The sequence below is a fragment of the Elephas maximus genome, chromosome 4 (genome assembly GCF_024166365.1).
Source record: "Elephas maximus indicus isolate mEleMax1 chromosome 4, mEleMax1 primary haplotype, whole genome shotgun sequence".
Taxonomy (NCBI): domain Eukaryota; kingdom Metazoa; phylum Chordata; class Mammalia; order Proboscidea; family Elephantidae; genus Elephas; species Elephas maximus.
Window position 1 is genome coordinate 180,997,810 of NC_064822.1, and position 62,210 is coordinate 181,060,019.

Genomic DNA, 62,210 nt, shown 5'->3' on the forward strand with positions numbered 1-62,210 from the left:
AAGGCTGTGGTCTTTGACCTTCATCAGTAAGCGCTTCACGTCCTCTTCACTTTCAGCAAGCAAGGTTGTATCACCTACACAACGAAGGTTGTTAATGAGTCTTCCTTCAGTCCTGTTGCCCCATTCTTCTTCATATAGTCCAGCTTCTCGGATTATCTGCTCAACATACAAATTGAATATGTGTGGTGAAAAGATACAACCCTGACACATGCCTTTCCTGATTTTAAACCACCCAGTATCCCCTTGATCTGTGAGAACGACTGCCTCTTGATTTATGTATAGGCTCCTCATGAGCACAATTAAGTGTTCCGAAATTCCCATTCTTTGAAATGTTATCCATAATTTGTTATGATCCACACAATTGAATGCCTTTGTATAGTCAATAAAACACAGGTAAACATCCGTCTGCTATTCTCTGCTTTCAGCCAGGATCCATCTGACATCAGCAATGATATCCCTGGTTCTCCGTCCTCTTCTGAATCTGGCCTGAACTTCTGGCAGTTCCCTGTTGATATACTGCTGCAGCTGCTCTTGAATGATCTTCAGCAAAATTTTACTTGCGTGTGATATTAATGCTATTGTTCAATAGTTTCCAAGTTCAGTGGGACCACCTTTCTTGAGAATAGGCATAAATACAGACCTCTTCCAGTTGGTTGGCCGGGTAGCTGTCTTCCAAATTTCTTGGCATAGAGGAGTGAGCACTTCCAGCACTGCATCGTTTTGTTGAAAAAATCTCATTTGGTATTCTGTCAATTCCTGGAGCCTTGTTTTTTGCCAATGCCTTCGGGGCAACTTGGACCTCTTCCTTAAGTACCATTGGCTCTTGACCACATACTACCCCGGAAATGGTTGATTGTCCACCAGCTCTTTTTATACAGTGACTCTGTGCAGTCCTTCCATCTTCTTTTGATGCTTCCTGAATCGTACAATGTTTTCCCCATAGAATCCTTCTATATTGCAACTTGAGGCTTGAATTTTTTCTTCAGTTCTTTCAGCTTGACAGATGCTAAGCACGTTCTTCCTTTTTGGTTTTCCATCTCCAGGTCTTTGCACGTGTCATTATAATACTTTACTTTTGTCTTCTTAAGCTGCCCTTTTAAATCTTCTATTCAATTCTTTTACTTCATCATTTCTTCCTTTCACTTTAGCTACTCTGCATTCAAGAGCAAGTTTCAGAGTCTCCTCTCACATCCATCTTGGTCTTTTCTTTCTTGTCTTTTTAATGATCTCTTGGTGTTTTCATGCATGATGTCCTTGATGTCATTCCACAGCTCATCTGATCTTTGGTCATTAGTGTTCAACGAGTCAAATTTATTCTTGAGATGGTCTCTAAATTCAGGTGGGATACACTCATGGTTATACTTTGGCTCTTGTGAACTTATTCTAATTTTCTTCAGTTTCAGTGTGAACTTGCCTATGAGTACTTGATGCTCTGTTCCGCAGTCAGCCCCTGGCCTTGTTCTGACTGATGATATTGAGCTTTTCCATCATCTCCACCGATGTAGTCAGTTTGATTCCTGTGTATCCCGTCTGGCGAGGTCCATGTGTATGGTCGCTGTTTATATTGGTGAAAAAAGATATTTGCAATGAAGAAGTCGTTGGTCTTATGAAATTCTATCATGCAATCTCTGGCATCGTTTCTATTACCAAGGCCATATTTTTCAACTATTAACCTTCTTCTTTGTTTCCAACTTTCACATTCCAATCTCCAAGAATTATCAATGCATCCTGATTGCATGTTTGATCAATTTCAGACTGCAGAAGTTGGTAATGATCTTCAATTTCTTCATCTGTGGCCTTAGTGGTTGGTGTGTAAATTTGAATAATAACTGGTCTTCCTTGTAGGTGTATGGATATTATCTTATCACTGATAGCGTTTTACTTCAGGATAGACCTTGGAATGCTCTTTTTGATGATGAATGCAACGCCATTCCTCTTCAAGCTGTCTTTCCCAGTATAGTAGACTATATGACTGTCTGATTCAAAATGGCAAATACCAGTCCATTTCAGCTCACTATTGCCTAAGATATCAATGTTTATGCATCCCATTTCATTTTTGATGACTTCCAATTTTCCTAGATTCATACCTCGTACATATTCGAAATGAATAGAGACAAATGAATAGACACATATAAAGAAATAATGTTGTCAGGTGCCGTTGGGTTGGTTTCGACTTTCAGCAACCCTTCGTACAACAGAAAGAAACACTGCCTGGTCCGGCACCATCCTCACAATCGTTATGCTTGAGCCCATTGTTGCAGTCACTATGGCAACCCATTTCATTGAGGTCTTCCTCCTTGTCACTGGCCCTCTACTTCTCAAGCATGATATCCTTCTCCAGGGACTGATCCCGCCTGATAACATGTCCAAAGTCCATGAGACAAAGTCTCACCATCCTCACCTCTAAGGAGCATTCTGGCTGTACTTCTCCCAAGACAGATTTGTTCATTCTTCTGGTAGTCCATGGTATAATCATTATTCTTTGCCAGTACCACAATTCAAAGGCATCAAGTCTTCTTTGGTCTTCCTTATTCATTGTTTCAGTTTTCACATGCATATGAGGCAACTGAAAATGTCATGGCTTGGGACAGGAGCACCTTAGTCCTTAAGGTGACGTCTTTGCTTTTGAACACTTTAAAGGGGTCTTTTGCAGCAGATTTGCCCGGTGCCATACGTCATATGACTTCTTGACTGCTGCTTCCATGGGTGTTGATTGTGTAACCAAGTAAAATGAAATCCTTGACAACCTCAATCTTTTCTCCTTTTATCATGATGTTGCTTATTGGTCCAGTTGTGAGGATTTTTGTCTTCTTTATGTTGAGGTGCAATCCATACTGAAGGCTGTAGTTTTTCATCTTCATTAGTAAGTTTTTCAAGTCCTTTTCACTTTCAGCAAGTAAGTTTGTGCCACCTGCATTTTGCAGGTTATTAATGAGTCTTCCTCCTGATGCCGTGTTCTTCTTCATATAGTCCAGCTAAAGCCAGAAATTACGGACTCAGCATGTTACAAGCAGCCACACGTCAGCAGTGTTATCCAGACAGATGGCATCAGCATATCCCTCTTGCATGTTCTGCCCAAGCTTTCTCTTCCTCCCTCTTTCCTTCATTCAGCAAACACTTACTGAGTATCCAAGATGTCCCAAAAGCCAGGCAACAGCAATGAGCCTGAGACAACAGCCCAGGCCCGGCTCTTACGGTGCACACAGGCCAGCCATAGGGTGAGGAAAGGGAGCTGGCAGCCCCAAAAGGCCATAGTGCTTGAGTTGTGACATATTAAGTGCAGCCTCCATCAGTGGAGGCTCCTTGAACAAGAGGAAAGAAAGAGGCAAAGGGAGCATCCCCCCACATAACGTCCCCCACCCCAGGCCTGGGGGTTCTTGCTTTTGCCAAGGGACCAAGACCAGGATACCTCAGGAAGAAAGGCAGGTGGTAGAGCTATGCTGAGCAGGGAGAACTCAAACATGTGTACAACCCTCTGCACATAATCCCCTCTTCTGTCAGTTTGTTGTACTGTGGAGGCTTACGTGTTGCTGTCATGCTGGAAGCTATGCTGCTGGTATTTCAAATACCAGTGGGGTCACTCATGGTGGACAGGTTTCAGTGGAGCTTCCAGACTAAGAGAGATTGGGAAGAAGGACCTGGCAATCTACTTCTTAAAAAATTGGCCAGTGAAAACTTTATGAAGAGCAGAAGAATTTTGTCGGATATAGTGCCAGAAGATGGGCCTCTCAGGTTGGAAGGCACTCAAAATACACAGGGTAAGAGCTGCCTCCTCAAAGTTGAATCAAACATATTGACGTTGATGGAGTTAAGTTTTGGAATCTTCATTTGCTGATGTGGCAACAACTCAAAATGAGAAAGAACAGCTGCAAACATGCATTAATAATCAGAATGTGGAATGTAAGAAGTGTGAATCTAGGAAAGTTGGAAGTCGTCAAAAATGGAAATGGACCAAATAAAGATCAATAGCCTAGGCATTAGTGAGCTGAAATGGACTGGTATTGGCCATTTTGTGCCAGACAATGATATCGTCTACTATACCAGGAATAACAAATTGAAGAAGATTAGTGTCACATTCATCATCAAAAAGAACATTTAGAGATCTATCCTGCAGTACAACCCTGTCAGTGATAGGATAATATCCATACACCTACAAGGAAGACCAGTTAACAGGACTATTATTCAAATTTACATACCAACCCCTAGAACCAAAGATGAAGAATTTGAAGATTTTTACCAACTTCTGCAGTCTGAAATTGATCAAACCTGCAATCAAGATGGAGTTTGGAATGCAAAAGTTGGAAACAAAGAAGAAGGATCAGTAGCTGGAAAATACGGCTTTGGTGATAGAAACAACACTGAGATCGCATGATAGAATTTTGTAAGACCAATGACTTACGCATTGCAAATAACCTTTTTTCACCAACATAAACTGTGAATATACACATGGACCTTGTTGGATGGAATACACAGGAATCAAATTGACCACATCTGTGGAAAGAGACAATGGAGAAGTTCAATAACATCAGTCACAACAAGGCCAGGGGCCAATTGTGCAACAGCCCATCAATTGCTCGTATGTAAGTCCAAGTTGAAGCTGAAGAAAATTAAAATAAGTCTACAAGAGCCAAAGTATGACCTTGAGTATATCCAACCTAAATTTAGAAACCACTTCATGAATAGATTTGACACATTGAACACAAATGACTGAAGATCAGACAAGTTGCAGAATGACATCAAGGACATCATACACGAAGAAAGCAAAAGGTCATTAAAAAGACAGGAAAGAAAGAAAAGACCAAAATGGATGTTGAAAGAGACTCTGAAACTTACTCTTGAATGCAGAGTAGCTAAAGCAAATGGAAAAAATGATGCAGTAAAAGTGCTGAACAGAAGATTTCAAAGGGCAGCTTGAGAAGACAAAGCAAAGTATTATAATGAAATGTGCAAAGACCTGGAGTTAGAAAACCAAAAGGAAAGGACACGCTTGGCACTTCTCAAGCCGAAAGAACTGAAGAAAAAATTCAAGCCTCGAGTTGCAATACTGAAGGATTCTGTGGCCAAATATTGAATGACGCAGGAAGCATCAAAAGAAGATGGAAGGAATACAGAGAGTCACTGAATTGGTCGACATTCAACCATTTCAGGAGGTAGTATATGATCAAGAACCAACGGTATTGAAGGAAGAAGTCCAAGCTGCACTGAAGCATTAGCAAAATTAGCAAAAGCTCCAGGAAGTGACGAAACACCAATTGAGATGTTTCAACAAATGGATGTAAGGCTGGAAGTGCTCAACTTGCCTATGCCAAGAAATTTGGAGTACAGCTACCTGGCCAACCAACTGGAAGAGATCCATATTTGTGCCTATTCCAAACAAAGATGATCCGACAGAACTCAGAAATTATCGAACAATATCAATAATATTATACACAAGCAAAATTTTACTGAAGATCATTCAAAAACAGTCGCAGTAATACATCGTCAGGGAACTGCCGGAAATTCAAGCCAGTTTCTGAAGAGGATGTGCAACCAGAGATGTCATTACTGATGTCAGATGAATCCTGGCTGAAAGCAGAGACTACCAGGAGGATGTTCACCTGGGGATACTGTGTGGTATAAAACTAATGTCTTGGTTATCCAGTGCTGCTATAACATAAATACCACAAGTAGACATCTTTATCAAAGAGAAATGTATTCTTTCACTGTCTAGGAGGCTAGAAATTTGAATTCAGGGTGCCAGTCAGCTCCAGAGGAAGGCTTTCCCTCTGTGTTGGTTCTGGGGGAAGGCCTTTGTGGTCATTCTTTCCCTGTTCTAGGAGCATCTCAGGACAGGCACCCTGGATCCAAAGGAAGTGCTCTCGTCCCAGCTCTGCTTTCTTGGTGGTAGGAGGCTCCCCTGTCTCCCTGCTTGCTCTTTTATATCTCAAGAGATTGACTCAAGATACAACCTAATCTTGTAGATTGAGTCCTGCCTCATTAACATAAAAAATAACTACCTCTAATTCTGCCTCATTGACATCATAGAGGTAGGGTTTACAACACACAGGAAAATCATATCAGATGACAAAATGGTAGACAATCACACGATACTGGGAATCATGGCCTAGCTAAGTTGACACACATTTTTGGGGGGACATAATGCAATCCACAACAATCAGGAAAGGTGTGCATCAGAGTTGTATCCTTTCACCGTACTTGTTCAATCTGTATGCTTAGCAAATAATCCGAGAAGTTGGACATAAGAGAAAGAAGGTGCCATCAGGATTGGAGGAAGACTTAATTAACAGCCTGCGTTATGCAGATGACACAACCTTGCTTGCTGAAAGTGAAAAGGACTTGAAGCACTTACTGATGAAGATCAGAGACTACCGCCTTCGGTATGGATTACGCCTCAACATAAAAGAAAACAAAAACTCTCACAATTGGACCAATAAGCAACATCATGATAAACAGAGAAAATACTGATGTTGTCAAGGGTTTCGTTTTACCTGGACCCACAATCAACACCCATGGAAGCAGCAGTCAAGAAATCAAACGATGCATTGCATTGGGCAAACCTGCTGCCAAAGACCTCTTTGAAGTGTTGAAAAGCAAAGATGTCACTTTAAGGACTGAGGTGTGCCTGATCCAAGCCATGATGTTTGCAATTCACCTCACAGGCATGTGAAAACCGGACAATTAATAAGACTTAAGAAGAATTGATGCCTTTGACTTATGGTGTTGGCAAACAATATCGAATACACTACGGACTGCCAGAAGAACAAACAAATGTGTCTTGGAAAAAGTACAGTCAGAAGGCTCCCTAGAAGCGAGGATGGTAAGATTATGTCTCACATACTTTGGACATGTTATCAGGAGGGACCAGTCCCTGGAGAAGTACATCATGCTTGGTAAAGTAGAGGGTCAGCGAAAACGAGGAAGACCCTCAATGAGATGGACTGACAGTGGCTGCAACGATGTGCTCAAACATAGCAATGATTGTGAGAATGGTGCTGGACTGTCAATGTTTTATTCTGCTGTACGTAGGGTCACTATGAGCCAGAACCAACTCAACGGCACCTAACAACAACAACATAAAATCCTACTTCTTATGAAAGCATGTTAGGGGGTGGGGGGCAACGGGAGTCTCATCACAGTATGAGAGGGAGTGCTGGGATGTGTACCTCATACACTGTTCCCTTTCATCCTGGGTGTGAGCTAGACTCCATTTCCCAGACTCCCTTGTAGCTAAGTGGGTCCATCTGACTGAGTTCTGGCCAGTGGGATGTGGGAGTAAATGGTTTATTTCCCTTCCAGGCCTAAATATTGTCACCTTCTATCCTCTACTCTCTCTCTCTCTTCCCCCTCCTCTGCAAGAACCATTGAAGGAATGTGAGGCCCTAGGGACGATGCAAAGAGTCCCTGTGTGGCACAAATGATTAAGTGTTTGACTACTAGACAAAGGCTGGCAGTTCAAATCCACCCATAAGTGCCTTAGAAGACAGCCCTGGCAATCTGCTTCCAACAGGTCACAGCCTCGAAAACTCTATAAAGCAGTTCTACTCTGTGCACTTGGGGTTGCCATGAGTCAGAATCAACTCGATGACAACTAACAACAGCAGCAAAGGGGTGGTGTAGTCCCCTGAAGGACAGACCTTCACCCCCTCCCGCCCATATAATCCACATGGACTATAACATGAGCAAGAAATACATTTTCATTGTGCGGTGCCTCTGAGATTTGGGGGGGGTTTGTTTCGACAGTTACTGGGCTGACTGATAAGGAAGGTTTACCAGATGGCTGAGCTGGATCCTAAAAGCAGGTGAGGAAGGCAGGAAGGGTGTGCCAGGCAGAGGGAACTGCACAAGCCGAGGCCCAGAGGCTTAGAAGTGAGCAGGTGTATGCAGAGAAGGGCTTCATCCAGCCCCCCACCTAGGCCGAACTGCCACCATCTCCCACCCGGCCCAGTCTACAGCAGCCTCCAACTGGCCTCCCAGCCTTAGGGACCTTCATTTGCTGATGTGCCCTAACTCAAAACGAGAAGTAACAGCCAAAGAAATACAGCTAGAATGCTCGTCAGAAGCGAGGATAGTGAGACTCTGGCTCGCTTATTTTGGATACGTCATCAGGAAAGACCCGTCACTAGATCTGGTAGAGGGACAGCAAAAATGAGGGAAATCCTCCCTGGGATGGACTGACACAATAGCCGCCAACGAGGAGCTTAAACATGCCAGTCATCGTGACGAGGGCACAGGACCAGGTAAAGCTTCGTCCTGTTATATACAAGGTTGCCACAAGTCAGAGCCAACTCAATGGCCACAGTGAAGACAACCGATCATCCTGTCATGACTCCTGACCCCTTTCAGTCTATTGTCCACTCAGGAGGCAGAACAATCTTTTCAAAGCCCAAATCAGGTCATTTCATCACCACCACCACCTGCTTTTAAAGTCTTCTAGTAGCTTCTCAGTGCATTTACAACAAAATCCAAACTCTTAACCTTGGCCTGAAAGTCCTCTACAAGCAGGCCCTGTCTTCATGTTTGAACTCTCCCCCTGCAGTATCTCCCTCTGGCCTACGTGTTCATTAAATATGCCAAGCTCTTCCTATCTTGGGATGGGCTTTGTACATGTTAATCCCTATGCCAAAACTGCGCTCCCCTGCTCTCTAAAGAAGCTAGTTCCTTCCTTCCCATTTTATAGGCAAGGACACTATCTTCGTTATCTACTGCCTCTATAACAGAAATGCCACAAGTGGATGGCTTTAACAAAGAGAAATTTATTCTCTGACAGTCTAGGAGGCTAAAAGTCCAAATTCAGGGTGCCAGCTTCAGGAGAAGTCTTTCTCTCTCTGTTGGCCCTGGGGGAAGGTCCTTGTCATCAATCTTCCTTTGGTCTAGGAGCTTCTCAGCACAGGGACCCCGGGTCCAAAGAAGGTGCTCCTCTCCTGGTTCTTCATTCTTGGTGGTAAGAGGTCCCTGTCCTCTCTGCTCAATTTTCTCTTTTATATATCAAAAGATATTGCCTCAAGGCACAACCTAATCCTGTAGATTGAGTCCTGCCTTATTAACATAACTGCCTCTAATCCTGCCTCATTAACATCACAGAGGGTAGGATTTACAACACAGAGGATAATCACATCAGATCACAAAATGGTGGACGACCACACAATACTGGGAATTGTGGCCTAGCCAAGCTGATACACACTTTTGAGGGACACAATTCAATCCATAACACACACTGAGGCTCGAGGGCTATATAACCAGAATGTGGCAGAGGTAGGATTAGAACCTGGGTCTGTCTGACAGAAGAGATAAGGCTCTTCTCTGTGACAACCTGAAAAAGAATCTAGAAGTTTCTCTGACAGCATGGGCCTGACAGAACCCACTCAGGGCTTCCCAGACCATTGTTTGAGGTGTGCTGGAGGTTAGGCCCAACCTCCCCCTCCCCTCCCAGCACCCAAACCACCAAGCACATCAAGCCCTTCCCTGTCCTTCATAACTGCTTCTCCCGTAACCTCGAAACTCCCCCACTCCAGCCCTCCCCACTGCATCCTCATGGCATCGCATTGTGAACCTACTCCCCTGCACCATCAGCTTTCAGGGACTCAGCCCAGCATATCGACCACAGCTGGACCAAGCTCCTGCACAGGGATCCCGCTTTCCTAGGAGCTGTGGGGCAAGTGTATATTGGGGTCTCCTGGCTCCAATATGCCTTTCTGACATGACTTTTGCCCTTGCCCAACACAAGGCTGCCTATTTTGGGGTTCAAGTCAGGCTGCTGGACCCCCTGTGTCCTCCGCTGCCTTGACATCTGCCAAACGCCCTCTTCCCCCTCCTCCTGTTTGCTGACATTTTGGCTTCCAGCTTCCAGCCTTCCTCTCCACTCCAGCTTCTGGGAGATTTTAGGGTCCATGTTCCAGACTCCAGATTCCCAGAGCATCTTTCCCCAGTGACCCTCTGTCCCACTCACATCAGCTGCCCATACCCAGCCCCACACATGGGCCTTGTCACCACTCTGACTTGCACAAATCCAGACCCCTCAAACTGCCACCTCACCCCACTTGCTGCCACCCTCATTCCACTCTCCAGCAATGTACCAGTTAGGGTTAAGTTCAGTTTCCTGTGTCAAAGAGAACAGAAGATAATAGTGACTTAAATAAGAGGGATGCTTATTTCCCTCTTATGTAAAAGAAGTCCAGAGGCAGGCAACCCTACACTGGTAGGTGGCTTTAGGATGTTGTCCGGGTCCTGAGATAAATCTGTGTTGCTACTGGAGCATACTCAATAGCTTCTACCACCTCACAGACCAAGAGTGCTCCTTGAGCTCCATCTGCATCCACCAAGTGGCTATAGATTACTCAAATGAAGTGACTATGGTCCACCAAGGGGATTGGTCTGTGTTCCTACAGCTGAAAGGTGGACGAAAGAGCAAAGAAGACCATGCCTCTGCTTGCTAAGGACCCTTACCCAAAGTTGCCCGTGACAGTGCTAACTTACATCCCTTTGGCTATAATTGAGTCACATGACCAACCTAGCTGCAAAGGAGACTGGGAAATGTGCCTGGCTATAAGTGGAGGGCACAGAGGCAGGAGAGAATAGGTTAGAGGGGTGTGGTGAAATAAGTTCCTTTATGTGGTCTTTCGCCTTGGTTCTTTGGAAAAACAAGTTGGGAGATATTTCCCCTAAGCCCTGGGGAGTTACCTTTGCCTTAGTTTTCTACCCCAGAGGATTTGTTACTTTTGTCCAGGTTGATTGACATTTCCTGGGTTAAAACTGTAAACAACTTGATGGTTTGATTCTTTTTGTCTGGCCCTGGGCTGCAGCCTGCCATGTGATGGGTCTATTTTACACATCTTGCAGGGATTGGTCAATATACTATAAAAACCCAGTGCCATCAAGTCGATTCCGACTCATAGTGACCCTATACGACAGAGTAGAACTGCCCCATAGAGTTTCCAAAGAGGGCCTGGCGGATTCGAACTGCCAACCATTTGGTCAGCAGCCGTAGCACTTAACCACTACACCACCAGGGTTTCCCAATACACTATAAACTATGAAAATGAAGTGACTATAGACCATGCAAATAAAGTGACTATCGTCCACCAAGGGGATTGATCAGTTTGTGGCCCTGCTGGGAGGAACATGCCTTGAAATTGACAAGGAATTTGCTTATATATGCAGTCAACCCCACAAAAGTTTCAGAAAGAAGGAAGGAAGAGAAAATAGGCGAGAAGAGAGAAGCAGAGAGGAGGTGAAAAACCTCCTAAACGAGCTATAACATGGGTCAAAGGCTATAACACTGAAGACAGCGAGAAGCCTGAAAAGGGCCCTGTGGCAGAGTCCGTGGGATGGCACATGCTAGGAACACAGCTTAGAGCGCTGAACAAAGCTCCTACGCTGGCTCTGAGCTGGGTCAGGTGGCAATGCAGAGGCCGAAGGCAAAGGTCCTGCGTGGCTCAGAGGGGGATGCACAGTCAAGAGTAGCCTGTCCTCGGGGCTGAGAGGAGGCCTGCACGCTGTGACGTGGGGGGATTCACAGCTGAGAGAAGGGCCTGCCCACTTGCGGAACTGAGAGAGCCATCCTGCACTGAAGAAGGGAGGGATGTGATCTCCATTTCCGGGGAGCCTTCCAGACTTTGCCTACATCCTTCCTGATCCTGATCCCAGATTGTACCTTGTTACTTCCTTAATAAGCCACTTAACTGTAAGTATAGTTTGTGAGTTCTATGTGGCCACTGCAATGAATTCTTGGACCCAGCAGAGAAGTAGAAGAGTGCTGTGGGGAGGACGGCTGGTGGCAGAACTGGTAAAAAGACCGGGGAGTGGAAGTATGTCTGACCTCCACCTCACAGGGATCAGCTCTGTGCTGATGGTGATTTTCTGCCCCCTTGCTCCACCTAGATACACTGTTCATTATCTGACATTCTCCCACCCTCAAGTCCCTGCACCCCACCCCTCCCAGGTGCTATGACTTGCCTTCTCAAAAGTCATCAGATGGCTGAGTCCTCAGCTGGAGGAAATCCCACCCACCGGGGTATTGGGCCCTATTGCTGAAACCAGGTACAAGTCCTGGGAGGGCGATGCCAGGCACGATTGAATGCCCACCCCTCAGTCCAATCCCCCCAGACTGTTGGGTGCCCTCCACGGGAAAAGGAGTGCATATGGGGGCAGAGGCCCTCAGAGGGACCTGAGCAGGACAAGAAGGAAAAAGAGCCATCTGGTGGCTGGCTGCCGAGAGGCCTCTCCTCTGAGCCAGCCCCTCCAACAACATCCTCCTTCACTGAAGGCACTATGCCCCCATTCCCTAAGCTAGAGTGTGGCCATCTCCTTGGCACCTTCCTCTCCTCACCTCCCACTTCCCAACTGTCACCCTCATTATCTTTCCTTTCCCAGGGCAGTCACCTCCTTGCTGGCCCCCAGGCTCTGGAACCAAACATCCATGCTCCTCTGTGTTCCTCCATGAGCTGCCCACTCATCCACCGCTCCACATCACCGACAATGCGTGTCTCACGCAGACCATGCCATCTCCTGTATGAAGGCATCCCTGTGCTCAGTCTCCTGCCAGGGTTGCTCTAGGGTGACCAAGTGTCCTGGTTTGTCTGGGCTTGAGTGTCCTGGGAGATGGGACTTTCAGTGCTAAAACCAGGATGGGTTTACCCTATTCCCACCTCCACTCACTCTTTTGTGTAAATATCTCTGAGTGACATTGTTGGATCTTATTTAAGTATATGTTCAATTTTACAAAAAAAAAAAAAAAATCACCAATTTGTTTTTCAAAGTGACTATACTTTTTTTTTTTTGCCTCGCTAAAAGCAGTTTTATTTCATTCCCTAAAATAATATTTTATTGTGAAAGTTTACGCAACAAATTGGGGTGGAATCAACTTGACAGCAATGGTTTGGTTTATGGGTTTAACAATTTTTATACAAATTGTTCCAGATCAGTGGTTACTATTTTTATAATGTATCAGCATTCTCATTACTTCTGTTCTGTTTGCTGTGTTTCCATTGATCTAGCTTTCCTTCCCCTTCTTGCCTTCTCATCTTTGCTTTTGGATAAATGTTGACAGTTTGGTCTCATACAGTTAATTGCTGAAGAAAGCACATTAGTCATGGGTGATGCTGTTTATTTCATAAGCCAGTCTATTATTTGGCTAAAAGGTGACCTGCAGAAATAGCTTCAATTCCAAGGGTAATAGTCTCGGAGGTTCCTCTAGTCTCTATCAGTCCAGTATGTCTGGCCTTTTTTTTAGAAATTTAAGTTTCGTACTACATCTAGTTCTTCTGGACTCAGGTTAGAAGAAGTTGAGGGTCATGTGGGTTACTAGTTCCATGGACTAGTTTCCTCTTTGAGCCTTTGATCTCCTTCATTCTCTTTTTCTCCATACGAGTAGAGACCAATAGTTGTATCTTAGATGGCCGTTGGCATGGTTTTAAGACCGCAGACACTACTCACCAAACTGGAATGTAGAACATTACCTTTATGAACTACATTATGCCAATTGACTACATTGTCCCCCAAGACTCAGCTCCCAATTTAAAGACGGTCCTTCCCTGACCTCCCACCCTAGCCAGGTCAGATTCTCCTCACACACTGATCACTGTGCCTGCCATCCCATGCCATACTGTTTATGTGTCTACACCAGAAGTTCCCGGAGAACAGGACCTGTGTGTGATTCATCTAGACCTCCCAAACCAAAACCACTGCCATCAAGTCCATTTCTATTCATGGCGACTGTGTGTGTTACACAGTAGAACTGAGCAGCAGATCACCAGGCCTTTCTCCTGCAGTACCACTGAGCAGAGTCAGACTGCCAACCTTTTGGTTAGTAGCTGAGAGCAAACAATATACACCACCTAGGGACCATCTAGACCACTCCAGAGCCTAGAAAACTACCTGACACACTGAAGGCGTCCATACGCTGGAAAGGAAGGAAAAGAAGGAGAATCAGATTGCAAATCCTCTAATGCTCTAGAGTTTCCAGAGAAGGGGAATTAAAAATGACACTGGGTTACTGAAAGTCTTTGCCTTTGATTTTCGCTAAAAATCAAGTAATCCCATGAAAATCAGTCTTTTTGTAAATTATTCAATAAATAGTCTTTAAAAAAAAAAATGACACTGGGAACAATATATTTGGATTTTCAAAAAGATTTGGCACCAAAAGCAGCTTTAGAGGATGGTCCACCTTGCTGGTGTGCTCTTAAGTGGTACCACCTCCATAGAAGGGAATTTGTCAACATCTGTGAGCATGTCTGGCACGTGACTCAGCAATTCCACATCTAACACTCATCTACCAGAGAGAAGAGTACCCATGGAGGAAATGTAACCCGCCCAGTCACAAGGCTGGAGGCAGCCTAAACGTGCACCCACAGAGGACTGGTGAGAAGTAGCATAGGTAGTTGTCTGAGGCTGGGTTCTCTAGAAAAGGAAAACAAGTAAAGCGTGTAAATATAGAGAGAAAGAGAGATTTATATCAAGAAAATGGCTCACGCAATTGTAGGGGCTGGAACTTCCCAAGTCAGTGGATCAAGATAGAGGTTTCTCCTGATTCATGTAGCCACAGGGGCTGGCAAACTCAAGATCTGCAGGTAGAGAGCAGGGTTCTTGCTCACAGGCTGTAAAACCAACAAATCCCAAGATCGGCAGGCAATACCTCAGGTAAGCTGCTAGCTCAAGTTCCAAGAACCGGGGGTCAGACAAACAGGAGCCACCTGCAGGATCCAGAGCCAGCAAAAGCCCACAAGCCTTGCCAGAAAGTCCACTTATATTTGATGTAGGCCACACCCCCAAGGAAACTTCCTTTCAACTGATGGGCTACTCACAGCAGATTCCATCAGGGAGGCGATCACATGATATCGAATCTCATCATGGAACTGATTCCAACGTATGACGGCCACACTACATCATAACTGCCAAACCACTGAGAATCATGGCCCAGCCAAGTTCACATATAACCTTAACCATTGCAGTAATCCTGACAAAAAGGAAGGCGGAAGCTCTCTGTGTCCTGACACAGAACAATCCCCAAGATGGATGGCTGAGTTCAGGATAATGCATGTAGTTGTTACGGGTTGAATTGTGTCCCCCAGAAATTTATGTTGAAGTCCTAACCCCCAAGACCTGTGAACATGACTTTGTTTGGAAATAGGGTCTTTGAAGATATCAGTTAACGTGAGGTTATATCAGAGTAGGGTGGGTCCTAATCCCATGTGATTGGTGTCCTGTAAAAGAGGAGAGGAGACATAGAGACACATGGGAAAAGGCAGCCATGTGAAGATGCAGCTATGAGCCAGCTAATACCTGGAACTACCAGAAGTTGCAAGAGACAAGGAAGGACCTTCCTCTAGAGTTGACAGAGACAACATGTCCCTGTCAAGGCCCTGAATTCAGACGTTTAGCCCCCAGAACTGTCAGACTATAAATTTATGTTTTTATAAGCAAAAGCTGGAAAAAAATAAGGAAAACCAAAGAAGAATTGATTCCTTTGAATTGTAGTGTTGGCAAAAATATTGAATAGACCATGGACTGCCAGAAGAATAAACAAATCTGCCTTGGAAGAAATACAGCCAGAACGCCCCTTAGAAGCAAGGAGGATGAGATTTCGTCTCACGTACTTTGGACATGTTATCAGGAGGAGGGACCAGTCCCTGGAGAAGGACATCATGGTTGGTAAAGTGAAGGGTCATCGAAAAGAGAAAGACCCTCAACAAGATGGATTGACACTGTGGCTGCAACGATGGGCTCAAACATAGCAACAATTGTGAGGATGACTCAGGACTGGGCAGTGCTTTGTTCTGTTGTACACAGGGTTGCTATGAGTTGGAACTGACTCGATGGCACCTAACAACAACATAAGCTACACAATTTGTGGTACTTTGTTACGAAAGCCCTAGGAAACCAATAAGGTATCATGCCACAGTGTAGAAGCAAAAGGAGGAAATGTGTGTATCTGAACATTGTGTGGAAGTAAGTGTGTGTACAGGCATGACAGTGTGTGTGTGTGTGTATATGTGAAGGTATGACTGTGCAGACATAAGTGTGTGTGTGTGTGACAGTGTGGACATAAGCAAGTATGTGAATTTGTGTGTGAATGTGTGAGTATGTGTGAGTGTGTGTGTGTGAGCAAGTCTGCGAACTAGTGTGTATGGGCACTAAGGAGCTCTGGTAGGGATCCCTAGAGGCTGGTAACAGCGTTTTCCTCCCAGAAGCGGAGCTAGGAGACCTGGGAAGCAGAGGAGAGAGGAACTTTCCTGAATAACCTTTGTACCAGTCAAGCTTTGCTTCCTGGGAACATAACATCTATTTAAGAAAATAAAATTAAAACCAAAATCAAGTGTGGGATCTTTCATGGGGTCTGATGTTCACCCCAGGGCATCCCAAATGCCAGCCCCCCACCACCCCTGATCTTTTCTAGCTTCACCCAACAAACTTCAAATGTCTTGGGGCCACCAGACCTGTGAAGCCACCTGGTCACCCTCCTCATTGTGCAGATGGAGCCCAGGGAGGGAAAGCTTCCTGTCCTCAGACACACTGCTGGTCAGTTACGAGGCCAGGTCCTAACCCTGGTCCCCTGACTGCCAGGCCAGAGTCCTGTTACGGGGGGCAGTAAGGAAACCCCCAAGACACTCTGGCAGCACCTGCAAGAGTTTACCCCCTTTCCCGTGAGAACCAGGTAGGGTGAAAAGATTCTTTTCACTTTTTCTTGTTCTTAAGCAGATTTCACGAAGATCTGTGATCTCTTCTCAGAAGACGATCGAGGTGTTGTTACAAGGTAAAAAAATGTGCGATGTTTGCAAGCTGTGAGAAGTTCCTCTCTATCTTGCTTCCTTGTTTTTCTTAGCGTTTTTATTAAAAATTGGAAAAAATACAAGTGTCCCGCAAAGCAGGTTGTAGCTGACGGTCACACATTCCCCAAAGTGTCTGCTTTGGGGAAAGCAGTAAGTGGGGTCAGAAACCAGCTCCCTCCCTGGGGTGATGCCCCATTCAGGCCTGGCTCCAGGAGAGGGGGACCCTGGGTGCCCGAGAACAGGTGAGCAGCTGGGTCTGGGGCCTTAAACTACCAGAGCAAAGAAGATGCCCCCTTCAGGCAGAAGAAGGGCAGTACAGGTCTGTGTACCATCTGGCCCTGAATTGTATAAAGAGGAAAACCATTTGCTGACAGGTGGGCTCAATTCATGGCATCAGGGTAGAACTGTGTCCAATAAGGTTTTTATTTTGGTAGATCACCAGGCCTGTCTTATAAGGCATCTCTGGGTGGACTCAAACCTTCAACCTTGCACACATGAAGTGTATAAAGAGAGCGAGACAGTAAAATCCTTCAACCAGTCCCTGCCTCTTGGCATCCTGACCTTTCTATCTCATTGCCACATCAAGAATTCAAATAAGGAGAGGCAACCACATTAGGGAAGATTCCTGAAACTTCCTACATGAGGAGGTCAAGGAGATCTTGGATCTCCTGAGCCCGAGGAAGGTAAGCTCTGGACAGAGCAAAGATCCTAAAGGGGGCAGACCAATGACAAGGACTTCTGGCTAAGGGGCCCTCTGGGCAGCACTCAGGGAACCACGGAGGTGTGGAGGCTACCTGCCATTATTCCTCACCAAGACTTTCACTCAGGTGCTCGGCCCACTTCCAGACAGGATTCTCTTGACATGGTTTCTATTTATAGAGGCTTTGAGACATACTCCAAGGGTCACCCCAATGGCATCAAAAAGGCATTTCAGACCAAACAGCTGTGGGACAATCAGAAGCTAACCGAAATATACCCTCTCGGGCTCCCACCGTCAGGACTTTCCACAGCCACAGCCACAGGAAACCAGCACACCCTTAACTGATGGACGACAGACCCTGTGTCTGAGGTTCCAGTCACTGGTTGGCTGAGGGAGGGACAGTAGCTGCCCATGAGGAGCAGAAAGAATAGAACTGTGTCTCCCCACAGGGAGACCTGCTCCCCTCAGGGAGACTAAGACCTGAGGTGGAGAATTTGACTGAGCCCTTGCTAGAAGGAATTTCAGAGCCTCGGCAGTTTCTCTGCAGCGAAGGGAGCACCACTCAGGCGAACAAGATTCAGCAGGGCCCTTCTTACTCAAAGGAGTCCCTGGGTGGTGCCAATGGTTAAGAGCTCAGCTGTTAGCCAAAAAAGTTGGGGGTTCAAATTCACCCAGAAGAATCTTGGATAAAAATCCTGGTGATCTACTCCCAAACAATCAGCCATTGAAAACCCTGTGGAGCACAGTTCTGCCCTGACACACAGGGTTGCCAGGAGTTGGAGTCAACTCAACAGTGACTGCTTTGTTTTCTTACTCTAGGCAGGCCCAAGTGGGCACATGAGAGGGCTGGGGCTAAAGGGACAAGGACTGCTAAGCACAATGGAGAATGAGGCCCTGGGGTGCCACGTGAGGGAGGAGGCCCATTCTCTTTCTCAGATGGGTTTGGGTTGGGCAGGGGTCCCCAACAAAGACGTCCACAGGGGCCAGGCAGGAAGCAAAGGGAGAGACTGGTGGCGGCGAGTGAATTGGTAGGTGGGAATGTTGGCTCGATACTGCCAGAAAATTCTGAATTTTCAAGAGACACTGAAATTTTAAATAATGTGAACTCTTCTCATAAAATATATGCCATTAAATCTGTTACGGATTGATTTGTGTTTCCCCAAAAGATATGTTCAAGTCCTTACCCCCAGTACCAGTGAATATGACCTTGTTTGGAAAGAGGATCTTAGCCAATGATACTAGTTACCGTGAGGTCATACTGCATTAGAGTGGGATCTAATATAACGTGACCAATGTCCTTGTCAGATGAGGAGGAGAGACACAGAGGCAGACAGACTCAGAGAAAATGACCATGTGAAGATGGAGGCAGAGCTGGAGTGATGCATCTACGAGCCAAGAATGCAAAGGATTGCAGGAAATCACCTGCAGCTAGGAGTTGTTGTTGTTGTTAGGTGCCATCAGTGGGTTCAGACTCGGAGCGACCCTATGTATAACAGAAGGAAACACTGTCCAGTCCCGCGCCATCCTTGCAATCGTTGTTCTGCTTGAACCCATCGTTACAACAATCCATTTTGTTGAGGCTCTTTCTATGTTTCGCTGACGTTCTACTTTACCAAGCATGATGTCTTTCTCCAGGGACTGGTCCCTCCTGATAACATGCCCAAAGTACTTGAGGGAGGTATGACACAGTTTCTCCCTCAGAGTCCTCTGGAAGAAACCAAAGTTGTTGACATCTTGATTTTGACTTCTAGCCTCCAGAATAAATTTCGGTTGTTTTAAGCTGCTCAGCTTGCGGTACTTTGTTAGGACTGCCGTAGAAAGCAAATATACTAACTTAAACACAATCAAAGCAAAATCACCATGCTGCCGTATAAAGCACACCGTGGGCCACTGGCATTGGGTGGAGGAAGGGGCACTTTCAGAAGGAGGGGTGGAGCTGAGGACCAGAAGTGAGGGACCCCTCAGGGACATTTCTTCTCAGGTGCTACCCCAGATATTTACCTGACGTCACACAGCGTCTGTGGCAAACTTGTCCTGTGTTTGAGGTAAGTCCACCTTTAGGAGTCCTGAGTCCCAAAGAACAAAGGAAAACTATATTTTCCCAGCCTCCCTTGCAGCTGGGACATAGGCATGTGATTGGGCTCCTCCAATCAGAGGTGCAGTTCTAAACCTCAATTTGGGAAAGTAAGCATGTGACCAGTCTCACCCAATCAGAGGTCTCAGCTCTAAATCTCAGTGTGGAACGGTGACCATGTGAGCAGACTCCACCAATCAGAAGTGTCAGCTCCCAGCCTCTGTGTGGGAGTAGTATGAATGAGGAGGGAGCAGACTTCTCCCAGGCAGATGAGAAGGGTAGGGGAACATGGTGTGTGGTCTCAGCCGCCCCTCCAGGCCTGATGTGCAGGGTCGTGCCAGAGGTTCAGCATATCCTTGAACAAATTCCTTTGCTAATGAGAGGAGCCAGGTGGGGTTCTGTAGTTTGCGACGGGAATTCCTGGCTGACCCAAGTGCTTTTGCCAAGCTCAGGGAACATCCATGTAGCACACAGGTTTTAGGTTTGAAATCATCTTTAGTTACCCCACCCCCACTTCAGCATTGGCTGATCCCTGGGGTGACGGGGAGGTGGTAACCAAGCCAGTGCAGCAAGGGGAAGGGGGCCTTCTACAGGCTTTCCTCTCTGCTGGGGCCCCGGAGCCAAGTTCAGCATCAGCAGTGTACAGCGGCCATGTGGCCAAGTATGAGCACTGGGCACTCAGGGGACACTTTGGAGGATCTAAGATTAAGCACCTCCTCCTGCCCCCAGGGGAGGTAACCCTAAAAGGGAGCGCGGGCTCCCAGCTGGACGCCCTGCTGGCCTGCAGCATGGTTGAATGGCTGACTTTCCAGGCCCGGTGGGGCCCACAAACACCGGGTGGCTAGCTGGCCTGACATCTGCCTCACTGATTGACTCCCACTCTGGGTGCCTGGTTAATAAAGAAACAGAACTAGCAGAGGCCCTGTGTTTGGTGGGTGGCTAGTTTCGCTTTCAGAGTGAGTTAGAGACGCCCTATTCTGAATCCTCCCACCACACAGAGTCACAAACCCACCCTGGCTTGTCTGAACCAGGTCAGGCCATGCCCTGTTTACCAAATCCTCATTCCCTGGGGTCTCTGCCCCCCCCCAACACCCTCAGGCCCCACTCTTTCCCCCATTGGAGCGTGTTCCCATCACCTGCTACGGGTGCTATGAAAAGGACAGGGGATATGTGAGGGCCAGCAGGGAGCCTCACTGGCTCCCTCAAACCCTCCCCCACCCCGTTTCTACACACCTCCTCATACTCTGCCCAGCAGCCAAATCACCAACATACCCGCCCCAACACCAGGTCATAAACGGGAACACTGCTTTCTTCAGTTCCACTTCATGTCAGCCCCACCACTCCCGGCGGGCCACAGGCTCCTCCCAAGGGGCATGGAAGACCTGGGTTTGAGTCCTGGTAGTGCCTTCATCTCACTAGGTGCATGTCCCTCCCTGCAGGTATCCCAGGCCACAGGAACAGACTTCGCCGACTTGACAGAACAAAACTGGTTAGAAGGATCTGGAGGGAGTCACAGGTCAGGCCTCTGAAGGGGCAAACCCCAGACCAGCTGCAAGTGCCCGGAAGCAGAAGCTGCCCAAAGTTCCCTTGCGGGCACCAGCTCCAGCTGTTTGCTCACCTCACTTGCCAGAGTCCCCAGTAAAGTGTCCCATTGGCCGAGATGGGTCAAATGCCTACTCTTTGGATGGAGAGGGTGGGGGACTTTGATCCACAGCTTGTCTTAGTTATCTAGTACTGCTAAAACACGCATACCACAAGTGGGTGCCTTTAACACAGAGAAATTTATGCTCTCCCAGTTTAGGAGGCTAGAAGTCCGAATTCAGGGCGCTGGCTCTAGGGGAAGGCTTTCTCTCTCTTTTGGCTCTGAGGAAAGGTCCTTGTTCCTTGGTTCCTTGGCAGTCCTCATGGGGCATAGCATCTGTCTTCCCTCATCTCTGCTTGCTTGGTTGCTTGCTTAATCTGCTGTTTTTATATCTCAAAAGAGACTGATTGAAGACACACCCTACATTAATACTGCCTCATCAACATAACAAAGAAAACCTCTTCCCAAATGAGATTATAACTACAGGTAAAAAACCAAAAACCAAACCCAGTGCCATCGAGACTACAGGTATAGGGCTTAGTATTTACAATACATATTTTTGGCAGACACAATTCAGTTCATAACACAGCTCAACCAAGATGTCACCCACTCAGGTAGGTAGATTCCCAATGAGAAATAGGGTGCTGCTACTGGAAGCAGGGAGTCCTTGGGTGGCGAAGACAGTTCAGAAGGTTACTAGTAGAAAGGCTGGTAGTTCAAATCCACCCAGAGGTGCCTCAGGAAAAAGGCCTGGTGATTTACTTTCGAAAGATCACGGCCATGAACACCCTATGGAGCGCAGTTCTACTCTGATTCCATGAGTTGGAATCGACTCGATGGCAAATGACTGGCTCCCGGAATGGATGTTGGGCAAGCAAGACCCACAGGTGCCGGCCTCCCCTCTTTGGACTTGGCCTCCCCAGTCCTTCAAGTAGAATCCCCAAAAGCTGTCCCAGGAAAGGCACTCTGACTGGAGGAGGCCAAATTGGGCATCTTGCCTTGGACTTGGAGGAGGGGCTTTTCTCAGCCCTCTCAGGGACTCCTGGCATGAGGAGGCTCTGTACCCCTACCCCTGAAGTCCCCACTGAAGAGACAGCCAGGCAGGGTCAGGGATGCTACCTGACTGGAAAGGAGGGAAATTCACTCACCCCCAACGCGGGGCTTGAACTTTGGTCTCATGGGATGGCCCGAGCTCAGAAGCCAACCTGAGAGCAGTAAAGATGGAGGGCCCAGGCTGCTGGCCTCTCACAGGGCAAGGCTGGAGGAAGGCAGGGCTAGCTCATTCCTCGGTGCCTGGCGCTGCTCTCGGGAAATGAGCTCAGGCTGCACTGGTCAGGACTCCTGCTCCCACTCCTTACTGGATGAAGGGCTTTGCTATTCCCAGGCCACTCTTCACAGGCCGCCACGCGGGACCCTGTGACGGGAAGTCAAAGCCCATTGCTGGGCTTCACAGGAAGGCGTGCCAGGACAGGCAGCTAAGGCCAGCACTCCGCTGTCCAGCCTCCCGACGGGGTTCTCCCTGCTACCCTGCCACCACCCTCCACCCCTCCACTTCCCCCACCACCCACCCCCTCTGAACAAGTACCAAGGACCCCCAGCCTCACTCCTCCCCAAACTAGGGGCCAGGGGCCCAGGCCGCCTGACCAGCACACCCAGGGGGCTGGACGTGATGGGGCGGGGGAAGAGACCTCAGGCCGCGCTCTGATCAGGGGGATGTGGCTGCTGGTTTCAGGCCTGCGGTTCCAGCCCAGAGGTGCTACTGGCACCCTGGCTGAAGTCACCTGTGCCTTTCCCGCTCCCCAGGCACTGGCAGCAGGAAGCAGGGGGCGGCAGGAGCGGGGAGGGCTGTGGGGGCGTGTGGTTTCAGCTGTGAAGCTCACACCAGAGTGAGCCCGGACACTTGGAGCCGCCCGGTGAGCTGCCTGTCGCCGCCTTGCCCTCTTCCTGTTATCTTCTCAGCTGTCTCCTCAAATCACCACCTGCCCCCAACACCTGTCCTTCCTCGGGGCCCAGAGCGCAGACCAGCGAGGAGGCTTAGGGCAGCCCAGCTCAAAGACACACAGCTACAGCACCACCAAGGCTCTAGCAAACAGAGCTCCAAGAAGGAGGCAGAGGGCAGGTGCCCCAGAAGTTCTAGACGCTGTCCCCTTACCCGGGAGGGAACAGGTAACAGAAGCTAACGCTTCTCCAGCCCTTACCACAAGCCAGGCCCTGCCCCAAGCACTTAACATGTATTAACTGCTCCATACTCCCTGAGTGATTAAGTGCTCGACTACTAACTGAAAGGTTGGTGGGTCCAACCCACCTAGAGGCACCTCAGAAGAAAGGCCTGGAGATCTACTTCCAAAAAATCAGCCACTGAAAACCCTCTGACACACATGGGGTCACTATGAGATGGAATCTACTCAGTGGCAACTCGTGTTTACTGCGAATGTGGCTGAAGAGCTTCTCAGAAATGCAGAATCTCAGGCCCCACCCTAGGCCTGCTGAGTCAGAATCTGCATTTTAGCTCTATCTCAGGAGATTTGTGTGCACATGAAAGTTTGCAAGTTTGAGAAGTCTCGTATTAACTCATTCGGCTCCCACAACAACCCTATCCGGTAGATACTCTTATTATTCCCATTTTACAGATGAGAAAACCGAGGTGCAGAGAGGTTAATCCACTTGCTCAAGGCAACACAGGTGGTAAGCGTCGGGGTCAGGATTTGAACCCAGGCCATCTGGCTCCACAGCACATGAGTCTAACTGCTGAGCTGCTGCCTTTGGAATGAGAGAGCACTATGAAACTCGAGGCACCACTGGCCAAGTCCAAGGTGAATAAAGCCCGTGTCTCCAGGGCATCGGAGGCAGGAATGCCTTCCAGTCGCTATGGAGCGTTTGTCGAACAGCCGTTATGATCCCAGCTCTGCTGGGAGTTATCATGGCTACAAAAGATGTGCAAGACTCGGCCCAGCCCTCAAAGAGTCCAGGGTCTAGTTGGAGAGATGAAAATGGATGTACGAACTAATGCAGCGACAGTCACTGGAGTTTGTGTTCAGTGGCCAGACAATCCCTGGGCAGCCACCTCTGCAGGGGCTCTGAGTTAGGCCTTGGAGGCTGAACAGTGGCTTACACCAGGGAAGGGTCAGAGAGGCCAGCTTAAGCAAAGGGTCAGAGGTGGGCATGGACACAGATGTGAAGAGGGCTGGCTGGAGCAGATGCCTGGAGCTTTAAACATTCCTCATCTGATTCCCAACTCCCCTCCACGCCCAGACTTCCGTGAATTCCCCGTGACAAGGAAATCATTCCCTCCTAGAGGAGGGAACCCGTTCCTGTGTGCACGTGAGAGTGGGGTGTCTGTGCACACAGGTGTGTTCTTCCCAGCATACCTGTCCTTGAAGCAGACCTGAGCCATGGAGACTCAGATTGGCCCAGCCAGTACTGGGGAGTGAGCAGTGAGTCACGCTCCCGAGGTCCCCGCTACACGGGACTGGACGCCCACGCCCTGCAGCCTTGGTGCCCTGGCTCCTGGGAAATACCACTGCAGGCATGGCCTGACATAGGGCCCCCCTGGCACCTGAGTGCCCCCTTCTGGAAGGTACTCCAAGGCTGGTGCATCTACACCCAGCAGTGTGCCCTTCCTGACGGGGTCTCCTTTGGAGGCACTGAGCGCACTGCATATAACACACTAGCCTTCGTTTCCTGAGCCAACGCGAGGCTAACAAGCCCTCCATGCATTGTGCCATTTAGGCATCACTGCAGCCACAGGAGCGCCGTCTACTGTTACCTCCATCGTAGAGACGAGGACACCCAGGGCTTGGGAAGGACAAGGAGCTCGCTTATAACTGGAATGCGAGCACAGGCCAGCTTTACTCTAGAGTCGACCTTGGAGAACCATACACAGGGTTCCTTCCTCCTTACCTTCCTGCCCACCTACCTCATGCCTACCTGAGGACTTTGCAGGCAGAAGGTGCTCACTAGTTGCTTTAAGAATAGTGGAGAAAACGTAATGGGCCCAGAAGTTGCCAGCAGAGGGCAGTGCTTGCTTCTCCCCACCCTCAGCATAGGGGCTCTGCAGGGGCGCTGAGGTGGAGGTGAGGAGGGTGGCCCACACAGTGTCAGCTTCCTCCCTGTGAGTCCCAGGGGCCTGCAGGACAAGTGGGGGAAGTGAGCCAGGCCCCTGGATTCCAGGAAGACAGTATGAGGGGAGCCCAAGAAAGGAGAAGATGACGACCAGCAGACCTGCAAGGAATCTTAGAGGTTCTTAGGTCCAGCCCCTCCCTGTACAGATGAGTCTGAGCTCAGAGAGGGGCAGCTATCAGCCTTAGGTCACACCCCAGCGTGGCAGCTTGAACTCTGGCCTCCAACCTCCCAGGCAGGAGCTCTTTCCCCTCATCCACCTAGCCTCTGATTCAGAACGGGGAGCTTAACCAAGGTGATTCCTCGCCCACCCTTTAGTGGGTGCAGAACAGAAACAAGTTCACCTTCTTCACCTGACCCTGAGTGTTAGGGTGCTGAGACAGCCCCAGACCCTAGCCCCCTGCTTCTCCTGTATCTCTATCAACCCTGGGTGGTGGTATCCACCCCACCCCCACTCCTACCCTCACCCCCACCCCCACCTCCAGCCCAAGGACTCCTGATCCTCCTCCTCCAGTCCTGGTTGGTCCTCAGTCCTCGCTCTCCGTCCCGCTCACCTATACATCACTCACCAAGACCCAGCAACTCTGCCTCCCAAGTGCTACTGCCACCCCCAGCCCCTCTCCCACTTTCTTCCCCACCCACCCCCATGGCCTCTACCTAGTCCCCTACAGTTCATTCCCCAGACTGAGCTTTTAAAATGAAAATCACATCATGTCTTGTCCCTACTGAGCCCACCCCCATCACTTCCTGCTGTGCTTAAGTTGCTAGTGAACCCCCTGCCTTCGGCCTGCAGCCAGGCCCCTGTGGCCTCTCTGGCTTTCTCAAGTCCTCGCCACCCCTGGCCCTGGCTGCCTGTCATTTCCTGGAAGGCTCAAAGCTCTTCCCTGCCTTGGGCCCTCACCCATGCTCCCCCTGCCCAGCCACACGTCTCAACCTAAAGGTCACTTTCTCAGGGAGGTCATCCCACACTGGCCCCATCTAAACCAGACCCTGTCCTACTGTGGCCCGCCCCTGCATTTCTCCTGGCAGTACTTGTTCTCATTTGTAATTGGCTGGGCATTGGCAGGAGGATTTACTTGGTATGTCTCCCTGGCTGGACTGTGGTTCCTCAAGGTCCATGGAGGCCCAAGGATTCTGTAGCACCTAAAGTCACGTGTTGTTTGGGGTAGGTGCTCAAGCTGTATTTATGAGAAGGATAGATGGAGGGATGGATGAATGGATGAATGGAGAGATGGAGGGATGGAAAGATGGAAGGATGGATGAGTGGATAGATGGGTGGATGGATAGGTAGATCAATGGAGGGAGGGAGGGCTAGATGGAGGGTTGGATGAGTGGATAGATGGATGGGGTGGATAAGTGAATGGATGGATAGATGAATGGATGGACGGATAGATGGGTGGATAGGTGGGTGGATAGACGAGTGGGTGGGTGGAGACAGGGTATGTGCTTTACCAGCAGTGTGAGCCCCAACTGTGCACCTTGTGGTGGTCACATCACAGAAGATGCCAGTCCCAAGACTATCAAGAGTGCAGCCATGAGTCACAGGCTCCCCATCAGAGATGATCCAGGCCAGGGGGCTTAGGGCTGGGAGCAGAGGCAGGTTCTCCACAGTCCCTACTCTCCCCAGGGATGTGTGTCTGCTGCACATGAAGCTAGCACCACCTAGAGTCTAGGACAATGACCAGCCTGGCCTCTAGAAGTTGAAGGTCTGGAGCCCAGGCCTTGGTCTCTCTTGTGGAGACATGTTGGGGGCCCATTTGCCCCTGTCAGGCCACTTCTCAGGCCTGGGCTTTCTCAGAGCCCCATGGACCCTGGCCATCTTTCTCCCCACCAAGTTCATGATCTCCTCCTGCCAGCCTAACTGTGGGCCAGGCCACACTCTCCCTAAGTCCCTTTCCTCACTGCCTCCAAGGACAAGCACACAAGATTCCTGCTGCTTTTAGTACTTTACCAAGGATTTTCAAAGAGATGAAACAATCACAAAGAGCAGTGTGCAACAAATCCAAAGAAATCCTACAAAATCTTGGGAGCTCCTTTCTCCACTTGGAAGTTGACCACATAGTGGGATGGTTACCACCAGCCTGAGGAACTTCCGATATTATCAACAAGGATGAATGTTATCACAATTCCACCTCCTCCACACACGCGCTCCACCATTAACTCCCCCGAATTCTAAGACTCATACTCATCTATTCAACAACTATTTATTGAGCACCTATGTACCCAGCTCCGTTCTAAGTGCTTGAAACACAGCAATGAGCAAAACAGAAGAAAGTGCCTGTACTTGTAAAGCTTATAGTCTAATGGGGGTAGGGGCAGGGAGACAGACAATAAACGTAACAACTATGTAAAAGTCATAGGATGTGGGATGGAGACAATACTGTGGAAAAAAGAGAAAGAGCAGGACATGGGAGATCGGAAGCAGAATGTTAAACAAAACAGTGATTCACATGAGAAGTCCTCAGAGTCATCCTCATGAGAAGGTGACGTGAAAATCTGAAAGAAGGAGGGAGCCAGGCAGAAGTGAGAGGAGGATGAAAACGTGGACTGCGTCATGAATTTGCATGGCAATGTATAGCACCCTAAAATGTGCCACATGTAATGTGTTGGCGAAGAACACTGAATACACCTTGGAATTCCAGGAGAAGGAACAAACCGGTGTTGGAGAAAGGACAGCGAGAATACACCTTAGAAGCAAGGATGGCGAGACTTTGTCTTGCTTACTTTGGACATGTCATCAGGAAAGGCCAGTCACTAGAAAAGGACATCCTGTTCGGTAAAGTCGAAGGTCAGCAACAATGAGGGAACCCCCTCATGAGATGGATTAACACAATAGCCACAGCAACAGACTCAAAATACTAACAATTGTGAGGATAGTGCGGGACTGGGAAATGTTTCCTTCTGTTATGCATGAGGTCGCCATGAGTTAGAGTCCACACAATGACAGCAACTAACAACAACAAAAAGTAGCCCATGATCCTTAGTCCATACCTTCACCTACACTAGCCTGTCAGCTCTAAGTGGAAAGACACTGCTGCTCTCAAAATGTATTTATAGAATTTGTGGATTGGATTCAATAGAATGGAAGGCTACTGGCAACTCTTTTCACCTTTCATCCTAGCAAACTCCTGCTCATCCTTCCAGACTCAATACATACGGGCAGAGTTGATTGCTTTCTCCTCTGAGCTCCCTACCCTTGCACTTATACAAACTTCTTTTTCAGCCTTTGATGCCCTGCATTTTCCCTATTTGCCTGCAAGTCCAGGTCTTCCCCTCAACTGGGAGTCCTTGAAAGGAATCTGACCTATTCCAGGCAATTTTGGGTCCCCAAAGCCTCCCTGCAGTCTGAAATTGATCAAACATGCAATCAAGATGCATCGGTAATTACTGGAGATTGGAATGGGAAAGTTGGAAACAAAGAAGAAGGATTGTGGTTGTTAGGTGCCATCTAGCCGGTTTCAACTCATAGTGACCCTATATACAACAGAAGGAAACATTGCCTGGTCCTGTGCCATCCTCACAATCATTATTATGCTTGAGCCCATTGCTGCAGTCACTGTGTCAATCCATCTCCTTGAAAGTCTTCCTCTTTTTCAACGACTCTCTACTTTCTCAAGTATGATGTCCTTCTCCAGGGACTGACCTTTCCTGATAACATGTCCAGTGTATGTGAGGCTTAGCTGGCCATCCTTGCTTTGAAAAGGATCAGTAGTTGGTAAATATGGCCTTGGTGATAAAAACGACATCAAAGATCGCATGACAGAATTCTGAAAGACCAACAACTTCTTCAATCAGATACCTTTTCTCAACTACAGAAACGGTGACTGTACACGTAGGCCTCGCCAGATGGAATACACAGGAATCAAATCAATTACATCTGTGGAAAGAGACAATGGAAAAGCTCAAAATCATCAGTCAGAACAAGCCCCCACATGTCTGTCAGTTTATCGTACTATGGGGGCTTGTATGCTGCTGTGATGCTAGAAGCTATGCCACCAGTACTCAGGTATATACCAATAGGGTCACCCATGACGAACAGGTTTCAGCTGAGCTTCTGGACTAAGACAGACTAGGAAGAAGGAAGGACCTGGCAGTCTACTTCCGAAAAGAATTAGCCAGTGAAAATCTCATGTATAACAGTGGAACACTGTGTGATATAGTGCTGGAAGATGAGCCTCCCAGGTTGGAAGGCACTCAAAAGATGACTGGGGAAGAGCTGCCTCCTCAAAGTAGAGTCAGCCTTAATGACATGGATGGAGTCAAGTTTTCAGGACCTTCATTTGCTGATGTGGCACGACTCAAAATGAGAAGCAACAGCTACAAAGATCCATTAATAATCGGAACATGGGATGTACAAAGTATGAATCTAGGAAAATTGTAAATTGTCAGAAATGAAATGGAACACATAAACATCAGTATCCTAGGCATTAGTGAGCTGAAATGGACTGGTATTGCCCATTTCAAATCAGACAATCATATGGTCTACTATGCCGGGAATGACAACTTGAAGGGGAATGGCGTTGCATTCATTGTCGAAAAGAACATTTCAAGATCTATCCTGAAGTACGACGCTATCAGTGATAGAATAATACCCATTCACCTGCAAGGAAGATCAGTTAATACAACTAATATTCAGATTTACGCACCAACCACTAAGGCCAAAGATGAAGAAACTGAAGATTTTTTACCAGCTTCTGCAGCCTGAAATTGATTGAACATGCAATCAGGATGTATCGATAATTACTGGAGATTGGAATGTGAAAGTTGGAAACAAAGAAGAAGGATTTGTAGCTGGAAAATATGGCCTTGGTGAGAGAAACGATGCCATAGATCACATGATAGAATTTTGTAAGATCAATGACTTCTTCATTGCAAGTACCTTTTTTCACCAACGTAAATGGCAACTATACATGTGGACCTCATCAGATGGAATACATAGGAATCAAATCGACTACATCTGTGGGAAGAGATGATGGAAAAGCTCAATATCAGAACAAGACCAGGGGCTAACTGGGCAACAGACCATTAATTAGTCATCTGCAAGTTCAAGTTGAAACCGAAGAAAATTAGAAAAAGTCAACAAGAGCCAAAATACGACCTTGAGTATATCCCACCTGAATTTAGAGACCGTTGAACACTGATGACCAAAGACCAGATGAGTTGCAGAATGACATCAAGGACATCATTCATGAAGAAAGCAAGAGGTCATTAAAAAGACAGGAAAGAGAGGAAAAGACCAAGATGGATGTCAGAAGAGACTCTGAAACTTACTCTTGAACATTGAGTAACTAAAGCAACGGGAAGAAATGATGAAGTTAGAGAACTGGACAGAATATTTCAAAGGGCAGCTTCAGAGGACAAAGTAAAGTATTATAATGACACGTGCAGAGAGCTGGAGATAGGAAACCAAAAGGGAAGAACGCACTAGGCATTTCTCCAGCTGAAAGAATTGAAGAAAAAAATTCAAGCCTCAAGTTGCAATAGTGAAGGATTCCACAGGGAAAATGTTAAACCATGCAAGAAGCATCAAAAGAAGATGGAAGGAATACACAGAATCATTGTACCAAAAAGAATTGGTTGATGTTCAACCATTTCAAGAGCTAGCAAATGATCAGGAATTGATGGTACCGAAGGAAGAGGTCCACGCTGCTCTGAAGGCATTGGCAAAAAAAGAAAAAAAAAGGCTCCAGGAACTGACAGAATACCAACTGAGATATTTCAACAAACAGATGCAGCGCTAGAAACCCTCACTCATCTATGCCAAGAAATTTGGAAGACCGCCACCTGTCCAACTGACTGGAAGAGATCCATATTTATGCCTATTCTCAAGAAAGGTGATCCAACTGAATGCGGAAATTATCGAACAACATCATTAATATCACACGCAAGCAAAATTTTGCTGAAGATCATTCGAAAGCAGTATATTGACAGGGAACTGCCAGAAATTCAGGCCGGTTTCAGAAGAGGACGTGGAACTAGGGATATCATTGCTGATGTCAGAGGGATCCTGGCTGAAAGCAGAGAATACCAGAAGGATGTTTTCCTGTGTTTTATTGACTATGCAAAGGCATTTGACTGTGTGGATCAAAACAAATTATGGATAACACCGCGAAGAATGGGAATTCCAGAACACTTAATTGTGCTCATGAGGAATTTGAACATAGATCAAGAGGTAGTTGTTCAGACAGAACAAGGGGATACTGCATGGTTTCAAGTCAGGAAAGGTGTGCATTAGGGTTGTATCCTTTCACCATACCTATTCAGTCTATATGCTGAGCAAGTAATCTGAGAAGCTGGAGTATACGAAGAAGAATAGGGCATCAGGATTGGAGGAAGGCTCATTAAGAATCTGTGATATGCTTGCTTGCAGAAAGTGAAGAGGACTTGAAGCACTTACTGATGAAGATCAAAGACCACAGCTTTCAGTATGGATTACACCTCAACATAAAGAAAACAAAAATCCCTCACAACTGGACCAATAAACAACATCATGATAAATGGAGAAAAGATTGAAGACGTCAAGGATTTCATTTTACATGGATCCATAGTCAACACCCATGGGAGCCGCAGTCAAGAAATCAAAAGAGGCAGTGCATTGGGCAAATCTGCTGTGAAAGACCTCTTTAAAGTGTTGAAAAGCAAAGATGTCACCTTGAAGCCTAAGGTGTGCCTGAACCAAGCCATGGTATTTTCAGTCACTTCATATGCATGCGAAAGTTGGACAGTGAATAAGGGAAATTGAAGAAGAATTGATGCCTTTGAATTGTGGTGTTGGCAAAGAATATTGAATATACCATGGACTGTCAAAAGAACCAACAAATCTGTCTTGGAAGAAGTGCAACCAAAATGCTACTTAGAAGCAAGGATGGCAACCCTACGTCTCACATACTTTGGACATGTTATCAGGAAGCATCAGTCCCTGGAGAAGGACATCATGCTTGGTAAAGTAGAGGGTCAGCAGAAAAGAGGAAGACCTTCAACAAGATGGATTGACACGGTGGCTGCCACAATGGGCTCAAGCATAACAACTATTGTGAACACGGCACAGGACCGGGCAGTGTTTCATTCTGCAGTACATAGAGTCACTATAGTCAGAACCAACTTGATGGCACCACCATCACCAACAACATAGATGTGGACCTTGCCAGATGGAATACACAGGAATCAAATTGACTACATCTGTGGAAATAGACGATGGAGAAGTTCAGTATCATCAGCCAGAACAAGGCCAGGGCCGACTGTGGAAAAGACCATCAATTGCTCTATGCAAATTCAATTTAAAGCTAAAGAAACTTACAGCAACTTCATGAGAGCCAGAATATGACCTTGAGTATATCCCATCTGAATTTAGAAATGATCTTAGGAATAGATTTGATGCATTGAACACTAATGATGGAAGACCAGATAAGTTATGGAATGACATCAAGGACATCATACATGAAGAAAGCAAGAAGTCATTAAAAAGACAAGACATAAAGAAAAGACCAAAATGGAAGTCAGGAAAGACTCTGAAACTTGCTCTTGAATCTAGAATAGCTAAAAAAAAAAATGGAAAAAATGATGAAGTAAAAGAACCGAACAGAAGATTTCAAAGGGCAGCTTGACAAAGTAATGTATTATTATGACATGTGCAAAGACATGGAATTGGAAAACCAAAATGGAAGAACACGCTTGACATTTCTCAAGCTGAAAAAAGTAAAGAAAAATTTCAAGCCTCAAGTTGCAACATTGAAGGATTCTACAGGGAAAAATGAAACAGGAAGCATAAAAAGAAGATGGAAGGAATACACAGAGTCACTGTACCCAAAAGAATTGGTCGATGTTCAACCGTTTTAGGAGGTAGCGTATGATCAAGAACCAATGGTACTGAAGGAAGAAGTCCAAGCTGCACTGAAGGCATTGGCGAAAAACAAGGCTCCAGGAATTGACGGAATACCAACTGAGATGTTTCAACTAACAGATGCAGCACTTAAGGTGCTCACTCGTCTGTGCCAAAAAATTTGGAGAACAGTTGCCTGGCCAACCAACTGGATGAGATCCATATTTGTGCCCATTCCAAAGAAAGGTCATCCAATGGAATGCAGAAATTATCCAACAATATCATTAATATAACATCACACACAAGTAATATTATGCTAAAAATCATTCAAAAGTGGTTGCAGCAGTACATCAACAGGGAACTTCCAGAAATTCAAGGCGGATTCAGAAGAGGTGGAATGAGGGATGTCACTGCTGGCAGATGGGTCATGGCTGAAAGCAGAGAATACCAGAAAGACATTTATCTGTGTTTTATTGACTATGCAAAGTCATTTGACTGTGTAGATTACAACAAATTACGGATAACATTGGGAAGAATGGGAATCCCAGGACACTTAACTGTGCTCATGCAGACCTGTACATAGGTAGTCACTCAAAAAGAATGACGTGATACTGTGTGGCTTAAAGTCAGGAAAGGTGTGCTTCGGCGTTGTATCCTTTCACCATACTTATTCAATCTACATGCTGAGCAAATAATCTGAGAAGCTGGACTATATAAAGAAGAATGGGGCATCAGGATTGGAGGAAGACTCATTAACAACCTGCCATATGCAGATGACACAGCCTTGCTTGCTGAAAGGGAAGAGGACTTAAAACCACTTACTGATGAAGAACAAAGTATGGATTACATTTCAACATAAAGAAAACAAAAATACTCCCAACGGGACCAATAAACATCATGAGAAACAGAGAAAAGATTGAAGTTGTCAAAGATTTCATTCCATTTGGATCCACAAGTGAATCTTATGGAAGCAGCAGTCAAGAAATCAAATGAAGTATTGCACTGGGCAAATCTGTTGCAAAAGACCTCTTTAAAGTGTTAAAAACAAAGATGTCACTTTGAGGATGAAAGTACGCCTGACCCAAACTGTGGTATCTTCAATCGCTTCATACGCAGGCAAAAGCTGGGCAATGAATAAAGAAGAAGCACTGATGCACTGAATTATGGTATTGGTGAAGACTATTGAATACACCATGGACTGCCAAAAGAACGAACAAAGCTGTCTTGGAAGAAGTACAGCCAAAGTGCTCCTTAGAAGCAAGGACAGTGAGACGTTGTCTCACATACTTTGGACATGTTGCCAGGAGGGACCAGTCCCTGGAGAAGGGCATCATGCTTGGTAAAGTAGAGGGTCATCAAAAAGAGGAAGGCCCTCAACGAGATGGATTGACACAGTAGCTGCAACAATGGGCTCAAACATAACAATGATTGCGAGGATGGCACAGGACCAGGCAGTGTTTCGTTCTTGTGCATGGGGTTGCTATGGAACTGACTGGAAAGCATGTAATAACCACCACAACTACAGAGCCGCTCCTGGTAGACGCTTACTTAATGGATGGGGAATTGAAATGCAGTTGTCCCTTCAAAGTTCCTTCTCAAGTAAGTCATTCGCATTTCTGGGGACCTGTGATGCATTTGTTCAGGTTCTCTTGGTTGCAAACAAGAGAATTCAACCCTTGTTAGCTAATGTTGAAAAAAAAAATGCAATGTTGGTAATGAGGAGAAAGTGCTAAAGCCTGGGGTACCTCACAGAGCAAAGGAAGAAGGGACCAAAAAACCTCAGGGAGTGGAAAGCCAAGGCAGCCCCAGGACCTTGGCACCTGCAATGCCCGGGCTCCCTGACCGAAGCCTTTATGTGCTCGGCTCAGTCAGCTACCAGCTGTAGCTCTGCGTCCCAGATCCCAAGAGCAGGACTCAGGCTGGCCCACTGGGCTTGGGGTTTCCTTTGTAGTCATCAACCCCCCTCCTTTGGAGCCACCAGGGGTTAGGGGGAAGTAGAGATGATGGCTCCCAGGGCAGGGACCCAGGGAAAGAAGAGATCACTCAGAACCTTGCAGCCACACCCAAAGTGCCTCCTTCACTGGGTCCAGCCCCCATCCAAGCCCATGTATACCCTTCACCATGTGTGAGAAGCCCAGAAACTCCAGCCTTGTTGAATGGTTAGCAGGATAGACCTAGGTGCACTCAGAAACATCTTTCCCCCCCTGGGGGCTACATTTTTACTGAAAAAGCTTTTCTTAAATGCCTTAACTAAGAGCAGTATTGAGGGCTGTTCAGTGGTGTGTTGGAAAACTGGCTCTGAGGCTGGGATGGGGAAGCCCTAATTTGTAACATTTGCCAATTTCCATGGTGTAAATTCTCCTACTGTGGCAAATTTCAAGCCAACAATGTGATGTCACTGAACCCAGAGCTGGGAGAAATGCGCACCATCAGCTCTTGAGAGCTGTGTGAGCTGGCCCCAGCCCCTCTTCCTTGGCCATCAGGTGTCCAGGTCCAAGGATGTGAGGCTCCTGACAGACTCCCGTAATGAGTCCTGCCCAATCAGGAGCCCGACCAGAAGAGCCTGAGGAGGCATCGCTTCCTCCAGCCTTTTTCTGAGAAGCAATAGCTCAGGTCATGGATGCTTGTCAGAGAGGCCCAGATCTGAGTCCTGGATTCACCTCTTTCCCTAAAAAAAAAAAAAAAATTTTTTTTTTTTTTTTTTGCAGCCTTAAATTCTTTCAAGTCCTGCCCACTAGGTAGAATCCAAAATCCTACTGTCCTGCAAAACCTAGCTACTTTCTGCCTCCTGGTTCTTCTTTCAGTGTGTTGGAAGTGCTGAGCAGTTACTAGCTCCCGGCCTCTCTGTAGGCTGATCCCTCTGCCTGTGGTGCTGTTTCCCCCACCTGCCCCCCTACCCCCACCCCCCCCACCCCCACCCCACTCCTCTGGATCTTGGCCGAACCATCTCTTCCTAAGAGAGGCTTTCCCTCCCAACCTCCCCCCTTCCAAATTAGGTTCTCCCATTATTCTTTGATAGCATTTACCCAGGTTTGAAGTTCTGGTGTGGTTATATGTATACTGTCCATCTCCCCCACTAGACTGTAAGCCACATGAGGGCAGGGACTATGTCATTTTTGTTCATCGCTTTGTCCCAGGACCCAGCACAGTGCTAGTCTCTAATAGTTTATTGTTAGCTGCCTGTTCAGTTGGCCCCCAACTCATGTGACCCCATGTACAACGGAATGAAACGCTGTCCAATTGCTTGCCATCCCTATGGATCAAACCATTGTAAATCATAGGGTTGATTTTTTAAAGTAGCTCAACAGGCCTTTCTTCCTACTCTCTCTTAGCCTGGAACTTCCACTGAAACCTGTTCAGCATCATAGCAACACACAAGCCACCACCGATAGATGGGTGGTAGTTACACATGAGATGCCTGGTCTCCTGGTGAGAATTCTACCACCGAACTCCCAATGCCTCATCTTTAATGGGTAGTCAACCCATAATTGTTGAACTACTGGACAAAAAATGATAGGTGAAGGAAGGAAATTATTCAGTCTCTGCACTTCAGTTTCTTCTTCAGTAAAATTAGTATAATAAAAGTGTATACCTTAAAATGGACATAATGGCTACAACAATGGGCTCAAACGTATCAACGATTGTGAGAATGGCACAAAACAAGGAGGTGAGAACCTATGTGTCCAGCCAGAACCTTTGGGAGAGGATGTGATAAGCAGACACTCGTAGTCTCCTGTACCCCGGCACCCACTGAGCTAAAGATGCCCCTGGGTGGGGGTGGGGGGGGGGAGCAAGAAACATGTCAGAGGTGGGGTTCCCGGCCAAAGAGGATCCTTTCCCCATCTCCCTAGGTTTAGCCTCATGGGGCCACAGAGCAGAAACCCCCCGCAGACTTGGGGCATCACCCAGGAGAGTGGCTGTGGCCCCAGGGAAGAAGTGGTCACATGGTGTATCCAGGGAGATGGGGCCAGGCTTGGACAGATCTGCAAATGTGACAGATGGGAGATTTGAGGCAAGTGTGTGTGCTGGAGAGGGCTTGGGAGTCCTGCAAGGCATGATGACCCAGGTGGGTCTGGGGAAGGGGCGTAATTCAGCAGGAATATGAGCAGATGGGACCCTGACAAACTCTGCAGATGCCACATGGACATGGACGGGGCTGCCAGGGAGGGGCCCTTAGGTGCAGCTCCAGGGATGTGGTGGGAGAGCAGCCCCCAGCTAGACAACATTCCATTTCTTCTCTGTCAGCAGAGTGGAAGCACCTAATGGAAGTTAAGTGTAGTCGCAGAGAAATAAAGCCAGTGCTATTCCACACACATGTGAGGTTGTAGCTTTGATTCGTTTCCCCCAGTGATGAAAAGTCATCAACCAGATGAAGGTCAGCCACTGAGGAAACTTGCAGGAGTGGATCTGCCCCACCCTGCAGCGGGTCACCTGCTTCCTTCAGGTGCCTGGACCACCTCCTCCCCTCCAAATAGCCCCCTCCTGCCGCAGACAACTCCAGTCTTGAGACGTTTTGTGTCACCTTTATTACACCACCTCAACTCTGGTTCCCTCCAGGCCACTGCAGCCTCTGGACTCTCGGCTTCGGAAGCCAGCTGCTCCCCAGCCAAGCTGGCTTAGCCCCACACAGCTTTGACTTGTGTCTAGAAATCTCTCCTTCCTCTCTCTCTGGCCCTGTGGCTGCCCTGAGTCCCCCAGGGCTCCCCTGCTTAGCCCCACCCATAATGTTCTTGACATCTGTTTCTGGCCATGTGGAGTTTCTGCCTATGTTTCTTGGTTGCCTGCAGATGTACACGTGGCAGTATGTGGCTACTATGAGGGCTTGGCAAGCGGAGCTGGTAAGGGGAGGAGGGAAGAGGAGAGAGAAGAAGAGGGGAGAGTTTCGAGATTTGCTCTCTGGCCAAGGACTCCTGGTTCTAGCCTTCCCACCACTCGCTTCCCTGACATCCATGAAGCCAATGTCCTTGAGTGCCCGCTAGGTGCCAGGCACCCTGCCGATGCACAAACACTGCATCACATTTGACCCTCACTTGGGACAAACGGAGAGTCGGAGAGAGAAAATGTCAAGCCTGGGTCACACGTACCGGCAGAACGAAGCTGTTGCTCTGAGCCAGGAGCTGGTCTAACGACATGGTCAGCCAGGACCTGAACCCCCTGTAGCCAGACTCCAGAGCCCCCACATTCTGGAACTTGGGCACTAAAGCTTCTCTGAGCCATCTCAAGCTGCCATCTTGTACTTTCCAGAACGATCAGGGCTACCTGTACGTTTTCTGCCCATTTGTCAGACCATGGGTCCTGATTTGGGCTTCTGAAAATAATCAACCCCATATAACCTTGGATACCCCTAAAGGCCTTGACAGGGCAAGAGAGAAGGGATTTCTAATCCACATTACAGGTAAGAACAAAGAGGTGGTCCAGAGAGGCTAAATGAGTTACCCAGAATCCTCCAGTCCTTGAGTCAAGTAAGTGACTCTCCCAGGCAGAGCTGGGACAGGAACCTGACTCCTGGCACCTAGGCCTGCCCTCTTCCTTCTGTCAGAGAAAGGTCTGTTTGGAGTAACAAAGGCTGGTAGACCCTTTGCCCAGTCTGGGCCCCCCACCTGGCTGTCTTCCTCCCTTATCTCTGTTATTAAGATACTCACATCCTTCAAAGTCCAGTGGGTACATGGTGCTCTCCTCAAGAATAATGTCCACAATTCACCCAGTTTCCAGGCATTCCATGTCCTCCCTTGGACCACAACCTGGGCCCCTCCCTGCCTCCAGTCTCACCCTTGACACCCCATTTACCACATGTCCACCAGAGTGTTCTGCCCCTTCAACCAGCTCTAACCACTAACCACCTGCTCAGAACCCTCCAGCAGCTCCCCAGCACCTAGCAGGTCAAGTCCAGACTTACCCTGGCATTCAAGGCCTTTCACAGCTTGGCCCCTACCTTTCCAGTCTCAATTCCCAGGCGCTCTCCCCCCTTGCCTCCCTGTCAAATATTTATATAGCATACAGTTCTCTCCCACCGCCCAGAACATAAACTGCACTGTCCCATCTCCCACCGTCCCCTTTCCCCACATTATGTGTCTTTCAAACTCCTGCCCATCCTCCAAGGCCCTGATCAAATGGTTCCTCCACTAAGAAGCCTTCCCAAATGACCCCACCAGACTTAGCCAATCTCTTCCCCACCCATACTCCCATGTGGCAGAGGAGCTCTTGTGTGGGTCTTCTTCCCAGAGAGGATGAGGACTTCTAGACATACCCTACCCAAGCACATGGAATGGATCCAGCCCATCCATCCAGGCAGCAGGCCACCAGGGACAGGCATCAGCTGTGCCAGTGGTGTTCACTCAGACCACCACCTAGTCACCCTTCTCCTCCCCACTATCCCTTGCTCTAGTCTTCCCTGGCCTCCAGCCCTTCAAGCTCTGGTAAGAATCCCATTTACTGAGTACCAATCATGTGTCCATTACTGTGCTAAACGCCTCCACCAGAAGAAGATTTTTTCATCCTCACAACCACCCTATGAGATGGACATCATAATTACGCCATTTAATAGGGGAGGAAACTGAGGCACAGAGTGTTGACACCACTTGCCCAGGATCATCTGACAAGGAACTAGTGGGGCTCATATTCCAGCCCAGGAGACTGACTTTAGATTCTTAACCACTAAACTACTTGGCTTCTCAGGAATTGAATAAAATCAAAAACCAAAGCTGTTGCCGTTGAGTTGATTCCAACTCATAGTGACCCTATAGGACAGAGTAGAACTACCCCGTAGAGTTTCTAAGGAGCACCTGGTGGATTTGAACTGCCAACCTTTTGGTTAGCAGCCATAGCACTTAACCACTACGCCACCAGGGTTTCCAAGGAATTGAATAGAGGGGATTAAGTTGTGGTGGCTGTTCTCAGTGGTGAGTATAGCATAGAGATTGAGTGCATAAACTTTGAAGTCAGTTGTGGGGGTTCAAATTCCACCTCCACCTCTACTGGCTTGATAACCTTGGTCAAATCACTTACCTCTCTGGGCTTCAGTCTGGAAACAGAGCACATGAGGAGTCAATAGAAACACTTAGCGTGAGTGCTCTCTAGGTCTTCGCCATTATGAATACAGCAGCGTTGTAGACAGCAACAACATAAAGAAGGGAATAAAGCAGGAGGAGCTGAGTTCCCCATGCCCACACCCACAGCAGGTCCATTGGGATCATACCAATGGTTTCTGGTGGACGTACAGGAAGTAAGAGGGCCTCAGACTGAGACCCTTCCCTGTGTTGTCCCGCCCCACCTCCATGCTCTCTTACCCACTCACCTGTGGCTCCAGCCTGGTAGTGAGCGTCTATCTTTTCTCCCTGTTCATCATCTAGTCCTACTTCTCCTCTCCTGCTGAGGGTGCCCTGATGATTCTTTGGAAAATTAACTATCCCTGTGCACTTTCAGGAGCCCTGGTGGCGCAGCAGTTAAGAACTACGGCTGCTAACCAAAAGGTAGGCAGTTTGAGCCCAACAGCCACTCCTTGGAAAACCTGTGGGGCAATCTACCCTCTCCTACAGGGTTGCTATGAGTCGGAATCAACTCGAGGGCAACGGGTTTGGTTTTGGATTCTGGCGCACTTTCAATCCTTGTAGTTCCGATGGAGCCAACCTACTCCTGGCCAATCAGAGCCTTCCATTTTTCTGGCCACAGTGATTGGCTCAGAGACAGGCACCTACTCATAGCACAACCAATGAGAACCAGCCTCTCTGGGGTTGCTATGCTGGTAGAAGATAAGGCTGGAACTGGTGGCTGTTACTCAGCCTCCTTGAGGAAGAAGAGTGAAGAGGGGCTGAAAGATGGAGAAAAGGAACAGAGTCCTGGGCCATTATGTGAGCCCCGGATCCTGCTGTGCCAGCATTTCCTGAACTTCTGAGTCATATGAGCCCATGAATGCCTTTTGTTTGCTCAGGCTCTTTTGAGTTTCTGTTGCTTGCAAGCTAGAGAATCAGGACCAAGTTCCCATCCCTCTGTCCATTAGCCTGGGATTCCTGGTTCTAGATAAGCCGTTTCAGCTCAGATCAGAGCCTCAACCAGGAGCTCTGCACCCCCTTCCTGGCACAACCCAAAGTCTACAGGGTGGAAGGCACAATTTGACAAAGACCTTAGCCCATGATCCCCATCCCACCCCCTGCCACCCCCCACTCCTCTAAAACCAGAGATCTGAGGCCCAGAGGAGGGAAGGCATTTGTCCCAGGCCACCCAACAAAGGATGGCCAAGTGGAGCCAAGGTCCCCTGACCCCCAGTCTGGGGAAGTTCCCATTTCATGGGACTGCTTCTCCCCCTGGCCTCCTCTCCCTGCCCTTTCCCTGTTGTTAACATTTCAGAAGGAAATGCAGTTTTCAAAATATGTAAACGAAAGGGATTGTGTTGGGGGAGGGAGGAGGGTGGATGCCTCAGCAGTTCACCCGCTCACTGGAGGTCACCGGGATGGAATACAAAAGATCTCCCTGGCAACACTGCCCCACAGCACCAGGCAGCAGGCTCGGGGGCCTCCAGACACTGTTTGCAGAGTCCTTTCCCACGCTCTTAAGACCTTGCCTGTCCAGAGGACCTCATCACAAAGAATAAATGGCTTCTACCACCCACTGGGCTCTGTCACCAAGTCAAGAACTGGGGTCCAATGGGGGAAAAAAAAAAACAAGAGGTCAAGAGGCTGCATCTGAGCTGTGGGTAGAAGAAGCATTGGCAGCAGGTCAGATGGGACAGTGTAGGGGCCATGCCAATCTTGAAGCCCTAGACTAAATGGACCTGAAAATGGTGACTTTGGCCTCAGTTTGCAAAGGGCAAAATTCAATCTGCCTGCAGGTGCTTGGCAAGAAGTTTCAAATGCTACCTCGGTAGTGAACAAATTGTCCTTCCTCACGACATACGTGGCAGGAGACCCCTTGGCATTTGAGCAGCCTTTGCCACCAGAGACAGCCACAGCTTTAATGCTGGTCAGGACAAGAATGTATAAACAGAGCCTGGCCGCAGCATCCGGGGAGGGAGACTGGTCCCTCTGGGGAGCCTGTGACAATGTTAGGGGCCTCTGCTGTGAGAGCCAGGAGAGCTCGGTGTCCTGGGAAGCCGTTCCTCAGTGGCCAGATGGGCTCCAAGTAAAAGGTTTCTGGACCCCTGGGTTGGTCTGGATTCTGGGGTGTTCCTGGTGCTATAAAGAATGCTTCTTCCATATGGTGCCCAGAAAGTCACCCAGACACAGGAGTAACACCAGGGACAGCAGTGCAGGATACTCCCCCGCAAGTCGATAAAGGGACTTAACATGGATCACCTTCAATATGTGTATGTAAGTAGCTGCCATGCTAGTATAGAAAGTCCGAGGCTGTCAACATAGTTTAGCTGTTCCACTGTAAAATTTCTTCAGAGAATACCCATCAGTTCTCTTGTAAATATTAAACACAAAACACCAGACAGAATCCCCAAATGAGGTACTATGGTTTGGTCAGCACCTCGAGCGCCCCCCTAGAACTCCATGGATGTTCTCCAAGGCGAGGCGATCAACTGTGTTCCCTGCTGTAACCTCCACGCCTAGCAGAGTGTTCAGCACACGGTAGGTGCTCAGTAGGCACTGGTTCAATGAATGAATGCCGCAGTCACCATGTAACCTCTCTTCTAATCCTTATGGCCACCCCATGCGGTAGATACTATCATCATCCCCCATTTTTCAGACAGAACAGTTGAGGCTCAGAGAGATGTGGTACTTGCCTGAGGTCACAGCCAGGAAGGAGCCTAGCAGACTCTCAGTCAGTTTCACTAACTCCAAGGCACATGGGCTGCCTGAGTGACTGAGGAGGGTGGTTTCTTTGGGTGGGGACCACGTGGAGTGAAGCCCTGGATCCGGGCCCCTGCAAAATCCTTCCAAGGGGAGCAGAGCAGAAAGAACCAGCCTGAACTGCCAAGAAGAGACGCGTTGACCTTTAATCACACCGGACTAGCAGGACAGGGGCTGCAGAGCTGAGGGGGGTTTTTTAGGACTGGCCTTCGAAGCACATGGTCAGGCCCTGCTGCCGGCCACGCAGCCATGGCTCCCTTGGCTGTGAGCACCAGAGACAACTGCCGGGGCCACCTCTGCCCCGGAGTCTGCGTAAGCACCAATGGGTGAAGCTGCCTCCCTCTGGGGAGAGGTCATGCCACTGAGGTGGGGGACAGGGAGGCTAGAAGGTCGCCAGGCCACCCCAGCCCTCCTGCCAGGCTCTATTTGCCACCTCGGCCTCAGGGCTGGGATCACCCTGAAGCTGCCTGGCGGGACGGTGAGTTCTAGCCCCGTTCTCTGAGCAGGTTGAGGGTAAGAATCAGGAGGGCAAGGGTAGAAGGTCTGAAGTCCCTGACTTTGCCTCGGCCTCTTCCTTGGCATCATGGCTCAGAGGAGGTCCCCCTGACTGACCTGGAATGTCTCCCCTTCAGTTCCCCAGGCCTGCTGAGGAGCCAAAGCCCGGCTCCTTCCATGTTGGCCCCCAGCCCACCAGGTCAGAGGAGGGCTCTACTGGGCGGGACTTGCCCATCAGGGCCTTTAGCATCTTGATAAAGCCTGGAGAACCAGGGGTACGGGGCTGGTGAGGGGGTCGAGGAGGGTCAGTGAGCACCTGGGGACAGACATCTGTGTCTGTCAGTGGCCCTTCATCTTGGAAGAACCAAGGTCAGATGCCTTTGGCAGAAGGGGCTGAGCAAGGTGGTAACAGAGTCCCAGGAGGGGCAGAGAGGGGGGTGCCGGTGAGGAAGGTAGAGGTCCTCACAGGTAACCAGGCCAGCCATGTGGGGGACCATGACCTGAGCTCCTTTTCCTGGGGGTCACATTCACCCCAAAATGCCCCTAAGCCTCTGGGCTCCCACTGGGGTTTGCTTTAATTATGGGCATGAGTCAGGATGGGGAGGACTGGGTTAGGGACATCCTCCCATCTTGGGGGTCCTGTCCCACCAGCCTTGGGGAGCGCCGGGTAAGGAGGCCTCCAAGGTGCCTGAATGCCCAGAACACAGACCTGTGTGACAAGGGCCCCGTGCGTGTCTCTAGCTCTGGTTTCAGTCTTCTGTGTACCCACTGGTCTCCCCTGGCTGGACTAGGTGCTCACTGAGGGCAGCGCCCTCACCTCTGCTTTCCCAGGGCTGAGTGAGTCCACAATGAGCGCTTGATGAATGAATAAACGCACGGTGGCTATAAATGTAGGCATGAAGAGGATGGTGAAAGAGAAAGGGGACAGGGCAAGAGAGCAGAAGAGGGGGAGTCCTAGAGTGATGAGTGAATCTAAGGATGTGGGAAGAATTCTAGAATGTTTGGAGGATTCTAGAATGTTCCGAAAATCATCGAATTTTGGAGAGGTTCTAGAACCCTGTTACTCAAGTGTGGTCGATAGACCAGTAGCATCACCATCACTTAGGAACCTGTTAGAAACGCAGCATCTCGGGCCCACTCCAGGGTTTCCGAATGAGAATCTGCATTGCAACAAGATCCCCAGGTGATTCATATGCACATTCAAGTTTTAAAAATGTTGGTCTAAAAGAAAGTTCTAGAATGTTTCAGTTAGAAGTCTCCTTAAAACATGCCCAAGAGAGGAGAGAGGCAGCAACAGACTGGAAAGGATGGTGGAGGAAAGGAAAGGAGAGGGGCCCTACTTAGAGTGTTGGGTCCTTGAAGACCACCCACCGTGCCCTTCCCCCCTTTCGGTGGTGCAAACCAAGGCTCTGCAGGGGGACAGGACCTGCCCAAGGCCACCCAGCACCAAGCCGCCCAGCTGGGAGGCAAGTCCCGGGAAGGGACGGGTGGCCCGGGCAGGTGCTCAGTCGTCCTCGGGCTTGATGAGGTGGCCGCTGAAGGTGATGTAGGTGTCAACGTCGTCACTGTAGACAGCATTCTCGCGCTCGCGCTTGAAGAGCCGCACCCAGACGCGGTCGCCGGGCACCAGGGCCAGCATCACGCTTTGGCTCTGCATGATGCTGCGGTCGCTGGGCTGCGCGTACAGGATGACGGCTGCCTCCTCGTTGTGCACTACGTGCACGTAGGTCTCCTTGAAGTTCCAGCTGTGCACGTTGAGGCTGAAGAAGTAGAGGCCACGCAGGGGGGCGGCAAAGTGGCCGGTGGCCAGGTCGAAGTGCCCGTCTGTGTTCACAAAGACCGTGTCGAAGAGCAGTGGCTGGTAGCCCTCACTGCTGTGGAGGGCGGTCTTGCGACCCACCGAGAAGGCCGAGTAGCGTGTCTGGCACGGGCTGCCGGGGCTGCCCACCTGCCCCTTGGCGCCCTTGGTGCCCTGTGGGCCTCGGTCTCCCTGGGGACCCTCCTTTCCCAGCTTCCCTGGTGTGCCCACCAAGCCACGGTCCCCTTTGTCACCTGTGGGGACAAGGACGGGAGAAGTCAAGGCAGGCACCCAGGCCTGCGCCAAGGAGTGCTTATGCTCATTTTTGGAAGATTCTGCCCCGTCCCGGCCCAAAGAAGGAGCCAGCATTTATTGAGCACCTACTGTATGCCAGCCATCACCTCCCCAAATGGCTCTCTGAAGAACTCCATGACCGTGTCCACTGCAGAGAGAACACTGAGGCTCAGAGAGGTTAAGTGACTTACCCAAGGCCACACAGCTCAGGAGCAGAAGAGGCAGAATTCCAAATACAGTTCATTTCCAGACCTACCTTGTTTCCCTCCCCAGCAGTGAAGGTCTGACTGTGGTCTCTGGGGGGCCAGGCCCAGACCCCCACCTGGGAGCCACTGCACCCAGCCTGACCAGGGCCAGGAAGGGGGACATGGTGAGATGCGTTTTTGCATTTCTGACCCAGAGAAAGAAGTAAGAAAAATACCTACCTGGAGAAAAAAACTGAGGTTACGAGCCAGGTAGACCTTAGTCAGCGTTCCTGTCTGACTGTGACCTGGGACATTTCATGGTTGGGCTCTGGGTTTTCTCTTCCCCGAGGCACCAGTGGGACCCACTTGAAACCTCAGTCCATCACATCCCTCCCCTGGCCAAACTCTCCCCTGCTCCCCATCTCACTCAAAGTGCAGTCCTGACGGAGGCTGACAAGCCCTGCACCATCTGGTCCCTGTCTCTGACCTCAGCCCCTTTCACTGCCCCCTGCTCCTTAAGCACTCCAGGCCCACCCCTGCCCTGGGCTCTTTGCACTGGCTGTTCCCTCTGGCTGGAACACTCTGCCTGCTGATAGCTGCATGGCTCACTGTCTCACCTCCTTGGAGTCTCTGCTCAGATCCCACCTTCTCTGTGAGACTATACCCACCACCCCATTCAACACGTAGCCTTCCTGCCCCCCAACCTGCTCTCCCAGTACGCTTCACCCTGCTCCACCTCTTCACTGGCCAGAGACCCCATCACCACCTCACATCTGCTTCATTGACTTATCTTCTACGCCTACTGCTCATTGTCTGCCCCCGCCCTCACTAGACCAGCAGCTCCGAGGTGGGAGGGTCTTCGTCTGGTCTGGTCACTGCTGTAGTCCAGTGTTTGGAAGAGTTCTGGCACCTGGCACCTTGACTTCGATTCATGGTGACCCCATGAGTGTCAGAGTAGACCTGTGCTCCGTAAGGTTTTCAATGGCTGATTTTTCAGAAGTAGATTGCCAGGGCTTTCTTCCAGGGTGCCTCTGGGTAGACTCAAACCTTCAGCCTTTTGGTTGGCCGCCAAGCACGTTAGTCGTTTGCACCACGCACATCGTAAGTGCACAGTAAATGTGCGAATGAAATAAAGGGTTTGGGGCAGTTATCTGTAGTGGTTTCTCCTGATCTCTCCACCTCCCCCCTACCCTGGGCCCAGGAAGAAGCCCCTGTGCCCTCCCTGCCCCCGACCTGGCAGGTCCGGCCCAGGCTCTGGCTGAGCCACGTGTGGGCACTCACCCTTCAGGATGGTGATGTTAATGTAGGGCCTGACCTCAGGCAGGATGTATGGGAGGGTGGATGGAGAGGATGCTGGCACACCTGCAGCATCAGCAGGGGCCAGGGGGTCCTCAGAGTCACAGCACCATCGGCAACCCCCAGAGGGGTTGAAGGCCACAGCTTCTCCAGAGGTGGACTCCTCAGTGGGGACCCCAAGCACCAAGAGAGAGAGCAGGAGCAGTGCCCAGCAGGGACCCAGGGCGACCATCCCCATGGTGATCTGGAGCAGGGAAGGAGGAACAGAACACCAGGTATAAATTAACATCTATGATGTGCCTATGACCGGGGTGGATACAGCCACCCACACCAAGTGCACTTTTGATAAAGCTCGGTGGAAGGGTGCTAATGACTCCATTGAGCAGATGAGAAGACTGAGGCCTACATGGGGAAGCCAGTTTCCCAAGGTCATTGTAGGACTGGTTCTCCACCTGGTCCATGGATACTCCTCCACACGTGGGTCTAGGAAGGAGGGAGCCACTCTAAAGAGAGCCACGGCCAAGAGCAGACCAGCTGCCAGGAGACCTTTGCAGGGGTGGGCTAGGAAGAGGCCCCTCGATGCCCGTATGTCATAAGCAGTGAGGCTGTGAAATGCTCTTCCCACCCATCCCCTCCCTCTGGCTTGTTCTCCTGCCTTCAGCTCTGCCACCTCTAGCAAGCACGTGCCACCGTGCAGCATGAAGCAGGCTAGTGGACACTTGGGAAAAACACTAAGGACTCTGCAGGCTTGTTCACCAGGAGAGGGGACACATAGCTGAGCCCGGGCTCGGACATACTGTGTTCCTGACAGAGGATAGGAAATTTAATTTATTCTAGCAGACAGAGAAAGTGCACAGGGTCAGTGCGTGGCAATGATGCTGTAGTGTCGCTGAGAAGTCAGGAGCAGGTATGTTGAGTCGTGGACTATAGGCCGCTGCTGGTCTATGTAGTGCACATTTGTCCTCTGGGTGGACACATTAGAAGAGAAAGAAAAGTCCCCTCTGGAGGAAAGCAATGCTGAGGGTGTGCAGCTTGAAAAGGGCTGGTGTCAGTCGGCAGCACCTTTGTGCAGTGAACAACTTGCACAACCCAACCTCACACAGAATTAACACAGAGTTAATTTATTGGAAGGTGGTTGCGTCAATTATCATAGACCTGCCAATCGGTTGTCCAGTGGGAAACAGGAATTAAGGGCTACGACTAGGAGGTCTGGAAAATTCAAAAGGATGGGAGAAGTCCAAGGGTTTGTAAGGATCTGTCTTTGGTCTTGGCCAGGAGGGGGTTCCAGGAGAGAGGCAGGAAGTAGCCTGGGCACCAGCCACTGGCAACAGGCCGGGGCTGGGTGGGCAGGAAGCCAGCAAGGAGCCTTTGAGGTGGTGGCAGGCTTTGGGGGCTGGCGCTGAGTTATCACAGCAGGATCAGAAACTCGGCTTTTGAAACCAGACTGGTTTTTACACTTCTGGCGTTTCTTTGTTTATTTCCTTTTTGTTCCCCTTTAACGTTTAGTGCAATTCAAAAATATTTTTCTGTGGTTAATATGTGTAGAGATGATAGAATTATTATTTTTTTTTAATTCCAGCCTATCTCTGCTGGATGCAGCTGAGCACTGGGGTGGGAGCTAGGTTTTAAAGGGGCAGAAGGGTCTCCCCTTTCCATTTCCATTCCCCCCCACCCCAATCTGGGTGCTAGCAGCAGAAGAGGTGGGGGATGGGCAGTCTCCAGACCCACCACCCCCTTCCCGGAGGTGACCGTTCCCAAGCTCCTCTCTGCCTACCCTAGGCGGGTTTCCTGGTCCTGTTCAATAAAAAAAAAAAATAAGGCAGGCCAAATCCTCAGAACTTGACAACCTCGCTATCAGGTATTATCCCCCTCATCTTTTCTTCTGCAGACTCAGCATCTACAAACCAGTTTCTGAGAACAGCAAAATCCCCGTCTTTTTCCTGGCCATAGATGTGACCTCATGGGAAACGCTTAGGCCTGCGATTCCAGAGCAGTTTAGAAGCTGTATGGCCTAGGGCTAGTGGCTTAACCTCTCTGGGCTTCCTGCTCCTGGGCACCAGGAGATGACAGCAATACCTCCCTCCCTTCCAGGTTATTTGGGAAGATTTAAATACAGGGTAAAGTGTCTGCCTTGTAAAAGACTCAATAAAAATTTGTTCCTTTCTCGGCCCCACACAGACCTCTTCCCCTGCCTGCCCTCGATGGGAAGCAGAAGAACATCCCCCAGAGGACTGGCACTGTTTGGGGACATCTCTGTTTCCTATTGGCCCTGGCCAGACGGGAGTCAAAAGTTCCGAGACACAGAACTGGGACCCAGGGAGTAAGGAGCAGGGTGGCCAGGACCAGCCTTTTAATAACAGTTACAAAAACCACAGCTACGATTACTGATTGGCCACCAGGAGAACAACCAGATGGGGACCAAGTATGCGGAGCATGCCATTGTGGGTGACTCTGGGATCTCTGAGAGGAGGGTGGGTAGGGTGACCCCCCAGTCCAGGTAGGCCCAGCTGGGCTGAGTTGAAGTGAGGCCAGGCAGGCAGGCACAAGCCAGGAGGGGCCCTGAGCAGGAGCCCCGAAGGGGTGGGGAGGCAAGGGCCTAGAGGGGCTGGCCTGGGGTCAGGGGGAGAGAGAAGACCATAGAGCGGAGGGAGGAAAGGCCTTCCGGGCTGTACTGACCCCAGTCCCTCCTCAGCCCTGCAGGGTGCAGGCTGTGGGGCCTCCTGTCACTCACCCAGTGTCCTGTGGCCTGAACAGCAGCTCACGGGCCCCGGGGCTCCCGGCTCTCTCTTGCTCCTTGGCCCATGTCTGTGATAATAACTTGTAGCTGGCCCAGACCCCAGGCCCAGCCAAGGAGGGAGGGACGGCAGCGGGAGGGTGGAGTGAGGGCGGAGGGAGCGGTGAGCTGGCTTCCCACATCCCCTCCTTCCTCTCCCTTCTCTCCAGCCACTGGGCTCTGGAGATATAGGAGCCCAGGATTTCCTTTGTTTAACCCTTTGGTGGCCGGATGGCGTCTCGTTTGATTCAAAGGCCTAATAAAGTCAAAGACGGGCGTGTTTGAGGTCTGAGGCCCCTTAGATGAGGCCCCATGGGGCAGGGGGAGAGTGGGCAGGAGCCCCCAAAGTTGCTCAGCAAGGGGAGGCAAAGCAACGTGGAACCTCCTCTCCCCCGGGGTCCTCCAACCTGCGCTGAAGGACTCTTTCTGGGTCCCCTAGGCAGGGTGGCTAGTGGACAGGGCACTGGCATGGGGTCCATGGACCCAGGTTCAAATCCTGGCCTGCCACCCAGAGCAAGTGACTTGCCAAGTGACTTGGCCCCTCAGGCCCTCAGTGTCTGTAGAACTCCAGCCCCAGCCCTGTCAGTGCCAGGTGCAGTGAGTGAATCAGCAGGTCTGACCTTCTGGGGTATCTGAGGGTGGTGCCAGGGCATCTCCTCATCCCCAAACCAAGAAAACCCAAACCAGTTGCCACGGAGTCAAGTTTAACTCATGGCAACCCCGTGTGTCAGAGTAGAACTGTGCTCCATAGGGTTTTCATGGCCGTGACCTTTCAGAAGGAGACCGCCAGGCCTCTCTTCTGAGGTGCCTCTGAGTGTGTTCAAACTGCCAATCTTTTTGTTAGTGACCAAGTACTTGACGGTTTGTACCAGCAGGGGCTCCCCACCCGCAGTATATACCAAAGTCTTTCTCCTCTACCCAGGATCCTGCTATTACTGATGGATCTTCCTGGTCTTCTCGAGCCAATCCCAAATTCATAGGGGAGCAGCCATGAGCCCTTGGTCTGGGCACAGCCCTGCCTCAGTTTCCTTCCAGTTGGGCTGGGAGAGGCTTTACAAAGGCCACAGCCTTTGTTCTCTGCCATATGACTCGGCTTCCTGGGGTCAGAGACCCCTGAGTAAGACTGTCTCCAGTGTCCCTCGTCCCCTCGTCCTTGTGTACTCCTTTATTCTGTTTGTTGAGTACTTACTGCCTGGACAGGGCCAAAGCTCTGTAGTGGCTTTTGGTACTCAAAGAGTGTTTACATCCAGTATTTTGGCTGCCCCTCCCCCAGCCTTGGGAAAGGGAACTAGAGCCAAAGGTGAGGGGACTTGTCCAAGGTCACACAGCCAATGAGGAGGAGTCCACAGCCCCACAGAGTGGACGTGCTCCCTGTCCCATGGGGTTCTCACAATGGCACAGCCAGGTGTGGGCAAGGCTGCAGTTCAGGGTTCTGTCCCTCGGAAGAGGAAGGTGTGACATCATTGCCCTAGGGAGGCAAAGGAATGCAGAGACCTGAGAAGGGTGTGTTTAAGATGGTGGTAGGGGCGGGGTTTGGGTTCAACTCCAGCTATTACTCACATCTGGGCAAAGTGTGGAGGATGAAACAGCCCCTGGGCTGTGTGTCCTTGTCCAGACCTTGTCTCTGGGCCTCAGTTTCCTAGTTGTTTGGGGGATAATCGAAGAGCAGAACATGAGGCCTGGAAGGGCTCTGAGAGATGATCTAATTCCATTCCTTAATGTAACCAACAGGGACACTATAGCCCCAGGAAGTCAAGTCTTTTGTTCAAGGTCACAGAGCAGACTGGAGTCCAAACTAGGGTGAATGCTGGGCTCTCCCAACTTCCAGCCTTGTGCTCTGGCTCGCCCTAAGCCCACCTGGAGCCCCCCAGGCCTGTTCAGGGGCTCAGGGGGCCAAAGGAAAGCAGGCCAAAGGACTCTGGCCCCTGCTAGCCCGCAGGCCCACATTGGCCATGCCCCCTACGTGGCCCTGTCCCAGGCAGCGTTCCCAGGGCGCTGAGCCAGGGCCGCAGAGGGAGGGAGCCAAGGGAGTCATCCTCCAGGCTGCCACCAGGGAGGGAAAGGGCTGAGTCAGCAGCACTGGGGTTGGGGGGGCACTTCCAAGAGGGGGGCGCCTCGCTGCCTCTCAACCCTCTGGATTAGAAAATCTGAGGAAGATTCCATGGGGGGAGGGCAGCGGGAGGGACAGAGATGGAGGGGGGATGGGGAGAAGCAGGTTGGGGACATAGTGGGCAAAAGAGTGGCTTGTGGATAACCGATTGTGTGCCCAGCACTGTATACAAATGGCCACACTCAACAGCTCCTCTCAGAGGCAGGCTACAACCCCACTTTACAGACGAGGCTGAGGCCTGGAGAGATGTGTGACTTGCCCAGGTCCTAGGACCAGCGACAACAACACCCCAGAGAAGGGCCCCTTGTCCCACATGGTCCAGGACAGCCAGCTGGGGCAGGGCAGACAAAAGCACAGGACTCAGGAATATTACACTTCAATATTTTTCCTCTTGCTCTCTTTTACCAGGCCTGAAATTCCTCCATTTGAGTCACCCAGCCATTCCGAGGATCTTCCCAAGCCGGCCGGGAGGCATGGAAACCGAGCTCAGGCCTGGGGCAGAAAAATCTGGGTATGTTTCAGCTTTGTCTCCTCCTAGCTGTATGACCTTGGGCAAGTCTCTCTACCTCTCTGAGCCTCGGTGTCCCTGGGCCAGATGGATATGAGGAGGCCAAGACCATCTGAGCCACCTGATGGGACACCCAATGGGACTGCTCCATACTGGCCACTCACTTTTCCCTGGTTAAACCCTGGATATGGTGAGGGCATATCCCCATTCACCTGGTGCACACCCTTGCCTAGAAGTCCTGGGACCCATAGCAACAGCACTGCCAGGAGGGGCAGTTGGCCCAGAATGCCCCTCATCACCTGTAATAACTCCATCGGCAAAGATGTAACCCAAACACAGAAGGGCTGAGCTCTTGTCACCAGGGCCAGGAACTCAGGGCATGAGCCAAGTGTCCCCCAGCCACCCACTGCCCTTCCCCCAGCTCAAAGAGACAGCTTTTATACTGTATCCATCCCTTATCGGAAAGCTTTACATATATCAATTCATCTAATCTTCCCATCAGCCCTGTGAGGTAGGCACTATTATCATCCCCATTCTACAGACAGGGAAGATGAGGCACAGACTCACTGACTCTCGGAACCAAGCTCTTAGCCAAGATCCTCCACCATCTTGCCCAAGTGACAAGGATACCAAAACCAAACCAAAGCCATTGCCATCGAATCAATTCTGACTCACAGTAACCCTATGACAGAACAGAGCTGCCCTATGGGGTTTCCAAGGAGCGCCTGGTGGATTCGAATTGCCAACCTTTTGGTTAGTAAGAGGTAGCACTTAACAACTATGCCACCAGGGTTTCCACGACAAGGATGGAGGGCTGTAAAAATGGTGACATTTAGTCATCACTTACAAAGAGCCAGGAACCGTTCTCTGTGCTTCATATATTTAAAAACTAAAATGTGTACCTGTCCAAAAATGTGACAGAGCAGAAAACATGATGACTCTTGGAAGGGGCTACATACATTGTCAATCCCAAATCACAGATCTAATTAACTGCCAATGAAAGTAAAGAAAACTTGAGCGCCACCTGCTGGGAAGAACCAGGAGCCCAGGGGTCTACAATGCTCCCCACCTACTCCACTCATTTCTGAGGAAGGTAAGGGGATGCCAGAGGGGACCCAGGATGAAGTAAAGAAAACACATTTTCTCCAGTGTTTTAATATTAGAGGGAATATATTTTCTCGTTTGTTTTAGTATAGCTGTATAAGCTGTGATTAATCTTTAGTCTTTAGAAAATGGCACAGGTTCTGTTCAAGATACAGCTAAGCAACCTGTTCCACTCTTAACAGCCTAATACCTTACAACCTGTTTTCTCCTGTTCACAACGGGTGACTGAGAGCTTGACATGACTAACGCCATACTGATGCTCTAAGTAATCTCTAAACATTTTTTATTGCATGAGCTGCACCCGTCTCTTCCCAAGGGATGCGGCGCTCTCTTGGCTCCTGTGGCCTTGGTCTCTCTTCTTTGTTCTCTTGAGATATGGCCTTCAGCCTGCAAGACCGCAGCTAGAAAAGCTGCCTGACATTTTTAATCTGCAGTTTTCTTTCTTGCTCCCCATCTCAACCAGAGTGGACTTGGCGGAGCAGTTCCACTAGCCAAGAGATTCTCATGAAGTTTTTTTTCAGCCTGTTACAAACATACAGATTAAAGTCCAGATGTCTGGCGTGTATATCTTTAGTTTAATAGTTTCTTGTAGTCGTTTATAAGGCCATCTGTGGGCTACGTGCTTAAAAACATTAGGTAACCCTAACCTTCCCCCTATAAAACCCTTCTCTTTAAAATTAGCCAGAATTTGGGAGCGATTTAACCCCCTCTGTCTCTTGGATACCGGTGTTCAATAAAGCCATCTTGCTGCTTACCTCCTCCTGTCTCAGTATTGGCTTTGCGGGGCAGGTGGCTCAAATCCGCGACTGGCGCTAACAGCACCCCTGAGGGCCTGGCTAGGGTGCCCATTCGCTCAGTTCCTCCTCCAAAACCCAGTGGGTCCAGTGGGACGCTCCCTCTCCCAAGCAGCTTCAGGGCTTCCTCCCAGGCAAGCCCCAGGCCTGGTTCTCCTCAGTCCCTCCAATGACTAGCTGGGTGGCCCTGGGTATACTTCACTCCCTGGACTCCGTTTCTCTATCCTGGGCTTTCAGCAACCACGATGTTAATCCTAGTTGGGCGAGTTTAATCCCATTTCACAGAAGCGGAAACTGAGTCCCCAAGAGGCCCAGAGGAAGAAATAGCGGGCGCCATTCCAGGCCCTCTGCACCCCACAAAGAACCTGCCAGTTGTTACAGAGGCTGAGACACAGGGAAACTGAGGTGCAGTAATTGGCTCCCACCCCACGGCCAGCTAGTGGCAAAGCCAGGACGGTGGGGCCGCCACCGCGCTGGTAAGGCCGCCACCGCGCTGGTAAGGCCAGAGTCAACCTCTCCCTCTTCTTCCTCCAAACGTAAGACGGGTGACCCCCACATGTCTACGGGAGCCTCCACCATCCCCACCCCAATTTTCAGCGGCATAGCCTAGCCAAAGTGGACCCCTGCCGCGGGGAAAGAGGCCTGTAGGAGGGCTGCAGTGGGTTTCTGCTCAGGCCTCCCGGCCTCCATCAGGAAAGCCGGAGGAGAGCGTGAAGGGCTGCCACAGCGCCGGGGAAGGGTCTTTGCCGGTGCAGAACCGGGAGGAGTTGAGCAAAACCAAACAAGGCTGAGTTTGGCCGAGTAGAGCCGAGTTTGGCCGAGTGTAGCCGAATACGGCCCAGCAGACTGGCCGAATCTAGCGTGTGCGGCCGAACATAGCCGAGTCTGGACGAGTGAATCCGAGTCCTGCCGAATAGAGCCTTATCCGACCGAATGGACCCGAGTCTTGCCGAACAGAGAGGCGGGGCGGGCGCCACGCAGCGAGGGGGCGAGGCCTGAGAGTCCCGCGGCGCCCCCTGTCGGACAGAGGGAGCATAGCGCTGGCCTTGGCCGGAGCGCCTCGCTGCCTCCCAGTCCTCCAGCCACACTGTGAGACAGGGGTGTGGAGCCCCTTTTACAGATGACGAAACTGAGGCTCTGGGAGGTTCCGAGGCACGCAGAGCTAAGAAGGAATAAAGCTGGAGATCGAACCTAATTGTGTGCCACAGAGCTCACTTGCGCGTAAAGGGGTTATTGTTTGCTTGCTTCGACCTCTCATAGGAGTTGCCATTTCTTATGCCTGGAGGGGAGGAGAGCCCCCCCCACCCCCCCTCTGGCTGGGTCCCAGAGCTCAGAGACAGTCCCTCAGCTTGTGACGGAGAAACTGAGCCGGCTCTGGGGCCGCAGTGGCCTTGGCCTGTTGACCAAGTGCGGCTGGGCCAGCAGTTCCCATGAGCAAATATTGACATGTATTCTGGTTATTAAATCGGTTAGCAGGGCTGAGTGGCCATGTCCTGCCCCTTTCCCCACAGGGGCCAATCCACCAGCCTCTGACTCTGATAAACCCTGTCACCCTGGGCCTCAGTTTCCCCACCAGTCACAAGGTGGTGATAGTGGACATGGGCTCCTGGCAGCCTATGGGGTTTAGTTGCAGGGGTATATGAGTCAGGACCCGAGGGTCTGGGATTCTGGGGGATACCTGGTGTGGCCCCGGCACATCCTCTGACCCTGTGAGAAGGTGAACAGGCCTTGGCCACCACACACACGTGTGTGCCCGTCACTCCTCCCTCCTGCCGGGCCTGTGGGGCCTGGGCTGCCCCTTAGGCCTGTCCTGTCTAACCGAGTGGCCTCTACGGAGCTGGCACCAGTAGCCTCTCCCCACCAGCAGCATCCCTCCTGTCCACTCAAGCCCCCCAAAACACTACATCTGCATAGGTTTTAAAAGCTATGGGCACTGGACTGGGGGCTGGGAACCTGGGATCTCATCCTACATCCTGGAGTTGGGATCCTGGGCAAGTCACAAGACCATCCCAGGCTGACTGTGCTCAGCTGTAAAATGGATCTCGGAGCTGCTCTCTGGACCTGGAGCACCTTCCACACCTCCTTCCCGTGTGGACAACCTCTCTGGGGAGACTTCCACCCACCCACGGGCTGATTCTTGCTTTCCTTGAAGCACCTCTTGTGTTTATTTAACACTTACACAGCGCTTACGATGCGCCAGGCACGGTTCTAAGCTGTTTACAAATACTAACATGTTTAAACTTTTTAACAGTAAGGCCCTTTGCTATCATCCTCATCTTAAAAAAAACAACCAACCAAACCCATTGCTATCAAATCAATTTTGACTCATAGCGACCCTAGAACAGAGAAGAACTGCCCTACAGGGTTTCCTAGGAGTGACTGGTGGATTCGAACTGCCAACCTTTTGGTTAGCAGCCAAGCTGTTAACTGCTGTGCCACTAGGTCTCCAATCCTCATTTTAGAGAGGAGGAAATTGAGGAACAGAGAGATTAATTAACTGGCCCACTGTGAGTGGAGGAACTGGTATCGAAACCCAGGCAGTCCGGAGTCCGCATAGTTAAGAACTACCACGTCACCTTTTGTCTTTGCTGTGACTGACTTTGTTCCTGAAGGACAGGCCTTGCACTTCTCTGTCCTCTGCTTTTTGCAGTTGGCCAAAACCAAAAAAAGTCATTGCCATCGAGCCAATTCCGACTCATACTAACTCTATAGGACAAGGTAGAACTGCCCCGTGCGGTTTCCAAGGCTGTAATCTCTGTGGAAGCAGACTGCCACATCTTTCTCCTGTGTGGAGAGCCTGGTGGGTTCAAACTGCCTACTTTCAGTTAGCAGCCAAGTGCTTAACCACTGTGCTACCGGGGCTCCTTCTTGCAGTTGGCAGCCGCCCAATAAACAAGTGAACGAACGAAAGAACTGGTTAGTCTAACTGGTCCTTGGAGGCCCTGGAGAGGAGGGGCCCTTATCTTGGTTTTGCAGGTGGGAATTTCACCTGTAGGAGGCCCTTTCTGCTCAGCCTCTGCCCTACCTCCAGCCTCACCTGCACCCTTCTCTGCTTCGCTCAGTGAGTTCCTCCAGCCTTCAGGCCCTTGCACACACAGCCCTTCTGCCTGGCACATTCACGACCAACCTTCTGCTCTCAGCGCAGCACCCCCACCCACCCACCCATTGACCAGTTGCTGACTGGTTGACTCCAAATCACGATGATTCCCTGTGCCAGAGTAGAACTGTGCTCCACAGGGTTTCCAATGACGGGGTTTTTCAGAAGTATGTCACCAGGCTTTTTTCTGAGGCACCTCTCACCTCTCAGTGGACTTGAGCATCTCTGACCTTTCAGTTAGTAGCAAGTGTGTTAACTCTTGGCACTGCCAAGGGCCACCTTCACCCCACAGATACCCCCATGATTCTCTCCCAGAGCACATTGTACTACTCCTTTGCCCAGCTCATGGGTGATGAAACACTCATTCATGCAGCTGCTTGTGAACGCCCAGAGCTCAGGAGCCGTGTCTGTCTGCCTCCAAAGTACCCCAGCCCAGGGCCAGGGCCAGGCATACAGTCAGTGCTAACAAAGAAAATTTGTTAACTAAATTAACTGTGCCCAGAGAGGTGAAGTAAATGGCCCAAGGCTGCACAGCAGGTTCCTGACAGAGGGGATATAGGGCTCAGGCCTCCTGACTTTGGGTCCCATGACTTTTTCAGGGAGGCATTTCCCCCACAATCCTCCAGAGTACTCACTGAGATTCTCACCAGCACCTGCCCCTAACAGGGACGCACCCTGAGGCCCGCGCAGGATGTGGCCCGGCCCAACTGCAGGGGGCGCCCTCACAACACAGCTTGGAGCTGTCACTGCCTTTAGAGTGCTTTCTTCTGTGTCTAGGTCCTGTGGAGCTCAGGATGTCACCTCCCCATAACCCGCAGATTCCAGCCTGGAACCCCATACAGCTCGTCTGTCCCTCCTGCCTCACCACCCTGCCCTCCGCCCCCAACCACACACACCGTCAGTTATTCAGGGCACCACACTGCACAATCCCAAAGAGGGCTAGAAGGGCATGCAGTGTGGCATGGAGGTTAAGAGCACAGACCCCAGACCCAGGCATCAGACACGTGGGTTCAAATCCTGACTCTGCCACTTCTGTGCAACCCTGAGCAAGTTATTCAACCTCTCTTTGCCTCAGTTTCCTGTCTGTAAAGTGAAAATAATTATACTAATTAAATAAGCTAGGCCAGCTAGGAGACCCTGGTGGCGTAGTGGTTAACAGCTACGGCTGCTAACCAAAAGGTCAGAAGTTCGAATCCAACAGGCGCTCCTTGGAAACCCTGTGGGGCAGTTCTACTCTGTCCTATAGGGTCACTAGGAGTCGAAAATGACTCAATAGGAGCAGTTTTTTTTTTTTTTTTTAATGGCCAGCTAACACCTGGCAGAAACAAAGAGGGCTGGAGTCACCATACGGATAGTGCCCCTGGAGTTGAGAAATTCAATGGCCCCTCCCTTCATTCATTTATTCAAAATCCTCGTATGAAAGGCCCAGGGTGCTGGCAGCCCCTGGGAACGCAGATGGGTCAGGCATCATCCCTGTTCTGGGAGGGACAAGGCTAGTGGGACACCCACTCACACACCTGAGAGCACACATGGGCATTGACACCAATGTAGTCAGGAAGCCTGGAGGTTGTGGGGGCCGGAGGAGGAGCCCAGGCCCCCAGCAACTCTCTGCTCCCACCCCGTGCACCCCTGCCACCCACATAGCAGGCCCCTTGGCATTAACATCCCCAATACACATTCACTCATGGACCCTGCTGAGATATCCTAAGGGCCTACTAAGAGGCCTGCACTGTGCTCACATAAACCACACACATGCAATCACACCCAGCAAAAGCATCCACATACAGTGAACCACACACACGTGTAGACCACTGTGGCCCACTGCCTGCCTGGCCTGCCTCCCCTTGCCATTGATAGTCTGCCCCTGACCCGCCCTGTACCCCACTGGTTGGGCCAGACTGTCCATCACAGTGTCCACCTTCCCCCCGGCTGGAAGGACAGGCTATACATGGCCAATCACAGCATCCTATTTCTTTGGTGATTGGCCCAAGGTGCAATCATATGACCCGGTTAGGGCCAATCAGTTTCCTTCCATGAGATTTGTTATTAGGACACAGTGAGAGAGGTCTATTGCTTTTGAATCAAGATCTGTAAGGGTGTGGGCTGAGGGCAGCTGGGGGTCTTCCATGTGTCCTGGAGAACCTGGACTCTGGGAGGCCACACACAAAGGGCCAGTGTGCTCAGAGCTGAGAGATGGCTAGGAGGGAGCATCTTGATAGATGTGGGTGCCATGTACACACGCCTGCCACACACCCCTGCATGTCCGCACCCAGCCAGACACACAGCCTCCTGCAGACAAAGGGCCCAGCCACACGGCATTGTCATGTGCCGCCATCTTTATTGAGCTAGAGGCAGAAGCAGTAAAGGACTTCCTCAACCGCCTTCCCCAGCCACCTTTGCAGAACAGTGCCCACCTGCCCCAGATGTGAGGAAGGTAGGGGAGGGATGAGGGCCAGCCAGGGAATGCCAGAATGATCGGTGTTTTGTCCCTCAGCCCCTCAGCTCCTCCTCAGGGAAGCCCCAGACAAAGCCCCAGGCTGGACCTCCGGCCTCCACCTTCCATACAGGATCTGGTTTCCAGAACTTCTTTTCCCCCCAACCCTGCCTCCCTGTTCCTCAACCTCTGCCTCCAAGTCCCCATTGCTCATGGCCTGCAGCATCCTCACCCCCAGGGGCCAGAGGCAGAGAGGCCTGCTTGATGAAGCAGTCGGGGTGTACGCCAAGCCTGGGAGAGCGCCTCCACTTCATAATCTGGTCTGCCCTGTCCCCTCCCCATTCCAGTGAGCTGGGCAGTGTACCCAGAATGACTTGGCCATTTTCCTTCCCAAATCTCAACAGGCAGGCAAACTGGGAACAACCTCCCTCCATTTTATGATGGGGAACCTGAGGCACAGAGAGGTAAATGCTGGCCAAGGATCATGAGGTGGGTTGAAGATCCAGGTCTTCCGGCTTTCTGGTTCACAGACTTTCCCTGAGGACCCCCTGCCCTCTGTGGGGGCAGGGGAGACAGTTTTGTCAGAGGTGCCACCCTCCCCAGGGCCAGCCTCCCAGTGGCTTTAAGAGGTCATCTCTGGGGAAGGTCCAGGCCCAGCCTTGGACAGTGGCCTCTCCCCTGAATTCCCTGGCCTCCCAGACCTGTAGCCCCCAGGAAGTTAGATAACAGAAGACCCATTCCCCCATCCACGGGAAGTTCACCACTCCTCCCAGGCCCTTCTTACCACCACTGACGACCACTCAAGGGGCCAGCCCTGTATGTTTCAGAGCAGCTGCTTTTCCACTCTTGATGGCATCCTTTCCTTGGGACTTGTCAGGCCAGGCGCTGGCGTCCCAGTTCCACAGATACTGCAACTGGGCTCGGCCCAGGGGGCCAAGGTCAGCTCCAGGGTCACAGAGCAGATCTGTCTTCCTCCTTCTGTCTCTCCCTCCTCATCCACCCTTCTCCTCCTCCTCTTATTCCTCCCTCCTCCTCTGCACCGTGCTGTGCAGATCGTTTGCCTCTCTAAGTATACCAGCCAGCTTCTGTGGGTTCAGTTCCTGCCTTGGTTTCTGGGAAGAGGGGCAATTGGTCACAGTGCGGGGAACAGGCCTGGTCCCTCCTGGGAGGAAGCTCCTGGAGCCCTCAAAGACCTGGGGACACCCTGACCCCAGCTTTAGGACTCAAAGCGAGCTACTTTGGGGGTTGGGCAGCTTCCCCACCAGGGGCTGAGTTAGGCTTTGTGTGGCCTAAGCCCTGGTGGTGCAGCGGTTAAAGAGATGGGCTGCTAACCAAAAGGTCAGCAGTTTGAACCCACCAGCAGCTCCTTGGAAGCCCTATGGGGCAATTCTACTCTGTCCTATATTGTTGCTATGAGTCGGAAGGACTCGACACCAATGGGTAAATGGGTTTAAGCCTATATAATTTGGGGATCTCCTTTAAGAAAAGTCATATAAAATTACAAGTGCAAAATTAAGTGCAGGGCCTCGCAAGGGCCCACACCATAAGGGGCCCTGAATCTCACTCAGCTCAGCTTCCTGGAAAATCCCCCTCTGGCCACCATGTCCAGGAGCACAGGAGTCCCCACAAAAACCACCTGGGTCAAAAGGGCCTGGAGGTTATCGGGTTGTCTACCCGGTGAGTTCCCCAGATCTGGAGAGGCAGGAGCTGGCACAAGGCCACACTGCCTGTGGCGCAGAGCTGATCTGGGTGGGCCTGAGCTGCTCCACCCCCTCCTCCCCACCAGGTAAGACTTCCTTCTACCTGGGGCTTCAGTCTAGCCCCAGCAGCTCCTGTGTCCCTGAATTCAAGCCCAGGAAATCCAGGCTTTGCTCTATCCCTCTGAGGGCTGATGATACCCGGGGATACTCCAAGTCCCCAAGAGTTGGGGAAGGTCAGGTGCACCGTCCCTGTCACCTGGACCCTGCTCAGGAAAGGCAGCCCAGCAATGAGGCCCTTCCAGACCTCTTGCCTATCAGATCTCATTGGGGCCGACTACCCCATCCCTGAGTCACAGAGGAGAAAGCCAGGCCCAGAGAGGGGAAGCGACCTATCTACGGCCACACAGCAATTCCCAGCAGCACTGGGATCAGAACCCTTGGAACATCCCATCGTGAGTCTCTGGCACCCTGGGCGGCATGCCCGAGCATACCTACAGCCTCTGCCCCTTCCTCGGGCTGCCCTGGCCCTCCCCAGACCCCTACAGATAGCTGATGTGCAGGGCACTGGACTTCTCCCCAGCAGAGGGCTCTCGGGGCAGGGATTGCTGCTCCTTGCCCGCCGAGCCACTGGGTGGCTGCTCCTGCCCACTGGTGCCAGGCTGGGTGATCTGGCTGACCCGGCTGTTCTTCTCCTTCCCCTCCGCCTGCTTCTCTGCCCCCTCTCTTCCACTCTCCTCCTCGCCCTCCTCTCCATCCTCCTCCTCATCCTCTTTGGTC

General features: G+C 50.2%; 2 protein-coding genes across 3 annotated transcripts in view; both read right to left on the reverse strand.

The window, feature by feature from the left end:
• Window positions 1–42,274: 42,274 nt before the first annotated feature.
• C1QTNF6 (C1q and TNF related 6) lies at window positions 42,275–49,824 on the reverse strand. 2 transcript variants are annotated; one of them, XM_049884364.1, is made up of 3 exons: window positions 49,645–49,824; window positions 46,899–47,157; window positions 42,277–45,392 (listed from the first exon to the last, which is right to left on the reverse strand). In XM_049884364.1, exons 2-3 carry the CDS (start codon window positions 47,149–47,151, stop codon window positions 44,845–44,847), a joined length of 801 nt encoding a protein of 266 aa, XP_049740321.1. In that variant the 5' UTR covers window positions 47,152–47,157; window positions 49,645–49,824; the 3' UTR covers window positions 42,277–44,844. The 2 variants fall into 2 exon arrangements, with proteins under 2 accessions (XP_049740322.1, XP_049740321.1); XM_049884365.1 differs by lacking the exon at window positions 49,645–49,824 and having other exon boundaries at window positions 42,275–45,392; window positions 46,899–47,152.
• A 9,801-nt stretch (window positions 49,825–59,625) lies between these two features.
• The window catches only part of SSTR3 (somatostatin receptor 3), an 8,947-nt gene continuing 6,362 nt past the window's right edge, over window positions 59,626–62,210 (reverse strand). The window contains exon 2 of the mRNA XM_049884366.1: window positions 59,626–62,210. This exon is cut by the window's right edge and continues 1,079 nt beyond it. Coding sequence (XP_049740323.1) covers window positions 61,973–62,210 — 238 coding nt within the window. The 3' untranslated portion in view covers window positions 59,626–61,972.

Coding starts and splice junctions, on each gene's coding strand:
- C1QTNF6 (XM_049884365.1), bottom strand. CDS start 47,151: ATGGGGATGGTCGCCCTGGGTCCCTGCTGGGCACTGCTCCTGCTCTCT. Junction 45,393..46,898: donor TAACATCACCATCCTGAAGG/GTGAGTGCCCAC, acceptor TTGTCCCCACAG/GTGACAAAGGGGACCGTGGC.